The sequence below is a fragment of the Peromyscus leucopus genome, chromosome 4 (assembly GCF_004664715.2).
Source record: "Peromyscus leucopus breed LL Stock chromosome 4, UCI_PerLeu_2.1, whole genome shotgun sequence".
Taxonomy (NCBI): domain Eukaryota; kingdom Metazoa; phylum Chordata; class Mammalia; order Rodentia; family Cricetidae; genus Peromyscus; species Peromyscus leucopus.
In genome coordinates, this window is record NC_051066.1 from 125601890 (window position 1) to 125673978 (window position 72089).

At 40.6% G+C, this 72089-nt stretch overlaps 1 protein-coding gene across 1 annotated transcript; it reads left to right on the forward strand.

The window, feature by feature from the left end:
- The first annotated feature begins 30644 nt into the window (after window positions 1-30644).
- On the forward strand, window positions 30645-35568 carry LOC114709553 (cystatin-related protein 1-like). Its single transcript, XM_028893444.1, has 4 exons — window positions 30645-30869; window positions 33665-33775; window positions 34524-34643; window positions 35485-35568. Exons 1-4 carry the CDS (start codon window positions 30645-30647, stop codon window positions 35566-35568), a joined length of 540 nt encoding a protein of 179 aa, XP_028749277.1.
- The last annotated feature ends 36521 nt before the right edge of the window (window positions 35569-72089 follow it).

Below are 72089 nucleotides of genomic sequence, written 5' to 3' on the forward strand. Positions count from 1 at the left end.
TTGTTCTTTTCAATAGAAAATCATGAATCAGAGATATTTTAAAGGGGTAATATGCCTCCCTGCTAAGCATAGGTCTACTGGTGGATTCTCAGAAGAGAGACATTGTTTTTATTTTTATGGCCAATAGTAAGCTATACTTGGCACCAATAGATACTTTGAAATCTGTACTCAAAAATATAGTCCAAGTGAGTGGTCCACAGAATAAAATACAAATGTGACTTTTGAAAAGGACATGGTCTTTTCATGGAGGATAGGAAGGTGACAGGAATGGAAAGTTGATGGGAAGGTAGGTAGTGAGAACACACATAATGCACTGTATGTGGTAACTATTGCAAAAGTCTTGACCATCTACACAATACTTATATTTGTAGATAGAGGAGGTGAATGATATTGCCTGCCTTGGTCTCACGTTGCTGTCAAAGATGCTGCTATGACTCTACAGGACACAGGTCACACTGTCAACACCCATTGTAACAGCTCTCCCTCCTTGAACAGAAGGATATATATGGCTCTTGGTAGACACAGTAGTCATGTCACTCTCCTGGGTTCTAGTTTCTCTCCACATGAACTTCCCTCTCCTTTCTTGGGTTGTCACATAACAAAGTGGTTTTGTTTTACAATATCCTTTTGGAAATATACAGCAAACTCAAACATTTATTGCTTTAGGTGTTACAGGTTTTCTATTGCTGGGCTTCATTAATCAAATCAGTCACTGCAGAATATTGTATTGTGAAGAACATTCTGGGACAACTTGTCCTGCCTGTCCTCCAGATAACTGCAAAAGACAGTGCAGAATAGCAGATGAGAGTGTCTGCAACGTGTTTATTCAGGAAGGCCAGTTAAAGTTCTGAATATGGTGGCAAGTTGTTAGATCTATCATTGGATTTCTATATGTTAAAAGTCCACGGAGTCAAGAATGTGCTCCAGTATGTTGGAGAAATTAAAGTGTTACTATTTTGAAACGGTTGATGAATGAAATGTACTAAGGTAACATAATCCTCTTTTGACTCCATTTTGTGCTTGTTTAGACACTTAATACCTTTATTCCTTCCCCCAGCTGTCACTTCATCCTTGGAAACACATTTGAGATTTCCATGGTTTTGACCATGGTTCAGATTTACTAACCAAAATAATTGGTATTTTGAGAGGCACTCCTGATAAAAATTTGAGGGCCATGTTCCTGTCACTGATTCTGGAGAGGTCTGCAATAACAGACATTTTCTTAAACATAAAACCAGACAGAGGCCTTCTGATGTTCCTACAGTTAAGTCTATAAACTGACTTCATTTCTGGTTCTGGTTGAAGAGGATGTGCCCTGAGGAAACCCTTCTGGATGAGGATAGACCTCAAAGAGGAGTACTGAACTTTTGGATAAAATGGAGAATTACAAAGGGGAATCTGGTGCTTTGAGGAGATTTTTATCCCATTTATCAAAGGGAAATTTCTGAAGTGAAACTCTTCCCAAGTCCTCCCATTCTAAGGTGTAACAATAGTGGGTGACATGTCTCATGGTTCTGCCTCTCATGAAAGATAATGGCTTCTGTTTTGCTTGAATGAATGGCCAGCAAAATATGTGAATGATTGAATGCATGACAGACAATTTTGGCCTGGGGAGTTATTTTGTTTTCTAAATTTTGCTGATGTTTGGGTTTTGACACACCCACTAGAAAGGGGAGCAGATTCTGACTGGCTGAATGACTGAAATTCTACATGTTTTTCTGTATTCTGCAAGTAGAAGACATCCTCCTCTGTATGGCATTAGATCGTCTCTTCATTGGGGAAATATGTCTTCTTTCTCTTCCAATACATGAAATTTCCAGTCTGTGTTGATATATTATGTACCCTAGTAGACTTGCCTGTGAATAAGAGGACAGAGACAGGCACTAAATTATACATAGAGGTCAGGCAGTGGTGGCACCCACACTTAACCCTATCACTCAGTAGTCAGAATCTGTCTGGATCTCAGTGGGTTCAAGGCCACAGTGGAGACAGAGCCAGGCAGTGGTAGCACAAAGAGCTAATCCCAGTCATTAGAAGTACACACACCTTTACTCTCAGAAAGTGATGGCAGAGTGTAGAAAGTTATATAAGTCATTAGGTAACAGGAACTAAAGCAGTTCAGCTGAGATCCTTTTGAGACTCAGAGAATTTCAGTTAGAGGATTTGTGGGGTTGGTGAGGTAATAGGTGGTGGGTGTGGCTTGCTTTGCTTCCTGATCTTTCAGCTTTTACCCCAATATCTGTTACTGTTTTTTTTTTTTTTAAATTAAAAGACCACTTAAGATTTGAACAATATCTGGTGTCCATCTTTTGGGTCACAAATTCCTGAAAAAGCTGCTTGCTTGTGGCTCAAGCCAGAGCTACATGCACCCAGAGTCCAAACCATGTGGGTTGGAGTCCCTAACACACTGGCTAAGTTTCTGTTGCAGCCTCTCTGCAGCAATCTCCCAAGGTTCAAGTTCCAAACACCCCTGAATTTGCTGCTTTCTCATGTTCCAGTGAGCTGAATATGAAAGGTAAAAAGTAAGGAACACATTCTTTAAATCAAACAAGGTGCCAAGCAAAAGGTGTAGTAGAGAGAGAAACAAAAGGAGAATATAAAGCCACCAGAGATTACATAACTGTCTGGACAGGAAGGTGAAGACATAATAGGATTTATTATTCCTTGACCTCTTAAACCTCCTGGGGGTCTCTTCTTTACAGAAACAATTGATGAGCAACAGAAGGTGTTGGAGCATACACCAGTGCTTGCATTGAGAGAGCACACCCCATTCCAGAGTGTAGAATGACATGAAAGGAAGGACATATGGTCAACACTGTCCCTGATGACCCTCTTCTGTCCCCAAAGAAGAAGAAGTGCATCATTCTCTGACTGCATTGCACTTGTGGAATACCCTGTAGCTTTCTTGTCATAGCCTCCTCCAGGGCCAAAATTTAGCCTGAGCATTGAAACCTATCACAGATATATCAGCTCTGTACCCACCAAGCCTGAAAATACTTTTCCATTAATTCTTAACTGCACCTGAGAATGTGGTAGTACGTGCTCCCTCAGTCACTGTATCAGAAAGACTGCTTCAGGTGAACCAAAATCTTTTATTCCCCAAGACCAGTAAGCATGAGATTATTTCCTTTAACTAGTGAAATTTGTGAATATTTGGGTTTATTAGTGCACCCTGTGGACATTCCTAGAGGAGAGAATAAGCCATGAATTAATTTTTCCTCAATGATGCAAGGCAAAATATGAAATCCCTTCATAGTCAAGATAGATATAGCAAATAAAAAGTCCACCATGCCTTTAGGCCAGGGATCAAATAGTCCTATAGGGATAGCATGAAGACCCACTTTAGGTGTTATATGTGGTAGGAGGAGGCACCATGGTTCAAGCTGGGCAACTTAACAGTACCTTACTGGAGAACAATATGGTACAGGTAAAGCTGTGCTTTTCCCTTTCAGCAGTCAATGCTGCAGTTGTTTGAAAGGGCTGCAGCAAGACTGGCCTTGCATTTCCAATGAAGGATTATTCTTTTTTTAATAAATATTTTTATCTTATTTTTAACTTAATTTTACATATCACCACTGGATTCCCCTGGCCTCTCTTCTCCACCTTCAGCCTCCCCCCCAATAAACCCCCCATTTGGGATTTTTTTTTGGTTTTTTTCGAGACAGGGTTTCTCTGTGTAGCTTTGCACCTTTCCTGGATCTCGCTCTGTAGACCAGGCTGGTTTTGAACTCACAAACATCCTCCTGCCTCTGCCTCCTGGGTGCTGTGATTAAAGGCATGCACCACCACTGCCCTGCTCAAAAATTTATTTTAAAACAAAGATGCACAAGGTTATGCACACATTTATATATTGCATTTTTTCCTTTTTTCCCTTTTATTTTATTTTACAATACCATTAACTTCTACATAACAGCCACAGATTACCTTGTTCTCCCCCTTCCTGCCCCCATTCCCTTCCCCCCAAGCCCACCCACCATTCCCACCTCCTACAGGGCAAAGCCTCCCCCTAGGACTGAGATCGACCTGGTAGACTCAGTCCAGGCAGGTCCAGTCCCCTCCTCCCAGATTGAGCCAAGCATCCCTGCATAAGTCCCAGGTTTCAAACAGCCAACTCATGCAATGAGCACAGGACCCAGAACCACTGCCTAGATGCCCCCAAAACCGATCAAGCCAATCAACTCTCTCACCTATTCAGAGGGCCTGATCCAGTTGGGGGCCCCTCAGCCTTTGGTTCATATAGTTCATGTGTTTCCATTTGTTTGGCTATTTGTCCCTATGCTTTATCCAATTTTGGTTTCAACAATTCTCGCTAATTAGACTCCCGGAGTTCCACCCGGGGCCTAGCTGTGGATGTCTGCGTCCAGATTCCTCAGTCCTTGGATGGGGTTTCTGGCACAACTATTAGGGTGTTTGGCAATCCTATCACCAGAGTAGGTCCGTCCCGGCTGTCTCTCGACCATTGCCAGCAATCTTTTGTGGGGGTATCTTTGTGGATTTCTGTGAGCCTCTTTAGCACTTTGTTTCTTCCTTTTCTCATGTGGTCTTCATTTACCATAGTCTCCTATTCCTTGTTCTCCCTCTCTGTTCTTGATCTGTTGTTATATCCTCTCTATGCTTTTCTGTATATTAGCAATATGTTGAATATATGTTCATATTCACAGAAAATCGTTAATACATACTTCTTTATCTGTTTTATCCATCATTGTTTTAAAAATCTCTTACATAAATTTCACAGATATATCAGAAAGATCATTTTGTTCTCAGAGGTCAACTCTATGCATGGAAGTAAGCTTCTAATCTCTGCAGAGAGATGAAGGGTTCCTCTCCAGAGAATTTTGGCTAATGGCCTTAGGAGTTCTCTATCATTTTCTTAGACTCAGGAAACTCAGAAGAAGTTCTCTTTGAACCCCACCTTAAATTATTGTCTCTGCCATGGGAGTAGAGTTCTCAGAAAGCTGACATCAGAGGAATACAAGGAACAGCTTTGTCAAATGTTGTCTGAATATTGCATCTGGGATTTGACTAATACCTGGCCTGCTCAGTGACATTCAGAACTGACAGTTCATACAATGTGCCCAGTGCAACAGCCAGAGGCTGTTGAAGACAATGAAGGCTTTCTCTGAGGTGTTCTACATAGAGTGTTTGGGAGAATGAGAAGCTGATCTCTTTCTGTGCCTTTCATTATTTGTTGCTTGGGTTTTTTAAATCTGTTATTACATTTTTTTTTGTTCCTGATAGACTTTATTGTAGTCTTAGAAATATGTATTCACTGTTAGAAGCAGTCTAAGCTATTGGGATAAAATAGGAGTTGATAGTATTTTAGTATGTGACATGCTTAAAAGAATCCAAAATTAAATTTTACTCAGCCTATCTCCCCTATGTACCCTGGTACTTTGTCATTCCCTATCTAAATTTTCACTCTGATGATCTCCATTTATATTAGTTCCCATTCAGAACACTGGACAGAAGTGTTTCCCTTGTGAAAGGTAGGAGGTAAGGTGTTTTAGGATACACAGCCAAAGATGATAAGGAAGTTATTAAACAGAAGGAATAGACACATCTAACTACGTTGCATAAAATGTTATTTCTTTCTGAGATGAGGTAGCTATAAGTAAATAAGCAACAAGCTTCAATTGATGGCTCTGTTCTTCAGACCACTTGATACTTACTCTTCAATAGAATTGATTCAGTTTCTAAGTATGCAAGTCAGGCAGCTGACAACCTTCTGTAACTTGTTACATTGATCTAATAGTCAGGACATCAGGGTCACTGCATACATCTGTGTACACTTAGATGAAAACACACACACACACATACATACCACAAATGTGTATACACACATCTCTACATAATTCAATATAATAAAAAAAAATCCTTCTTAAAAAGAAAGAAAACAGCTAAAGACAGAGGTCTTTCGACATTGCATTAAAAGCTTTTAATTTCTTTCATAAGTTAATAAAGCTGAAGAATGAATCCATCGGCTTCCATCAATTACTGGATAAGGGCTCTATGATGACAGAGTATTCATCAATCTGATTACAGGGGTAAGCCAGCTCAGGAACCTTCTCCACTATTGCTAGTCATCTGAGCAGAGATCATCATTTTGGATTCCAGGAAACTTCCCTAGCACCATGTTTCTCCCTTTTACTGTGATGTGTGCCTCTATCAACCAGGTCAAGCTCCAGGAGTCCAGTGGAAGAGAGGGAAGAAGGATTCCATGAGCAAGTTGCATCAAGATCATGATAGAGAAACCAACAGAGAAAACCAAAACAAGAGGAAACTCATGGCTTCAGACTAACAGCTTTGGAGCCTCCATGGGACTGGATTAGGTCCTCTGTATAAGCAAGACATTTGTGTGGCTTGGTCTGCTTATGGGCCCCCCCTGTCAATAGGATCAGGATCCATCCCTGCTGCATGAGCTAGCTTTTTTGGAGCCTATTACCTTTGGTGCGACACCTTGCACATCCTTGATGCAGGGAGAGAGACTTGAACCAGCCTCAAATGAATATGTCAGGCTTTCCTGACTCCCCATGTGAGGCCTTACATATTAGGAGGAGCAAATGGGGTGTTGGTTAGGGGGGAAACTGGCGGTGAGTGAGAGAATGTATGAGAAGATCTTTGATTGATATATAAATGAATTTAAAAAGTCTTAATGAGTAAAAAAATGAATCCATGATTTCTGATTATCTGAAGTTATTCTATTCACATTGATATTGTAGACAGATAAAACATCAAAGTTGAAAATCCAAGTGAATATACAGTTCATGACCAATGCCTTGAAGGATGAATCAGCATTAAGATATGGTAGCTATAGACAAAGAATGGCAGAAGTCAGATTTTGAGACTTAGTTCATGAGGTAAATTCCTTGTCAGGCTGATAAAACAGAAACTTCTCAGGTCTTTGCTCCAAACCGGACTTTATGGGCTTGAAGTCCAGAGAACTGAGCTTCCACGGGCCATGTCCACTGTAAGTGATCCCCACACTATGACCTCCCCCAATTAAATGACGGGCATAGGCAAAGGAAAACTTGAAGGTGATAATATATGTCCATATTTCAGTCACTAACAGGGTAGAAAAAAAGAGGACTTTGGAGGGGTATTTACATAGTCAAGACTATCTGCATTTCTTTGACCTGAGATTATGAAGCATTACAGAGATAGCAGATCATCATGGCTTCAAAACACAAAAATCCATGAATATTTGCAAACCACAGGTCAAAAGCTAATCCCTATATTATGTTTTCCACAGAGTGGAGAAATACAAAGAGCAAATGAATAACGCTAAAAGATGAGCAAACATAGAAAAGGAAGTGTTCTTGCCATGCTGCATTCTTGCCAACAACAAACTCACCACAAATACAAAGATGGGCGATCATACACAAGATATCCAGTGTTAGAAGACAGACTAGAGTTTGGAAAGAAACCTGTAATGCCCCAAAATAGCATGTGAGCAGACTTTCTCGCCTACATGCTAATGTGCAAGCTAAAAGGGTAAGTTGAAATGAAAAGACTCAGGTGTTATTGAAAGAAAAGAGAAGGATGAGTGGAAATGTGCAATCAGTGAGGCGAAATAACCAAAGTCAAACAAAGATTAAAGGAACAAATACATTAAACCTGGGAACAAAGGACTATTGCATTGGTAGGGAACATGCAAGGAACTACAGAAGGTAACTCACTGATGGATAAGTGGCAGCTGGCAAAAATATACTTCAAATAGATCCCTTGAGGGGTCAATATGAGTTTAATGGAACACTTACCATCATCCTAAGAATAATTTCTTGGATCAGTTCGTTTAAAAAATTTTCCATACACAAGTATATAAATTGAAAGTTTTTTATTATTATTGTTGTATACTAGCACTTAAGAATAACATTTGGTTATCTTGGAAAAATATTTTCTATCCAATGTATAGGGAAATATCTCTCTCTGTGCAATGAGTATCAAAAGATAAAATGGATTTATCAACCCAGGAATCAATTTGAGACCTCACTGACATGATTTAACAATATTTATGTGTTAGATGAAATTTGTTTTTTTATGGGGGGGACAGAATTTCTCTGTGTACTTTTGGTACCTATCCTGGTTCTTGCTCTGTAGATCAGGCTGTCCTCAAACTCACAGACATCCACCTGGCTCTGCCTCCCAAGTGCCGGGAATAAAGGTGTGCACCACCACAGCCCAGGGTTAGATGAAATTTGATCCAAAGTGTTCTTTATATTCAAAGTTAACTGTGTATGAAACTGATGAGCCTTTTGATGACAACAAAGGGAACATGAGACAGTACCAGATTTATAACCATTAACTCTAGAACTTTTGAAGGAGGGAAGTTTCCCAATTATTTTCTCAAACATAAGCCCAAAAGTTAAAAAAGTTCTAGAATCAGCCCTACAGAGTTGATACCCAGTTGATTACAGTGGAAAAGACAAGGCCCAGTTAACTCTAAACCATCTGAAGTGTAGAGCTATATTGTGAAAAATATGAACAAATTCATGTTTTGTACTGGAAAGAGCATAATCAAGTAATTCCTGTGTGGATTTATCATTCAAGAAACTAAACTAGAAAGTAACTATGATAAGTCATTATAGAAAATTTTCTAAATGTGGTGTTTCTAACATTTCTTGCTCATATTCTTTCCTTTGGAATTTGGAGAAAAGTTGCAGTATTTTCAATGCATATGACTAACAAAACAAAATATTATAAATTACATCAACACACTGTGCATGTTGATAGGAGTTCACAGTCTTCAGCAAAGCAAACTTACAATGACTAACACAAAAACTGCAGTGACCCAGCACTTAAGTAGAAGCAGAAAGACTCAGTGTTTGGTGGAAATCAAAGCTACAGAGATTTCAGAGTGGGAACTGCAGTAGCAGAGCAACCTCCTTCACCACCCAGATAAAGGAAAAGCACAAAGACACTATGCCTGAGAGTACTCAAGCAGGCAAGAGGGCATGTGCATAAACTATACTTGCTTACAGACAAACTACACTCAAGATGCAATTCCACAACTGTTTTTTTTTTTCATTCAAATATGCTATGCCAACTTAGGTTCATGTATTTAAACATTTTGTTTCTAGAAGACTGTTAATGGTTACACCAAAGGGACCCTTTGGAGTTTTTTTTTTTTTTTTTTTTTTTGGTTTTTTCGAGACAGGGTTTCTCTGTGTAACTTTGCATCTTTCCTGGATCTCACTCTGTAGCCCAGGCTGGCCTCAAACCCACAAAGATCTGCCTACCTCTGCCTCCGGAGTGCTGGGATTAAAGGTGTGCGCCACCACCACCTGGCACCTTTGGAGTTCTTAATTGTATTAATTTAAAAAAAATGTAAGATACACACTGAAAAAAATAGAGGTTTTTATTTTCATAGAAATTGACAGATAAACCACAGTATAGGCAAGGGAGAATTCCCAAAAACCATTAGGTCTGAGGAGATATGAAGAAAAATGTTCTGCTTTTTATGCTAGTCATGGTGGTCAGAGATATAGAAAGGAAACCCAACATATCAGGGGGAAAATAATCAGTGCAAAGTTGGGCCTCTAGGTTAAGAGGTTATTCAGTCCCAGAATTTCACTTCAGAAGGAAAGATTGTATTAGGGACCCAGGAGACATATAAGTGCTCCACAAATGGAGGTTTCTTGGACAAAAAGCCCACAACTTACAAGGTGACTGGATATATAGCCCTTTGCATGAAGACCTGATATGGTTTTGTTTCCAATCTTGCTCTCAAACTGTGTTCTTATACATGTTAATCTTGTAACTTTCTCTACTATGAACTACTGTCTAAGAAAAGCTACCCTGGATAGTTGTGGAACCTTTAGGATGTGGAGTCTTCCTGGAGAATGCTTTATCATTTTGAGTGGAAATTCAAGTTTATTAAACAACTTCCCATCTAGTCTTGAGCAGCTTGTTCCTGAAAATCTGGCTGTGCTGATGAGAATTGGAGAATGAACAGACACAAAGAAACAAGTATCAAAAGCGGGCATCAGTGGGACATGCTCAGTATGATAGAGCAGAAACATGTACTCACAACCCTAAATCTCCTTGAGCTTTTTTACAGCACAAGAAGGAGGAAGTAAATACTCTTTGAAGGGGATATCTACAGAAGGAAGCTCATGTTTTACTTATATGGGAGCTGGATACTGAGGTTGCTAATTTTTGGGTAATCTGATCAATCATTTTCAAACACTCATACTTAGACCATACTTGTGCCTCCTCCAGAAAAAGGATTTGCTGGTTCACCTGAGTCTGAGGAACTGGAGTCCTGAAAAGCCTGTGTCCAAGTGAACAATAAACATTCACCCAGCACTTTACCAATTTTTTACATATTCCCTCAAGACTTTCTCCATTTCCCACATACTCCCTCCCTCTGCTACTTTACTGCAGATGCAATGTGGCCATCCAGACTCACCTTCCTGCATCTTGCTGAATCTGGCTTAGTAGAACATAATTGCTGAACCCTGTCATACAAAGCCATTATTTAGGTACATTCATTTTTCTTGATATTTTTATTATTGAAATTGGGATAGAAACTGAAGTAGAAAATGGATAATTAGAAATAGAGCCTTGGCTATGATATACATGATCATCTGATTCTTAGTCCCTTAAATGTTGTCTGTGGAGAAAAAAGAAAAAATGTCCAGCTGTGAGATAGAAAAGGCTACAGATGCTCTATGGAGTACATAATAGTCCATACTGCAAAGAGTTTGGGAAACCAGAATGCTTAGGGAATTACGAACAGTTGGATCCTGTCTATAGGATGTCAGAGAATGACAATGCCAATATTGGGTAATAGGCTAGAGACCATTGCAGTTATATTCTGGCAAAGAATCTGGAATATTTAGCATTTGTCCTGAGAACTTGAGTGAGTCTGAATCTGATATAATAAATGAATGTGTTTGGAAAATAAAATTTCAACATGGGCTAGCACTAACTACTGGACATTGTTACTGTTCTACACTCTTTTGTAGGTGTTCACTAAAAATAAACAAGGAGTGATGTACTAAAATTTAAGAAGTAATGTGCAAATTAGAGACTAATGCATGACCAAGTACAAAGTTGGATGTTCTGGAAAAGGAATTGTGTGATTGCCCCAAAGAAAACTCAGACTCTAATACTGGGAAACAAGTAAGCCTGATCTGAGGACAAGGCCCCACCCAGTACAGACTTAAAGAGGAATTTTTTTTGATATGGTGAAAACAGAGTCTGAAATGAGAATGGGAACAAAGAGCTTCCTGTCTTAAGCAACTACCTAGGAAAATATTTCCTCTGAATCACAATTAAGGTATAGGGAAAATATTGTAGCATAGGCCCAAGAGGTGAACATTCCATATAGAGATGGCAACAGATTTTATAAACAATGTCCATGTAGTAATGAAACCCAATTGACAGTATTATGGAATATATTCTACTGTTTTTGGGAATATCTAATGAAAAGAATGATAGGGTTCCCTGAAAAGAATCCTTGAGGTACCATTCTGAGAATCTGTGCAGATGAAGTATAATTAGCAATCAACTGGTACTGGTGGGGTGGCACAATTGAATAGCAGGGAATATATGGCTGTTCATGGCACTGAGACTAATTATATATGAGTGTTTTAATCCTCAACAGATTATTTATTCCACCCACAAAGGGTCAGAGAAAGTTAGAGATTAGGAAGTGGAAACATTTGGAAAGCATAAAGATTAACAAAACACCACCAAATTCTATATTCCAGTCTTTACTTGGGCTCTGCAAAAAAAATGACCACAAAGTAGTTCATGCTGCCTGTACTGGGCCTACACAAGAATGGTCCTACACAGGATTATTCTTACCAATAGTAACTCATGAATCAGGGATATGCTAAAGGGGCAACATGCCTCCCTGCTGAACATGGGGCTACTGGTGGATTCTCAGAAGACAAACATTGTTTTTAGTTTTGTGCCCGATAGTAAGCCACACCTGGCTCCAATGGATACTTTGAAATCTGTACTCAAACAGATAGTCCAAGAGAGTGGTCCACAGAATAAAATAAAATAAAAAATAAACATATCATTAATAACAATATAAAATGTTACTAATACAGTTCAGTATTTTGGCATGTTCAGCTTTTATTGGTAAATATTTAAGTATGTATTGTTTCAGGGAATATCTCTGCTCACTTCCGTGATACAGTATCACTACAACTGCAGTCACCTGTTTTCTTTCAAGGCCTTGGGGAATAGGCCCAGAGAGCCTTGGGTTTATTTGTTGAACAATAGGGTAGAATGGTACTCATGAGTGCTAGAAAAAGTATACTTTGTCTTTTTTAGAGTAGAGCACCACACAGCAGATTTGACAAATATGTTCCTCAAGATAGGACTGGGTAAGTCTACCATGAGCTAATAAGTAAGCAGATGCAGAGAAGCTTGCTTGTGTACAGAAGGCACCACCATGAGAACAGGACACACAGCCAGGATCTTCTACATTAGCATCTGATGTGCAGTTAAATTAAGTGAAAGCAAAGATGAGATGGCAGCACTGGCTTGTCATCTGCTATGAACTATAGGCTAACACTTAGAGAGCCCCATTAGATCTGTAGTAAAGAGCCCCTGCTGCAATCCAAAAACTTGGAACCCATGAGGAAATAAAAGTGGTGAAGATAGAGAAATTCAGATGTGAGACAGGATACCCAATAACCTAACCTTTAATACAGAGGAATGGAATGTTTTTGATTCAGCCTAAAGAAGGTAACCTGAAATATGAACTAGTGTGGAAAACAATGGTAGGGAGAATTCTGTCTATTATTTGCTTAAATATGAAAAATCTTGAAATTGAAAAAAATGGTGTAATGAAAAGACAAGAATATAAGGATGAGAGAAAAACAGAATTCAGTATGACTATATAACCAGGGTCAATGGAGAATATATACACAATTCAACAATGCAGTGAACATAGCCCCATGACTACAAGAGATATCCTGCATTGAATTACAGGCAGTATACTCCTTGATGGGTAAAGAGGCTGTAGCAAATTCATGGGAGAATTAAGAGAATATAACTAAACACTCTGAATGTTTACAAGAATGTTTATGTGAAAAATAGAGTTCAAGTAGGTCCCCTTTGAAGACAACAATTATGCTGGCTAGTTTCATTACAACTTCACAAAAAGCCACAGTCACTAAAGAGAAGGGAAAATTAATCCTCAATTCAGAAAATACCTTTATAAAATCAAGATATTTGGAAGCCTCCGGGGCATTTTATCAATTAGGTATTGATGAGAGGGGACCAGTCCCTTCTAGGTTTCAAAATACTTTGGCTGGTGGCCACGGGTTATATAAGAAGGCAGGCTGAGCAAACCACGAGGGGTAAGCCAGTAAGCAGCACCCCTCCATTGCCCATGACTCACCTCTTGTTTCCAGTTCCTGCCCAGTTTATGTTCATTTGCTGACTTCTTTCAATGGTAGACTAAGATAAGGAAGTATAAGCAAGATAATCTCTTTTCTCCCTGACTTGCCTTTGGTCCTCGCACTTCATCATAGCTGGTATAATCCTAACTAAGATAACATGAGTAACTAGAACATTAGCCATCATCAAAAGAATTATTTTTTAAACATTGATTTGAGAATGTTTTCCCCTCCTAAGACCTGAGTTCATAAATTGAAAGTGATTTTTACGTTTGTGTGTGCACATGTTTTTTTTTCATTTTTTAAATTTATTTATTAAATTTAATTTTACATATCAGCCACGGATTCCCTTGTTCTCCACCCTCCCACCCCCTCCCACCCCCACCCCTCACCTCCACCTTCCCCCAGCCCACTCCCCATTCCCATCTCCTCCAGGGCAGAGACTCCCCCGAGGATTGAGTTCAACCTGGTAGATTTCAGTCCAGGCAGGTCCAGTCCCCTCCTCCCAGACTGAGTCAAGTGTCCCTGTATAAACCCCAGATTCCAAACTGCCAGTTCATGCACTGAGGACAGAGACCTGGTCCCACTGTCTGGATGCCTCCCAAGCAGATCAAGCTAATCAACTGTCTTATTTATCGGAGGGCCTGATCGAGTTGGGGGCTCCTCAGCTATTGGTTCATAGTTCATGTGTTTCCTTTCGTATGTATATTTGTCCCTGTGCTTTTTCCAACCTTGGTATCAACAATTCCTTGTAAAAACATTTTGATTACAGAGTGTGTTGAAAGCCCTCTGTGCCATAAACATAAAAAAAGATTCTGGAATTAGTAACCCATGAATCAATTTTAGACTTCTATGGATTGATATCTTGTATTTTTTTAATCAGGAAAACTTGATGTGCTTTCATTCGTACTCCGAGCACAAATGGTCAGATACACAGTGAAATCCATCTGATTTTCCTCTCTTGATAACCAAAACATCGACGTGAATATAAGACTACAGCAATGAATTCTTACACTGGATTTTCTGGCTTATTTTAAAACAGCAGTGGGAAAGTAATTAAGGTAGAAAATAGGTACTGAAAAATAGGGCCATTGATCTGACAAACAGGTCCACATGATTCATAATTTTTTAAAAGTTGTCTGTGTGACAAATGAGAAAGTATTTTCAACTATAGGATAGGAAATCCTTTAGGTGTTGTAAGAATTTAGAGTCTCTTCTAGAGAGAGTTTGAAAAATAGACTGCTCAGAGAATTATGGACAGTAGGAATTCTGGCTCATGTGAAGAAAGGAACAATGCCATTATGGGGAAATGGGCTAGAGGCACCTGCAGTAATAATCTGGCAAAGAATTGAGAAGCATTTGATCTGTGTGCTGAGGACTTCAATGAGGCTGACTTTACATGTAATAAACAAATAGCTTGGGAAATGCAATTTTCCTTATTGGAAAGATCTAATTGATTAAAATTGTTATTGCAAGTTTCTTCTCTTTTTGAGATCCAGAATGAAAAAAAAACACAAGACACTTTATACTGAAATATGAAAGTAAATGTGCAATTTGTCAAGGAAAACAACATGAATAAGTGTAAAGTATAACAAAAGCATGTTCTGAAGAAGAGGGTGTGACTATTTGAAAGAAACGTCATGCTCTTTGCTGAGTGAAACACTAGGAAAGCTACTCACAGTACAAGGCTGCAAGCAGCTAGGACTCCAGGCTGAGAAATGTGTATTTCTCTGAAAGGAAGGAGCCTACACTGAGAATTCTGCTATATGGATTTCTTTCCAAACAAATACCCATGAAAATATTTCCAATGATTCAGAGCCAATAGACAAAGATAGTACTGCTGCTTTGGCCAAGGAGTCAAGTCTCCCCCCAGATGGCAACTGAATGGAGAATCATGATCTGATGTGGCACTTGCTCTCCAGGTACAAAAGATACTGAGTTGTAGATACTGTAGAGTGTGATTTTCCAGTTTCAGAGAGCCCTTGAGTGAGTGCAATACATGCAGGTTAGGATTCCCTGAAAGCAAACATTGTGGTTCCCTTACATGAACCCCTGTTCAGTGCTGGAGGTTTGCAGAAGTGAAGTGCAGTTAAATGCGTGGCTATTCAAGGAATTTAAAAGATATTACAGATAAGTGTTCTTCTATAAACAAAATGGTTATTAACCCCACAAAAGGCTCAGGGAACCCCAGAGAAGTGAGAGAAGAAATAGCAGAAAAGCATAAAGATGAAAAGAAAAACCAACTGCTGTATTTTATAATTCAGGTATCACTTGGGCTTTGAAAAAATGATCTCAAAGCAACTGATATGGCCTGTATTAGACTTACACTAGACATTTCTTGTCAATAGTCAGTCATGGATGAGGGATAGGCTTGAGGGCCATTACACATCACCATTGAACAGGGGGCTTCTGGTGGATTCTAAGAAAGGGATATGCACTGTATACCCAATAGTAAGCCCCACTAGGATCCAGTGGATAAATTTTAAAATGTGGTTAAAAAAACCCAGTCCAGATCAATTGAGTGGCCACAAAATAAAGCAAAACACCACGAATGTGGAAAAGAACATGTAGTTAGGACAGGAATGGGAAATTGAAGAGAAGATAAAGCATGAGAATACACTGTATATGGGAACTAGTGAACAAACCCTGACCATTTACCCTGTATATGCATTTCAAAAAACAATAGTGGAAGGAAATTACTTATCCTGGTTTCCTGATGCCATCAGAGTTGCTACTTTGACTCTACACATCACATGACACATGAACACCTGTTGTAACAGCTCTCACTCACAACTTGGATGGAAGTTTTGTTCTGGTTGTTGGTGGATAGGGTAGACACTACAGTCTTCTGGCTTCTGGCTCCTTTCCATTTTAATTTCCTCCTCTCTCTTGGGTTGTCTCACAGTCTAGAAGGTTGGTTCTAAAGTAACACTTTGAGTCTCCACAGGAAATTAATAAGATTTCAATACCTTCTGTGTCAGAGGGTTTTCCCTTGCTGTGCTTCACCAATCAAGGCAGTCACTGCCAATCCCTGGGTTTGTGGAGAGAGCACAGTCCCAATGTCACAAGGTGATGGATTGCAATTATTGTTGAACTCTTCTCATAGCCATGGTAGAGACATTGCTGTCTTGAAATCAGAACCATTGGCATCCACAGAGGTCTTCTAGAGATTTGAAGAACCAAGGCACCTTCATCTTACAAGCCTCTCCATTTTGCAACTGGCCTTAGGGTTTGAGTTCTCATTATTGCTGACATTAATTTCAGGAACCAGAAAGTACAAAGTGATGATGTCAGGGATAGTCATGTGGCCATCTGGTAGCAACTGACTAACCACAGAATGTGTCAACCCAGAGACAGCTCAGGAAAAGTGTTTAACAAATACCCGGAATTAAACTGCACATGAGATAACAGCAGAATTCTGGAAAGTTCCTATGGTTGAGTCAATAAGGATTGTACCCATACTGAATCCCCCCTAATGTGGCAAACTTGTGGTTTTTGCCTTTAGAAACCGTGAGTGCTCTGGGAGGGGCACCTCCTCCAACTTCCACTGTGTAGGTGTGCTTGACGAGGTCCCTGTCCTGCAACTTGTATTGCTCCAACAAACCTTGCTTTTGCATTTTGGTGAGTTCGTGTCTCTGGTGGTCTCTTCAGGGTTCCATGACTTGTGAAGAACACTTGGGGTCTCATCTGGGATCCCGAGAGACCCCCTGAGATGTGTGGACCCTGAAGGTTTACATTGGCTGATTGGTTGAGTATCTTTTGCTTGTTTGTTGTTTCTGTTTTCTAATTCTCCCTTTGATTTCTGATTGCTGCTGGCAGTTCTCTGTTTTTGAAATGTTATGCTTTGGCAGATGTGCCATAAAAGAAAACCTGGAGGAGTTGGGAGACGTCCGTCCCCTATCCTCATCTGGGCAGGGGTCTAGAGTGAGGCCACTTTGCTAGGGACCCACAAGGGTACCCTCTGTGTATCTGAGATCTCTGGGGATAAGGAGATTCTGTTGACATGTCCCTGAAACATCTGTATGGTCTTTAGAATACTCCCTCTCTAGGCACCCGTCTGGACCATCTGTCAGCTGTACATCTCTGTTAAAGGCACTTGTTCTTCTTTTCAGTCTCATTGTCTTGTTTTTCAGTGTGATTTGTTATATTTCTGCTCATCTTTCCTTTGCTAATGCACAGGAACAAGCCATGGGAAATACCCCTTCTTCCCCTCTAGACCTGAACCTGGCACATTGGAGGAATATAAAGGAGATTGCTTACCACAATAATGTCAATGTTAAGAAAAATAAATGGATTACTTATGGTTACTCAGAAAGGCCCACCTTCAAAGTTGGTTGACCACAGGAGAAGAGTTTTGACTCTAGTACCATACACAGGGTAGAGGAAATCACATTCAGATCCTGGATGGGACACCCAGACCATATCCCTTACATAGTGACTTGGAGAGGGCTTATTAATAGGACTCAGGGACCCCTCTGATGGGCCAAAACTTTTCTGCCTCCACCACATTTTAACCTCCCTGCTTGAACCATCAACTACCCCACAGGTACTATATGTAAAGGCCAGAAAGGACACAAAGTTGAGGATTCTCCAGGGGGAAATAGAAGAATACAAAATCTTTCTTCTCCCATACTCTCCCCTCTGCCAGTTAATCCCCTGCCAGATCCACAACCACAGCCTGATCCACCACAGGGCCCAGACCAGGCATCCGAAAATCACTGGGGTGCAACCCCACAGCCAGACACCACTGTGGTCTTACCCCTCAGACCTGCTGAAACTGTAGATGCAGATGGGAACTATCCCTTCCATTACTGGTCCTTCACAATCAGTGACCTATACAACTGGCATGCTCAGAATGCGCCATTCTCTAAGAAACTCAAAAACTAATTAACCTTTTAGAGACTGTTCTTTTCACTCGCCAGCCCACCTGGGATGATTGCAACCATCTCCTGGGTATCCTGTTCACCACAGAGGAGTGGAATAGGGTCATAGAGAAAACTGGTTCCTGGCCCCATGGGGGCTACTATATATAGCTGATGCAGAAATCATCAATTCCTGTTCTTCCTCCATCCACCCAGACTGGGACTACAACATGGCACAAGGTAAGAAGAGTCTCCATATCTACTCCCAGGTTCTGTTGGCAGGTGGCTGCATGAAAAGCCAAATAATATGGCTAAGGTTTACATAGACAGGGAGCAGAGGAGAGTACAGCTGCTTACTTTGAATGCTTGCTAGAGGCCTTTCAGCAAAATAAGCCATATGAACTCAAGGCAGAGGAATCAGCTCAGATGATAATGTAAGCCTACATAAAACAGGCAGCACCAGATATCAAGATAACAAGAAAAAGCTGCAGTCAATGGAGAGATTAGGTGAAAAGAATCTCAGGGAATTAAGGGCAGTGGCAGAAAAGTCTATAATAAGAAAGAGACAGAGGAGCAGAAAGAAGAGTGGTGGGAAATGTAAAGGGCACAGAAAGAAGAAAATGAGAAAAGAGACAGGAGAGGTGTTTAGCAAGGATCCTGGAATAACAACAAGGTAACTGAAAGGAGATACTCTTGGCAACAGGAACTGGACCAATCGGATCCCCCCTGAGTGGAGACAGGGAGTGATGCTCCAAGCCTAAGTTAGGCAAAAATCAGTGTACATTCTTCAAGGAGAAAGGCACTGGGTAAGAGACTGTCCTAAGAAAAGGGGACAAAAGACCCAGACTGCTAAGATACTTCTAGCTGCTCTAGAAGAAGATAGTGATTAGGGGATACAAGGCTCAGACCCACTCCCTGAACCTAGGATAACCCTGAGAGTGGAGGGGAAACCAATAAGATTCACAGTACATACAGTGGCAGAGAGCTCCATCCTCCTCACATCAAGCAGACCCATGTCCACCAGAAAACATGAGTGCAAAGAGCTACAGGTATTAAATCTACTCATGGACTACAAGAACAGTGGGCCTTGGAATGGGAAGGGTAACCCATTCAATCCTAGTAATTCCAGAATGCTCCTATCCACTGTTAGGCTGAGATCTTTTGTCAAAAATGAAAGCCCAAATCTACTTCTCCAACAAAGGACCCCAGTTACTATATCAAAATTGGAAACCAATCCAAATATTAATGACTGCCAACCTGACAGAGGAATAGAGACTACACCAAAAACCTGTGGCCCTTGAATCTGAGATAGAGAAATGACATAAAATGCTTCCCCAAGCATGGGCAGAAACTGGGGGTGTGGGGCTAGCAAAACATAGACCCCCCTATGTATGTGGAAATTTGGACAAGTGCAGACCCAGTTAAGTCCACCAATATCTCATGCCCCTGAAAGCAAAGAAAGGGATAATGCCCCATATAAGAAGATTTTTGACCCTGGGGGTCCAAAGGTGAATCCAGTCTACATGGAGCACCCAATTGCTACAGGCTGGAAAGCTCAACACCATTGACTATAGTCCATTTCAGATGTAAGAGAAGTAAATAAAAGGGTAATGGGCATACACCTCATATGCCCAATCCCTATACCCTACTAAGCACACTGCCCCCATATCTGCAATGGTACTCAGTCTTGGACCTGAAAGATGCCTTCTTCAGCCTGTCCCTGGCCGCTGAGAGTCAGCAGCACTTAACCTTCAAGTGGTATAAAACAGAGATCTGAATCAGTGGTCAGCTAACCTGGACTAGATTACCCCAAGGATTTAAGAATTCTCCAGCCATCTTTGACTAGGCTCTACATGAGAATCTGAGTGACTACAGATCTTGGAACTCTGATATAAGCTTGTTACGGTATGTAGATGACTTGATGATTGTGGTTGCCAACAGAGAGACCTGTCAAAAGGGAACTGAAGATCTGATACAAGCCTTAGGAGATCTGGGTTACTGGGCCTCTGCAAAAGTCACAAATCATCAGCCCAGGGTAATGTATCTGGGGGATGTCCTCAAAGTGGGTCAGAGATGGCTGTCAGATGCCCATAAAGAGACAGTGCTAAGAATACCCACTCCACAAACTATGAAACAAGTGGGGGAATTCCTAGGTACAGTAGGTTTCTGCCACCTGTGGTTCCCTGGATTTGCAGAGCTGGCCAAACCTCTATATGAAGCAACTAAGCTGGAATTTGTTTGGACAGAGGACAGGCAGAAGACATTCGATGCCTTGAAGCCAAAACCCCTAGAGGCTCCAGCTCTTGGCTGCCAGATATAACTAAGCTCCTTTATCTATTCATAGATTAAAATAAGGGGGTGGCAAAAGGAGTGCTAACCTAAACAATAGGACCATGGAAAAGGCCAGTGGCCTATCTTTCACACAAACTAGATCCGGTGACAGCAGGATGGCCACCATGCCTCTGCATCATAGCAGCAGTGGCACTACTGCTCAGAGATTCCAATAAATTAACCTTAGGGCAGAACTTAATAACCACCGACTCACATGCCCTGGAAGGGTTCTCAGACATCCACCTGACTGATAGCTGAGCAATGTCAGACTAACCCATTACCAAGCTTTGCTCCTCAGCCCCGCCAGAATAACATTTCAAGTTACAACTGCCCTTAATCCAGACACCTTGCTGCCCAACCCTGATCTTGAAGCACCACTATATGACTGTACTGGAATCCTGGCCAGCACACTGTATCAGTCCAGATCTATGAGATACCCCCCTACCAGATACTGAGGACACATGATTCACAGACAGGAACAGCTATGTGTGTGATGATCAGAGGTATGCTGGGGTGGTGGTGACCACATCTTCAGACATTGTATGGGCAGAATTGTTACAGGTTGGAACTTTCTTACAGAGAGCAGAATTAATTGCGATTATAAAAGCCTTGAGAGTGGGAAAAGGAAAAAAATAAACATTTATACTGACAGTAGATATGCCTTTGCCAAGGAACATGTTCATGGGACAATCTATGTTAAAGGGGCTTGCGCACAGCAGAGGGAAAGACAATAAAAAACAAACAAGAAATTCTGGAACTCTTGCAAGCCTTATGGGGGCCCACAAACCTGGCAATCAAACAGGACATCAAAGTGGAATGGGCTGATCCAAAGAGGAAATAACCTAGCCAACCAAACTGCTAGGAAAGTGGCATCAGCCCCCAAAATAGCACCATTCCTGGTAGACCCCCAAGCAAGAAGTCTGCTATGGGTCCCTAGTACGCCCACACAGATCTTGCTTAGATTCAGGGCTTGACCATGGTACACCGGTAGAGGACAGCATGTGGAAGGATTATTCTGCTACAAGTACTAGGACTGACAATGCACAGGAAAATCCATTGATCCTCCAACCTGGGAATCTGGAGGATAAAAGACCTACTGAGACAGGTCAATGTGAAAATACAGAATTGTAGTCAGGCAATTGAAGAAATAGTTTCCAAGTGCCAAGCCCCTAAAATGGGAGAAACTGCCAAACGCAGCCATGACAAACAGCATGTGAAGATGCCGGTAAGTCACAAGCCATATGGCAAGGTATAGATTTATGGAAATGGATTAATTTAAGATATAAGAACAGTTAGCAAGAAGCCTGACATAGCCATACAGTGTTTAAGCAATATAAGTCTCTGTGTGTTTACTTGGTTGGGTCTGAGCAGCTGTGGGACTGGCAGGTAAGAGAGATTTGTCCTGACTGTGGGACAGGCAGGAAAACTCTAGCTACAAATGGCGCCCAATGGGTTGGCAAAAGTTTCCACCTAAAACCTGAGAAAAAATATTCTAAAACAGTGCTAAAAACAGTTCTTAGTTTTTTTTTTCAAGTTAATGGCAGCCTGCATGTTTGAGCTACTATGGTGGGTTCCTGGCGTGTGTGCTCGACCTTCAGTATGGCAGGAATAAGGCCTCTGCAAGTGGTACATTAAGCTGCCTCGTGGATTTAGCCTTTGCTAGTATTTAAAAATAAAGATGTTTCTGGGCTACACACTGCTTGGATAAAAGCATAGACCTATGATGACTCCCAGAGCTGGTAGTAAATGTACCACTGCCTTGTTGGAAGCTGAAGTCGGCAGAGCCAGCACCACAGCACCATTTCAGTCTTAGAATGCTGCAGTTTAAATGAATAGGTTAAAGGTAATATAAAAAACAAGCCACACAAAGATGACTACCCCACAGAGAATCTGGATTATGTTCTCTTTGATATTTATAACTGAAGAAAAAACATTTATTGAAAAGCTGTTGAGTTATGCCAAAATGTATATTTTAAAGGTATCTTTACTTCGAATGTTGGATGTAAGGATATGTTGCTTTGAAAAGAAGGCTCTGCTTTTGTTTCCACAGAAAACCAGAGGCTATGGATTTGTTCCAGATTAAAATACATCAGGTTTGACCAGCCAAGACCCCCTGAAAGGTTCCCAATGACACCAAGGCCCAGATGATCCAACATCCAGAAACATTTTAAGGCAAATGGCTCAGAAGACACACCCTCATGGATTATTTAATAATCCTAAAATTTTCTTTGTGTCCCCATAAGATACAGCACCCCCTCCAGCAGGAAGTAGTAAGAGAAGTGATGCCCAAATTCCCAAATATACCAAGCTGGCTTTGGAGATGTGTAAAAGTTAAAACCCTCCTTTAAAAAAGAAAAAAGAAAAGGGGAAGTGCTGTGGGATGGTCTGTATGACAAATGTGTTGCTCTGATTGGTCAATAAATAAAACACTGATTGGCCAGTGGCCAGGCAAGAAGTAAGGCAGGACTAACAGAGGCAGGACTAACAGAGGAGAATTGAGAGAAGAGGAAATCTGAGGGAGACACTGCCAGCTTCTGCCATGGCAAGCAGCATGTGAAGATGCCAGTAAGCCACAAGCCACGTGGCAAGTTATAGATTTATAGAAATGGAATAATTTAAGATGTAAGAACTAGATAGCTAGAAGCCTGAGCCATTAGGCCAACATTTTAAATAATATAAGTGTCTGTGTGTTTATTTAATAAGTGGGCTGTCAGACTGCCGGGGCTTGGAGGGACCTGGAGAGAAAACTCTCCACCTACACTGCCTGACCACGCGGGTCTTCTTATGACAGAGAACACTTCCCATACCATCCCATGGCTACTCCCGGAGGGCAATACAATCCACTGGTTATTTGGTTTACTAAAGAGGGAAAGTGAACAGCACAGGACTGGACAAGGGGCAAAACCTGGGGTTTGAGATTATACAATACCGGTCGGACCCCCAGCTGACGTTCACCATCTGCCTGCAAGAGACACCCCCACTGTAGCCCTGAAACCCAAATGGATGACTCCCCCAACTAGGACAGCCCCAGCCTCAAAAAAGGCCACCCCTCTCACAGAGGCTCAGACTCCCCTGAATGATACAATGACATAGGCACCCAGGTAACCCCAAAGAACACCTGAATACTTTTTGCAGCAATTGCTTGATCAAATTTATCAGGTCTGAATGAGACAGACCCTGTAAAGGCTTTAGCCAGCTGGCTCTGCTACAAATCCACTCCCCCATTCTACAAGGGGACTGTAGTTTCAACTGAGGTCACTCTGACTGGCAACCCAACATAGTGCAGATGGCAGAGTCAAGGAGTAGGGTTGACCCTGGAACACATCTTGGGCCTGTGTATATGTGTGGGGAAGGTCCAAAGCAATTTCTTTGTAATTCCACTTATGACCCTCCATGGAACAGAAGGGACATTTCTCCTCTTAGCTACCTAGTCTCACATGGGGACACTTGGTGGGTTGTTCTACAGAACTAACTTCCTACATATACCTTCAAGTATTTAGTCATTTTCAGGGTTATAGCATATTGGTCAAACTTGTCCTGAGAATAATGTACCATGCTAATGAGGCTTTTTTAGATTTACTAGAGGCCAGCTCATCTCCACTTAATTTCAAAAGTGAACACATCTCCCTTACACTTACTGTCATTTTTTCCCTTTTATTTTATTTTACAATATCATTCAGTTCTATATATCAGCCATGGATTCCCTTGTTCTCCCCCCTCCTGCCCCCTCTCCCCTTCCACCCAGCCTACCCCCCATTCCCACCACCTCCAGGGCAAAGACTCCACCGAGGACTGAGATCAACCTGGTAGACTCAGTCCAGGCAGGTCCAGTCCCCTCCTCCCACGCTGAGCCAAGGGACCCTGCATAAGACCCAGGTTCCAAACAGCCGACTCATGCAATGAGCACAGAAGCCGGTCCCACTGCCTAGATGCCTCCCAAACAGATCAAGCCAATCAACTGTCTCACCTATTCAGAGGGCCTGATCCAGTTGTGGGCCCCTCAGCCTTTGGTTCATAGTTCATGTGTTCCCATTCGTTTGGCTATTTGTCCCTGTGCTTTATCCAACCTTGGTTTCAACAATTCTCACTCATATAAACCCTCCTCTTTCTTGCTAATTAGACTCCTGGAGCTACACCCGGGGCCTAGCCCTGGATGTCTGCATCCAGATTCCTCAGTCCTTGGATGGGGTTTCTGGCTTGACTATTATGGTGTTTGGCCATCCCATCACCAGGGTATGTCAGTTCCAGCTGTCTCTCTACCATTGCCAGCAGTCTATTGTGGGGGTATCTTTGTGGATTTCTATGGGACTCTCTAGCACTTTGTTTCTTCCTTTTCTCATGTGGTATTCATTACCATGGTCTACTATTCCTTGTTCTCCCTCTCTGTTCTTGATCCAGTTGGAATCTCCCACTCCCACGGGCTATCTTTCCCTCGAACCTCAGCCTTTATTACTCCCACTCAACATCCCTAATCATCAGGGAAATGTAAATCAAAAGAACTCTGAGATACCACCTTATACCTATCAGAATGGCTAAGATAAAAAAAACCTGAAGACACTTTATGCTGGAGAGGATATGGGACAAGGGGAACTCTCCTCCGCTGCTGGTGGGAATGCAAGCCTGTACAACCACTTTGGAAATCAATATGGTGCTTTCTTAGAAAATCGGGAATCAATCTCCCCCAAGATCCAGCTATACCACTCTTGGGCATATACCCAAGAAATGCTCAATTATACCACAAGAGCACTTGCTCAGCTATGTTCATATCAGCATTGTTTTGAATGGCCAAAACCTGGAAACAACCTAGATGCCCTTCAACTGAAGAATGAATAAATAAATTTTGGCACATATACACAATGGAATACTATTCAGCAGAGAAAAACAATGACATCATGAGGTTTGCAGGCAAATGGATGGATCTAGTAAAAATTGTCCTGACTGAGGTAACCCATACTCAGAAAGACAAATATGGTATGTATTCACTCATAGGAGGATACTAGAGGTGGAACAAGGATGACTAGACTGCTACTCACATCACTAGGGAGGCTACCTGGAAAACAGGACCCCAAGAAAGACACCAGGATAGCCCAATGACAGAGAAATGGCTGAGATCTACATGTACACTTAGTGTCTTAATTGGCGCAGGTATAGCTGTGGATGTGAGAACAGGCTAAGAGGCACTCATCTCCCAACACCAGCACTATTCAGCCCTTAGAGAAAATACATATCAGGATCTACAACAGATAAAAGAATCCATCACTCACATGCAGGATTCCCTCAGCTCTTGAACAGAAGTAGTGCTGCAGAGCAGGAGACTGGACCTCCTATTTTTGCACCAGGAGGGGCTTTGTGTGGCACTTAAGGAAGAATGTTGCTTCTTTAGAGATCATTCAGAGAAGGTGAAAGATAACATGGCTATTATTAGAGAGAGACTTGAGAAACAAAAACATGACTGAAAAACCAGCCAGGAAGCTTCAAGTCCTGGTTCAACAGCACTCCCTGCTTAACTACTTTAATTTCCACCTTAATAGGCCCACTGATAGTACTGCTGTTGGTCCTAACACTTGGGCCCTGTATCCTCAACTGGTTGCTCCAATACAAGAGACAGAGACAGGGTACAATTCAGATCATGGTGCAGAAAAAAAAAGGTTTTATGCCCATAGAGATGAGGGACACCCACAAGCTGGCCATTAGGAATCCATGATTGGGTTTCTACAAGGAACCTAAGAAGGGGAAAATGAAGAACTAAGGCCCCTCCATCTTGCAAGCCTCTCCATTTTGCAACTGGCCTTAGGGTTCAAGTTCTCAGTATTGCTGACATAATTTCCAGGAACAAGGAAGTACAAAGTGAGCATGTCAGGAATGGCCATCTGGCCATCTGGTAGCAACTGATTAATGACAGAATGCCCCAACCCAGACACAGCTCATGAAAAGTGTTTAACAAATAAATGGGGTTAGGCTGCACATGAGATAGCAGTGGAATTCTTCAAAGTACCTAAGCATGAGCCAATCAGGATTGTACCCCTATTGAAACCCCCTAAAGTGGTAACCTTGTGGCTTTTGCCTTGAGTATCAATGCATGCTCCGGAAGGGGTACCTTCTCTAGCATCCACTGTGTAGGTGTGCTTGAAGAGGTCCCTACAGCAACTTGAATTGCTCCAATAATCCTTGCCTTTGCATTTTGGTCAGTTTGTGTCTCTGGTGGTCTCTTAAGGGGTCTCTTGACTTGGGCACAACCGATTATGCCCAGAAACATTCCTTTATGTACAGGAAAGAGGGTCTCTAGAAAATATAGGGTAAAAAAAAAAAAAAAAAAAAAAAAACTGTTTGGAACAGTGTTTAATATCTTGAAGGATGTACATTAGATAATCCCTAACCATTTTTTGGACAGAAAACCCAGAAACAAAAAAAAAATAAATAAAAATTTCCATCATGCCATGATCATGCCAAATGTGTGAGTTGGTCTTCTGTTAGATGAGTAACATAACTTCACCAGTCAAATGGAAAATAGACAAATTCTCATCAATAAAGAATGAGTTAAAGATAACGCCAGACTTCGAATCCAGGAAAGCAGTACTGCAAAAGCAAAATGCAGAAACCTGGTGAAATTTGTCATCCTTCACTAGCTTAAACCACCAAATTTGAAACTATGGAAAGGAATATTTGCAAAAGGATTTGGTACTTTGTTTTTGTGATATATGAAGATTAAGGTATTAGCTGACTGCAGCTTAAGAAGCAATCATGGCTAGCAATGTTTTATAAGTTGATTGATTTTATATAATTCCTTGTATAATTGATACTTCTGTTTGTGTAATTCACATAATATTAGATCATGCATTGGGCAGCTTTTTCTAACTTTTTTTGTAATTTTTTATTCAATATTTTTATTTTTTCTCCCCCTCTCGCCCTCCTCCCCCTCTCGCCCCCCTCCCCCTCCCCCCAGCCCACCCCCCATTCCCACCTCCTCCAGATCAAGGTCTCCCCCGAGGACAAGGATCGACCTGATAGACTCAGTCGAGGCAGGTCCAGTCCCCCCCCCAGACAGAGCCAAGCATCCCTGCATAAGTCCCAGGATTCAAACAGCCAACTTATGCAACAAGCCCAGGACCCAGCACCAACGCACAGCTGCCTCTCAAACAGATCAAGCCAAAAGACTGTCTCACTCATTCAGAGGGCCTGATCCAGTTGGGGGGCCCTCAGCCTTTGGGTCATAGTTCATGTGCTTCCATTCATTTGGTTATTTGTCCCTCTGCTTTATCCAACCTTGGCTTCAACAATTCTCGCTCATATAAACCCTCCTCTTTCTCACTAATTAGACTCCCAGTGCTCCACCAGGGGCAAAGCCGTGGATGTCTGCATCCAGATTCCTCAGTCCTTGGATGGGGTTTATGGCACAACTATAAGGGTGTTTGGCCATCCCATCACCAGAGTAGGTCAGTTCCTGCCGTCTCTCGACCATTGCCAGCAGTCTTTTGTGGGGGTATCTTTGTGGATCTCCATGGGCCTCCCTAGCTCTCTGCTTCCTCCCCTTCTCATGTGGTCTTCATTTACCATGGTCTCCTATTCCTTGTTCTCCCTCTCTGTTCTTGATCCAGGTGGGATCTCCTGCTGTCTTTCTTTGGGTCCTGTTTTCCGACATGATAGTATACTTGAGTGACCTCAAAGATTCCACCAAGGAACTGATACAGCCTATAAACACTTTCAGCAACATAGCAGGATACAAGATCAACTCAAAAAAATCAGTAGCCCTCCTATATACAATGGACAAAGAAGCTGAGAAGGAAATTAGAGCTATATCACCCTTTACAATAGCCACAAATGACATCCTGCCCCTGACTTCCGGCTCCCATCCTGCCCCCAACTTCTCTTTTAGACCAGAGGTGAGTATCCGGACCCAACCCAGACCCCATCCCTGGGCACCACCACTCCAGGAAGACCTGCCCAACTTGCCCCCAGGTTCTGGCCACCGGGCAGGTCCCCTTCTAGCCCCACTGAGAGGGATCCCCTTTTCCAAGCCCCCCAGAAGCCCCTGTAATCTCCATGCCCGACCCCGACGTCCATCCTTAGAGACTGGCCACCAGCTCCCACCCTGCTCCCGACTTCCCTTCTGGACCAGAGACTTCCGGTCCAGATAAGAGCTTCCATCCTGACCCGGAGTTCCCATTTGGACAAGAGAACTCCCTTTTGGACAAGAGAGGGAGACTTCCTGAATCTGTCAGCTCTTTCTGAAACAAGTACACTGATAAGACCAAGAAGGAACCACAAGGAGATGGGCAGACGTCAAGGCAGAAGTACATACAACAAAATGAAGATCAATACAGCATCACCAGAACCTAGCCCGCCTCCAACATCTAGACCTGAACATCAAAAACTGGAAGAAGCAGAAGAAAGTAGCCTTATGAGTAACATCATGAAGAAGGTAGAGGCTTGTGTAGAGGAAAAGACAAGAAAATTGGAAGAACGCTGTAAACAACTAGAAGAAAGGGCAAACAAATTAGAAGAAAACAATAAAGCCCTGCAAGAAAACAATAAAGTCCTGGAAGAAAACAATAAAGTCCTGCAAGAAAACAATAAAGTACTGAAGAAAACAATAAAGTACTGAAAGAAAATCATGAAAAAGCAATGAAACAAACAAAGGAAACAGTCCAAGAACTGAAAAGGGAAATTGAAAAAATAAAGAAGACACAAACAGAGGGAATGCTGGAAATAGAAACCTGAGTAAAAGATTGGGAACTTCAGATGCAAGTATAACCAACAGAATGCAAGAGATGGAAGAGAGGATTTCTGGCATTGAAGATACAGTAGAAGAAATAGTTTCATCAGTCGAAGAAAACACTTAAAGCCAACAAAGCCATGAACCAAAATGTCCAAGAAATTTGGGACACCATGAAAAGACCAAACCTACGAATTATAGGATAGAAGAAGGTGAAGAATACCAACTCAAAGGCACAGAAAATATATTCAACAAAATTATAGAAGAAAACTTTCCCAGCTTTTTCTAACTTTCACAATAAAAATTATCTAAGAAAAAGTTAAGAGAGGTAACTTTTCAATTTTTCTCATGGTTTCAGGGCACAGAGCTTCTTGACCCAGGGGCTTTATGTATGAAACAGGTCTGAAGGACATGGGCTAATCACATTTTGAAGTATTATGGTTATAATACATTAAAATTTTCATTTTAAATAAATTATTAATTAATGGGAAATTACTTGGCATACCTGGATCTTAAGGAAAAGCATTCAACTGTATCCAAGTTTAACTCTAATATATTGTTGTTGTTGATATTAAATATTAATATTATATTATTATTAGCATTAATAAAAAAGGCAGTATAAAAATGTTCGGTATTTTGGAATGCTCAATGTATGCTGTTAAGCATTAATTATATAATGTCTCAGGTAATATTTCTGCAGTCCTTTCCAAGGTAGTTTAACTCCCAGGTTCAGTCACCTGAGATATATCTGTAGTCGGCTGTGGGATTTGGCTCAAGAATAACTACTGGAAGTATATTGACTGAATACTGCCCATGCATCCTGCAAAAACAAATAGTATATCCTTTTCCAAAGTAAAGGTTAACTCTGTAGTTTTGGCAAAGAAGTGTCTCAGGAAGGAAAAGGATAATATTTACTCCAAATACTGATGTAAGAGAATGGGAGGGATTCCAGATCTTGAAATAGGAGCTCAAAGACACCACTGAATTCTGAAGACATGGATAATCTAAGAGTTACTATAGAAATTTCTGAAGAAATAAAGAATGAAGATTCAAGTTTCTGATGTCCAGACACATATGTTACCATTACAGGAACCAGGGTGAACCTAAACTGGAAAGCTGAGAGGAAGGACTGGTTTGTTGGGATGGCCTGAGTTAACAGGCTAGGAGAAGTAGAAGGAATCCCAAAGGGGAGGATGTGAGAGAAGGAGGGAGAGGATTTGGCAAAGGCAGAGATAAGGAGGTAGGAAAAGAAGGGTGTATTTGGAGGGTGTGGCTAACCATGGAAGTCAAGATATAATATAGTGTGGCTCTACTTGCATCCCATGAATCTTGAGTTCTCTGCTTTGCTGAAGCTCCAGCTACATAATTGAGTAAACGATGGGCAAAACCCTATGGAGCTCACTGATTCTACAGGCCACCTTGATCCTGCTCCTGAACTCCAGTCATGCAAGGACAAATGACCTTGATGACATAACCCCAAAATCTTTGTTAGATAACTCAATAACAATTAGTAAGAAGGATGCACTGGATATCGCCAGTATTGTTTACAATCTGCATAGCAAGGAAGCAAACATCAGCAACATAATGAGCAACAACCTTAAGGTGAGTACTTGTCCTAACATAAGAGAAAGTATGGACTTGTCCATATGAAATATTGCCTTTTTCCCTACCCTCAGCAGCCTGTTCAGTCTTGCTGCAACCACACCGATTGTACATTGTACAATGTTGTTTCATTAACACCCATAGACAAAGGTAGGGCTCATCAGATTATATCTTGAAGAATGCATACTTCTAAGTCAAACTGTGTCCATGAGATTTTAGTATTTATACCTAAGTCTTCCTAATTCTTCAAGGATCTCCTCAAGGATTGGCCCCATTGGTACAGCTACTCTCCCTGGAATTCTATTTCAAGATATAGTTCAGGGTAAGAGTTAGGTATCTCCTGGTCTCTTTGGTTAGCTCCCTGGCATAAACACCCAGTGTATATCAATGAATTGACGATCATACAGAAAGACAAACAATGACAGTGGCTATTGTGGAAGGATCTTTTTGGTAATCTTTAACATCTTTTAAACATTTTTTTTTGGTTTTTCAAGACAGGGTTTCTCTGTGTAGTTTTGCACCTTTACGGGAATTGCTTTGGAGACCAGGCTGGCCTCGAACTCACAGACATCTGCTTGCCTTTGCCTCCTGAGTGCTGGGATTAAAGGCATGCACCACCACCACCTGGCTTTTTAAAACATTTTTTACATTTATGGTATTTCTCCCCCCAACACTCCTCTCTCTCTCTCTCTCTCTCTCTCTCTCTCTCTCTCTCTCTCTCTCTCTCTCTCTCTCTCTCTGTGTGTGTGTGTGTGTGTGTGTGTGTGTGTGTGTGTGCCTGGGTACCAGTTAGCCAGGTGAATAGGTAGAGGTCAGTAGAAACCTTAGAATCTTTAGATATTTCCTGCTATCATGTGAATTATAGGAACAAATTCAGAGATTCAGGCTTGCCAATCTTCAGTAAAGATGGCAAGCATTTTTCTCCACTAAGCCCACATGATGGACTCTCTAAATTTTTTTATTATTGTGTGAGGGTAGATTTCCAGGGACACTGATTTAGTATGTCACAGAAAACCTGTGGATAGTGCATCCATCTTTGAAGTGTTACATGTGATTATGTTTGCTGTATCATTCTTGCTGTTGCTTAGTGCATGGATATTTGGATATGTATGGTTATGTGTACTAATTTTCTGAATCTATATATGATAGTGTTCATTTGAGAAATATCAAGAATCAGTGTATAAGTTCTGATATATTTATATTTACATACTGTTTGCTGATGCACACTGATGAAAACATCAAAAATAGACTGTTGTTCCTGTCCCTGCTGCTTAATTTTATGTGTGGACCTTGAGATCCTTTCCTAATATAGGTATTAAGGAAGGGTCTATCCCAGTGTGGCCAACAACATTTCATCATGATTCTCTCCCACCATGATCCTAATATACAATGATTGTTCCCCATGGGGCAATAAAGCCATCATGCTTTAGCCTTCTTAGTTAGTAAATGCAAATTGTCATATCCTATACTGAAAGAGCATAAAGATACATTTCAAAGAGTATATGTGTGTCCTTTTAGTTTGCCATATAGGGTGGTCATCAGTGTGGATTGAATGGAGACATCTGAAAGACTAATGAAAAATATTAAGCAATTTCCTTTATTGGTTTTAACATCTAGGACTACAAACCATTCTGGGGATCCTTCTGCCCCTATACAGAGTATCTGGTTAATTTTATAGTAGCAGGAAATAAGAAACTAGATTCTCAACTCCGAGATAAATACAGTGTGCCCAAATTCTAAGGAAGTAGTTACATACTGTGGGGAGATGACCACAATGTAGTCAATCTCTGTCAGAAGGCTGGAGTTAGGTTCTTGACAGATCATTTTCAAGGAGGTGTGTTGGCAATGCTGTAATACCAATGTATGTCAAAACAAGAATGAACTTGGAATTAATACTAAAAGGAGGTATGTACTCAGTACACATGAACACAGTCACAACAGAAGTGTCTGCTGGTATGTGGATCTCCTTTGTGCCATCCCATGAAAATGCAGATGAGTGACTGCCAGCTCATTTCTCCTGCTACAGAGCACATCTGGCTTTTACTTGACAACATGTCCAACCTGTCTTGGTTGCCACAGTTTGTTCTAGACTGGATATTTGTCAACTATGGCAAAACAGGGAGAACAAAGGTGATTATTGGTCAGTGTGTATGTGAGTCTCAATTAGTAAGAAAAAGGAGCAACACAGGAATGATGAGATCACACCTGGTTCCTTGAGAGGAGGTCTAGTATCTCAGACTCTGTTTTCCCCAGTGTCTTGATAACTTGGGTCTAAGATTCCTTGTGCAATTGAAATGGAAAATTCTATCTGTTAGTTTCATAAGCAGATTAGTGACATTTGTTGAGGTATGAGGTATAGGTATGGGTATAGGTATAGGTATAGGTATAGGCATAGATAAAGGTATAGGTATACTCCTAGAAGGATGGGGCTTTTAAAGGCTATAATCCTTTTGCATAAAATATCCCCTTATACAAAGCATTCCAAATTCTTCTGTTAACTGAAGTGTGGAGACTCAGTGATAAGAAAAACATAGATTCCCAGTGTTAAATGTTGGGACTATAATTGATCTGAAGGTGAGTAACCAGCCTACAGTCAGCCTTCCCAGACTAAACAAAGATTGCTGCTTTTTGTGCCACAGTCACCAGGGAATACTGTAGGGAATGGTTTTTCACCCCTACTGTGGGTGCACTTTTGTAAGCTCATAAATAAGGTCATGGCCCCATAGCAAACAGCCTCAATGCATGCATGTAAACCTGGGCACTATACTAAACATAAATATTATTTTTTCCTATAGGTTGTATATAATATGGTTTACGGTGAAGTAGAACTAAGACCAACAACATGTACCCGGGCTGAATCTGTCTTAGATGAATGTCTTTTTAAAACCAACCTCGATCGGATGCACGTATGTATTTGATAATCACCAAGGGTCACTCAAGCATTCAGAGGGTAAATGGACTTCTGTTTGTATAGGATATGTTGAAAGAATCTTTGAGTGCCAGTCAGGAAATGTGTAGTAAAGTGATTCATAAATGGAAACTGTTTCACATGGAGATATATAAAATCAAACTAATGCACTTGGGTGACTTTGTTTATTAGAAGAGGGATATGTGCACAAATGACTGACTTAACTTTCTAAGTGTGTTTACTATTGAAGTCTTCATACTGAAAGGACAACACCATTGCAGGGGCACTTTCTGAGTTGAAAGCATTAGTTTAATCAGAGCAAGAAAAGCTGTCAGGATCTCCCTCACAGAATAGAGCCCAGTAAATGGCCAATGCTCTTCAGTGTTGCCCCCATCCCCTTCCTTCTTCATGCCTCCCTCTTCTTTTCCCAGTGTCCATACATAACCTATACTGCTAGTTGAGCCTTCAATTTCTGATTGTGAATGAACTGTTTCCCTCATCTTCTCTGGCTTCTTCTTCCTCATCAGCACAACATACGTTGACTAAGTTGCACAGAAATAAGGCACAAGTGAGGTGTGCAGCCATCTCTATGGAAGATGGGTCTTGTATGCTGTGTGTATAATGGTACTAGCAGCTAAGGAATTCTGGCATGAACCCTGAACAAATAAATATCATCCATAACATAAAGCTACTACACACATGGAAACTAGTCCCAGTACAGGAATTAATCCTGTTCTTCTTTAAAGGACAGTGAAAATGAAATTGAATACTTGAAATTGAAATGGAACCAAAATGAAAAAACATGCAGCAAGTTCCAGTCTGAACTATCCAACTGCCCCTTCAGTGAACATCTGGATAAGCAGAAGGTATGCCCATGGTTCACAAAAGAACCTTCAATGTAATCAGAACATTGTGAAAGCAAGTACCTTTTTATGATATCTGAAAATGTTTTTGTTCATGGTCCATGAGCAGGAGGTGAATATATATTCTTGTGGGGGTAGAGTGTGGAGACAGTCAATAGATAATCACAATGGGTCATATATTTTCCCTCATAAATAGCACTGTGTCAATATAAGAAGGAAGGGTACACACCATGATTAGCTTTATCAGTTTATCTAGTAGTTTAGGTCTTGAGAGCATTTAGGGGTTGTGGCCCATTTGACAGGTGGATAAACATTGGAGATGATTGCTTGTGAGAAGGGATTCTGTTTCCTATTTGGTAAATCCATATTACAGACCACGCTGCAAATATTTGAGGCGGGTCATGGATGGAATCCCTATTGCTGACTCCATTCTCTCACTTCCAGCTGTTCCCTCAGACCATGGGCTCCTGGAATGACACACACTTGGGGTAGTATTTCTCATTATGTTAACCCTTCCCACGCTCTCTTATTTTTATTGTTACCACCTGCTTTATTTCTTCCATGGGATACACTTAGTGGGTTGACCATGTGATGGAGGTTGATAGGCCTTAATGCTCAGCCCTCCTGTGCCATACAGGAGGTTGCAGAACTTCATGAGATCTGGAGGGGTCACATGATATCTGGTTGACTGTACAAATAGATATTGATTGATGATTGAAATGTTAAGCTGAATGTCCTAAACACAGTAGTTCCTGAAAGGACCACTGGCTCACTTGCATGATTCTCAGCATGTTCTCTTTCAATTGTGACTTTACTGATGTTTTATCTTTCTTCCTGTTTTCAGGGACATCGGTGCTGGTTCAGGATCTTCAATGAACCCTTAGGTATGAATGTGATTTCCATATTCTTCATGTGCCGAAATATCTGAGATTGTGAGAAAGGCTGGGCTGTGTTACACATCATTTACACATGTTTCTTGAAGAACTCCAAAACTCAGATGGATCCAACAGCCCCTAGGGATCTCACTACATTGTGTAGATGTCTGGGATTCCATTTCTGCAATCAATTTGTGCATGCCTGAGGAACTTTCCACTTTTTACTTTCTTTTCTATTCGTTCATCTTCACCATTGCAAGCTCCACAAGGCCTGCCTGTGCTTTGCTCAATAAAAATAGAATCATTGTTCCACATCTAGTATCTTCCTATGAGTGAGTACATACCATGTTTGTCTTTCTGAGTCTAGGTTACCTCACTCAGGATGATTTTTTCTAGATCCATCTAAATCCAACAATTCCAAGGAAGACCTAATCTAATTTATAGAACTTCTATGAAAGGAAGCTCACCTTTCTTTTTTTTTATCTTTTTTTTTATTTTACAATACTATTCAGTTCTACATAATAGCCACAGATTCCTTTGTTCTCTCCCTTCCTGCCCCCCTCCCCTTCCCCACAGCCCACTCCCCCATTCCCACCTCCTCCAGATAAAGGTCTACCCCAAGGACTGGGATCAACCTGATAGACTCAGTCCAGGCAGGTCCAGTCCCCTCCTCCCAGACTGAACCAAGCATCCCTGCATAAGTCCCAGGTTTCAAACAGCTAACTCATGCAACAAGCTCAGGACCTGGTACCACTGCCTAGATGCCTCCCAAACAGATCAAGCCAATCGACTGTCTCACCTATTCAGAGGGCCTGACCCAGTTGGGGGCCCCTCAGCCTTTGGTTCATAGTTCATGTGTTTCCATTCATTTGGTTATTTGTCCCTGTGCTTTATCCAACCTTGCTTTCAACAATTCTCGCTCATATAAACCCTCCTCTTTCTCATTAATTAGACTCCCAGCGCTCCACCCCGGTCCGAGCCGTGAATCTCTGCATCCAGATCCCTCAGTCGTTGGATGGGGTTCTGGCACAACTCTTATGGTGTTTGGCCATCCCATCACCAGAGTAGGTCAGTCCCGGCTGTCTCTCAACCATTGCCAGCAGTCTTTTGTGGGGGTATCTTTGTGGATTTCTGTGGGCCTCTTTAGCTCTTTGTTTCTTCCTTTTCTCATGTGGTCTTCATTTACCATGGTCTCCTATTCCCTGTTCTCCCTCTCTTTTCTTGATCCAGCTAGGATCTCCTTCTCTCTTTCCCTTGACCCTCACCCTTCATTGCTCCCACTCATGTCCAGGCTGTTCATGTAGATCTCATTCATTTCTCCATGTCTTTCTTTGGGTCCTGTTTTCCAGGTAGCCTCACTGGTGATGTGAGTAACAGTCCAGTCATCCTTGTTCCACATTTAGCATCCTCCTATGAGTGAGTACATACCATATTTGTCTTTCTGAGTCTGGGTTACCTCACTCAGGATGATTTTTTCTAGATCCATCCATTTGCCTGCAAAGCTCATGCTGTCATTGTTTTTCTCTGCTGAGTAGTATTCCATTGTGTATATGAGGAACAAGGATGACTAGACTGCTACTCACATCATCAGGGAGGCTACCTGGAAAACAGGACACCAAAAAAGACACGGGAATCACCCAATAAGAGAGAAATGGCTGAGATCTACATGAACAACCTGGACATGAGTGGGAGTAATGAAGGGCAAGTGTTCAGGGAAAGAGAGCCTGTGGGAGGGGGAGATCCCAACTGGATCAAGAACAGAGAGGGAGAACAAGGGATAGTAGACCATGGTAAATGAACACCACATGAGAAAAGGAAGAAACAAAGTGCTAGTGAGGCCCACAGAAATCCACAAAGATACCCCCACAATAGACTGCTGGCAATGGTCGAGAGATAGCCCGAAATGACCTACTCTGGTGATGGGATGGCCAAACACCCTAATAGTTGTGCCAGAACCCCATCCAACGACTGAGGGATCTGGATGCAGAGATCCATGGCTCGGACCCAGGTGGAGCTCTGGGAGTTTAATTCATGAGAAAGAGGAGGGTTTATATGAGCGAGAATTGTTGAAAGCAAGGTTGGATAAAACACAGGGACAAATAGCCAAATGAATGGAAACACATGAACTATAAAGGCTGAGGGGCCCCCAACTGAATTAGGCCCTCTGAATAGGTGAGACAGTTGATTGGCTTGATCTGTTTGGGAGGCATCTAGGCAGTGAGACCAGGTCCTGTGCTCATTGCATGAGTTGGCTGTTTGAAACTTGGGGCTTATGCAGGGATGCTTGGCTCAGCGTGGGAAGAAGGGACCTGCCTGGACTGAGTCTACCAGGTTGATCTCAGTCCTCGGGGGAGGCTTTGTCCTGGAGGAAGTGGGAATGGAGGGTGGGCTGGGGGCAAGGGGAGGGGGCCAGGAGGAGGGAGAACAAGCGTTTCTGTGGCTGATATGTAGAACTGAATGGTATTGTGAAATATAAATAAATAAGTAAATAAATAAATAAATAAATAAATAAATAAATAAATAAGTAAATAAATGAGTAAATAAATAAATAAATAAATAAAAATCGAATCATTGGATTTTGACTTGATGTTTTCTCATAGTGTGTGGTGAAATGAGATCAAACAGACATGGCCTGAGGCAACTCACCCACATTTGTGTGTCAGGCATGCAGCATTGCCTGTGGAAGTCAACAGGTTTCAAAACACAAAAAGGAACAAGTGCATAATCCATGTGCACTTCCTTCTGCAGAATGAACAAAAGAAAGAACTTTGTTCATCACCCTGGAACCTTTATGATCACTTTGAAAAGGATTCAGAAAGTGAAGCATCTTGTCAGTATCACAGATAATGCAAGTATCAATTGTGTGTGGAGAGCTAACATGGTGGAGATCATGCTTTGTTTCTCAAAATGCCATAGGCTTCAGTTAATATCCTCATATGTTTGTGAAGTGGTTTAGATAACTGTGTGCAGAGTAAAGTGTGTGTTTATGTGTGTGTGCGTGTTTGTGTTTGAGTGTGTGTGTGTGTGTGTGTGTGTGCATATGCAGGCATACTTGTGTATAATTGATAAGGAAAATACTAAACAGCATTTAAGACTGGGTGATAGGACATAGTACCCTGAGCATTCATCCAATACACCCTGGGGCACTGGGGGAGATATTTTTTTCCTTCTTATCTACTGTCCAGATTGACAGTGGGTTCTGACTTTCTACATAAAGACTGAAATATGGTAGACTATCTTCCATCTCAAAATGGGACATATTTGCCAGTTACAAGATCTCAGTGCCAGAAGTTGCCACATCAAAGATTTCTTATTTTGTTCTAGTATAATAAAATTTGGGAGTCAGAAATTGAGATAAACACCTGAAAAATCCAAGGAAATCAGAGCTGACCCTCTCCCCATGTTTTTCCTGAATCCCCCACAGTAGAAAATCCATGGAATTCCTACTCCTTTCTTCCTGTACTCTATTGCCCCCTCCAAAATCCTCTAAGAACTTTATGGGTAATCCTGTCATTCAATCATTGACTCTGTCCTTTGATTCAAATTGCTTTATTGGCATGGTGGATTGGCTGTATGGACAATTCTCCTGAAACTGTGCCACTTCCATTGTAGGAAACATTTTAGTGTCCCAGATGGAAGACTTGACCTAACATCCTCATTTTCAAAGTCCTCCCTCACTATCTTTCCTTCATAGCAGGGCAGATGGAAGAAGCACTCACACTTCACTTGCAGAGATCATTTATTTAATCTGTTATAGCTCCCAGTTACTTTAGGAAGTTTTCCTTGGGACAGTATAGAACACCCTGATTCAAAGTGAAAGCAGGAGGTTCTACTCTGAGAGTTACTGGACAGGAATTCAAAAGATTCAGAGTCTGAACAACAAGGGTTATCATGAATGGACAACATTCTCTTCCATGATCCACTGCTTTGGAAGTCTGTAAGCCATCCTTTTATACTTTAAGTAATTCATCAAGTAAAGTCCTTGAGAGGAGGGAAAAGAGGCCCCAGTTGAGGCCATTAGATCCTCAGACTTGAGTCTGTAATTATAAATTAGGTTGTGAATATTGACATACAGGTACCATTTCACAGCCAATTTCAAGTGACAATAAAACTGAGATGCTAGCATTCCCATCTGGCCAGTCCAATGACCATAGACTTTGCCTCACTCCAGTTAGTTTGTGCTTTAAAGAAAAGGATGAAGCAGAAGAATCTCCCTTCTCTTGACAGGGAATTATAAGGAGATTTCACACATGAAAATGAATGTCATGGACCATCTTTGTGTACAGATATATGTATGCACAAAAACATAATATACTATATATTATTACACACTTAATACTTATCAAACATGTTAGACACATATGTAAATGCTGATAATATATTTATATATTAATAGTTCATCTCTCATTAGATCACTTAGGCAGGATATTTAATGTGTTCCAAGGATCCTCCTGTCTGCTGACCTGTGTATTGTACTGTTTTGTTTATTTTATATGGGTATTGAGGATGTGAACTAAGGTTCTCACACTTGTATGTCAAGTAGTGAACATACCAAGTGATTTCTGCAATACCCAAATCACTTTTGACACTGGAAATGTGAAGATTCTCTTCACCAGGGAGCAGTTGTCCATTCATGGGAAAACACTATTTTAGTGTCCTCTAGCTCTTTTCTACCCTGTCATTTTCTCCTGCAAAATGAGGTCATATCCTACAGATTGAGGCTCAGTCTATAAGGCTAAATCTTCAATCACATGGTAATCACTATGACCATAAATTAGGGTACCCTGACCACCTTCTAGGTTTTTGCTTATATGCTTAATCATCTCACAGATTCAGCACATCATTTTTGTTTAGTCAATTTCCATAGGCATATTCCTGGGACACAATAAAAATATCATGAGAACTGGACTAGGTCATAGCAATAATTATACAACCACACAAAGCCAATGTTTTAGACTTTAGTTTACCATTCCACACAAGAATTGTGTTTGAATAATGCTGTTATATGTAGTATAAAATTAAAGCCAATGCAAAGGTTACATGTCTTTATAAAATATTTTACAACTCACATTTTTATAATTTTGATATTTTGAATACTTTGCAGATGAAAAATTTGCCAGCAAAAGAAGAATTATGGAGGTTGCTCAAATTTGAAGTATCTATGTTATTTTTACTAAACAAGCAAAAATTCAGTTTACCCCTACTGGCTAATTTTTGCTTTCACAGAGTATGTCCTGTTGTATGAGAAGTGATTTCATTATATTTCACACTTGGAAGACGTTTCAAAACTGAAACCCATTCTCTTAAAACTCCCAATGAGTATTCTGAAATATTTAAATACCTTGGTGGTCCCTTTAGAAATTCTTATGACATCTGTATGGTCCTGTCTGCTTTGGGACTTTTAGGGCAATATTATCTATCTCATCTGTTATTGTCAACTGCATATCTGACATACTCATTAGTGAAAGATAGAATCTGAAGTAGATTTGTACAATGACTGGAAATGTTCTATGAGTTTTCTCTCTCTGATCTGTTCATTAGACTAGACTCAGAGTACCTTCATTAAAGTCCTTAAATAAAGAATAAAGATATTCCCATGATGCTGAAGTAAATCTGTACCACATATCAAGTTCCACAGGTAATTTCACAATTCTTGTTGTTTGCATGACTCCATAGTGATATCTTATCAAAGCTCGCATCTCCCCAAGGTATCCACAAGGGTTACTGAAACTGTTATCCAAATGTCTTTCAACCATACTCCTTTGATCTCCTTCCATGAATTTCAGATATCTTAGATGGCTTCAGGAGTGGTGACTCCTTTATTCAGTATAGCTGCGTATGTCATTGAATGTGTGATTAGATAAGGCTAGGAAGATGCAGAAATTCAAATGGCATGAGATAGGAAGAGAAGCCACAACTTCCCTGCATGTCCTTTAAGTCTTACTCAGGCTAAGCACAGAAATTTGTGAGGGCTAGACCTATGTATTGTAAAACCTGACAAACCTGGATGTGCTCATCACTGTTCTATTGTTTAAGATTGCTGCTTTCATTGTTTTTCTCTGCTGAGTAGTACTCCATTGTGTATATTACCACATTTTTTTCTATCCATTCTTCCGTTGACAGGCATCTAGTTTGTTTCCAGGTTCTGGCTATTACAAATAGTGCTACTTTGAACATAGCTGAGCATGTATCTTTATGGTATGAATCAGCATTCCTTGGGTATATGCCCATGAGTGGGATGGCTGGGTCTTGAGGTAGTTCGATTCCTAATTTTCTGAGAAACCACCATACTGATTTCCACAGTGGTTGTACAAGTTTACATTCCCACCAACAGTGGAGGAGTGTTCCCTTTGTTCCGCATCCTCTCCAACATTGAGTGTCATTGGTGTTTTTCATCGTAGCCATTCTTACAGGTGTAAGGTGGTATCTCAGAGTCGTTTTGATTTGCATTTCTCTGATGGTTAAGTATGTTGAGCATTTCTTTAAATGTCTTTCAGCCATTTGTATTTCTTGGTTTGTGAATTCTCTGTTTAGCTCTTTAGCCCATTTTTTAATTGGACTGTTCAGTATTTTGATGCCTAGTTTCTTGAGTTCTTTTTTTTTTTTTTTTTTTGGTTTTTCGAGACAGGGTTTCTCTGTGTAGTTTTGCGCCTTTCCTGGAACTCACTTGGTAGCCCAGGCTGGCCTCGAACTCACAGAGATCCGCCTGCCTCTGCCTCCCAAGTGCTGGGATTAAAGGCGTGCGCCACCACCGCCCAGCCTCTTGAGTTCTTTATATACTGTGGAGAACAATCCTCTGTCAGATGTGGGGTTGGTGAAGGTCTTTTCCCATTCTGTTGGCTCTCTTTTTGTCTTATTGACTGTGTCTTTTGCCCTGCAAAAGCTTCTCGGTTTTGAGAGGTCCCATTTATTAATTGTTGTGCTCAGGGTCTGTGCTGTTGGTGTTTTATTTTGGAAATGTTCTCCGGTGCCAATGCGCTCAAGAGTGCTTCCTACTTTCTTTTCTATTAAGTTTAGTGTAATTGGATTTATGTCAAGGTCTTTGATCCACTTAGACTTGAGTTTTGTGCATGGTGACAGATATGGATCTATTTGTAACTTTTTACATATTGACATCCAGTTATGCCAGCACCATTTGTTGAAGATACTTTCTTTGTTCCATTGTATAGTTTTGGCTCCTTTGTCAAAAACCAGGTGTTCATATGTGCATGGATTAATGTCAGAGTCTTCAATTCAATTCCATTGGTCCGTATGTCGGTTTTTATACCAGTACCAAGCTGTTTTTATTACTAAAGCTCTATAGCAGAGTTTGAGGTGAGAGATGGTGATGCCTCCAAAGGTTGCTTTATCGTATAGGATTCTTTTAGCTATCCTGGGTTTTTGTTTTTCCATATAAAGTTGAGTATTTTTCTTTCCAAGTCTGTGAAGAATTGTGTTGGTATTTTGATGGGGATTGCATTGAATCTGTAGATTACTTTTGGTAAGATTGCCATTTTTACTATGTTAATCCTACCTATCCATGAGCATGGGAGATCCTTCCATTTTCAATATCTTGTTCAATTTCTTTCTTTAGAGATTTAAAGTTCTTGTCAAAAAGGTCCTTCACTTGTTTAGTTAGTGTTATCCCAAGGTATTTTTATATTATTTGTGGCTATTGTAAAGGGTGATGTTTCTCTGACTTCTTTCTCAGCCCTTTTATCATTTGTGTATACGAGGGCTACTGATTTTTTTGAGTTGATCTTGTATCCTGCCACTTTACTGAAGGAGTTTATCAGCTGTAGGAGTTCCCTGGTAGAGTTTTGGGGGTCACTTATGTATACTATCATATCATCTGCAAATAATGAAAGTTTGATTTCTTCCTTGCCAATTTGTATCCCTTTGATCTCCTTTTGTTGTCTTCTTGCTCTAGCTAGAACTTCTAGTACTATATTGAATAAATATGGGGAGAGTGGACAGCCAAAAAGTTGCTCGGGTGTCAGAGCTATTAGAGCCATAGCAAGAGCATGGCAGTGGTGGCACATGCCTTTAATCCCAGCACTTTATAGACAGAGCTAGATAGATCTCTGTGTGTTCAGGGATACAGCCAGCATTGGAGACATATGTCTTTAAGACCTGGAGGGTGGTACTTACAGGCAGTGACGAGGCAGTCATGTGTTTGGGTTTACAACCAATGAGAAGGCAGAACAGAAAGACTATGTAAAGGCATACACACAGGAAGTAGGTCGCTTTCGGATAGCTAGGAGCACTGCAGGAGGAAGGGTAAGATTTTAGCTCTGACCTCTGACCTCTTGGCTTTCTCTTTTACATTGGTTCTGTGTTTCTTATGTAATAAGACAGTTGGTTACATCTACACGAATGACCTAAGTCAGTCTCCAGAACCTGCATAGTAGGAGAAAATCAACTTCACAAAGCTGTCCTCTGACCTCCACACACATACTTCCTCTGTAACTACAATATGAAGCCTGCCAACAAAAGAACTGACAGAGAAAAATACCCTGCTTTCTCACACTCTGTTAATCTATAACAAGTTACTTAGATGTAAATGTATGTGAGTTCTTGGCATGGCATTGTTTTAATCATGTAAGGGAAATGAAAAACTTGTTTTACCTGTATTCATTATAACCATTCACTTGAAAAACAAAATGTAGCCATTGTAATTTTTATATTGTCTGAAAGATTTTTTTGGAATATATGAGCTGTAGAGGAAAAATAAAGAAAAAAAGTAAAAGAGAAAAAAAAGATTTCTGTGTAGATGATAGAGTAGATATTTGAATGCAATCAAAACTATCTCCCACTAAGGAGAATATGAATTATGGTCATAGGGAAAATGTGTTTGCTGTTTTTACCTTAGATATGCATTACATGTTGAAAAATAGTTACTTTATAAGACAAAAATCATTTTTATACCTATGCCCAGAAGCACCATGATCTTAATACTCACATTGAAGATGAGGTGTGTATGGCCTGATTGTTAATACAAACCAACATCATTTCATACTGAATGATGCAGAAATGTTTTCTTGTAGTGAAGGTAAGAACCCTGATATACCTGAGCACCAAGATTTTTAATCTGTCTCCTTGTGTAAAGACTGTTGCTATATTTGTGTTTGTATGTGCATGTGTGTGTGTTTGAGTACCTGTCTGTATGCAAGTGTGTATTAGAGAAATAAATTCAGAAATAGTGAAAGACATGGGGAGAGAGAGAGATAGAGACAGAGAGAGACACACAGAGAGAAATAAAGAGAAGTATAGTCGGACTTTCCTTTGACCCACCAGCTATCAAATAATGAAACAGAGAATTCTTTTAATAATTTTTTATTTAAGAAAAATTTTCACTAATTTGAAATATCAATCACAGATCACCCTTCCATCCTACCTCTTGCTCTCCTCCCTGGTTCCTTCCCAACCCATCCTCCATCTGCTCCTCCAAAAGGGTAAGGGCTTCCATGGAGAGTCAGCAAAGCCTAGTATATTCAGCTGAGGCATGAACAGCCCTTCCCCCTGAATCAAGGCTGAGCAAGGCATCCTACCATCAGTAATGTGTTCCAGAAAGACAGAACAATACAAAGAATTAATCAAACAAGATAATTGAGATAATTAACAAGACAGACAAACTCTTATCCAAATTAACCAAAAGGCATAGAGAAAGCATCTAAATTAACAAAATCAGAAATGAAAAGGAAGAAATAACAACAGACAATGAGGAAATCCAGAGAATCATCAGATCATACTTCAAAAACCTGTACTCCTCAAAATTGGGAAAGCTGAAGAAATGGATAATTTTCTGAATAGGTACCACATACCAAATTTAAATCAAGACCAGATAAACTATTTAAATAGAACAATCACCCCTAAGAAAATAGAAAGGGTCATTAGAAATTTCTCAACCAAAAAAGCCCAGGACCAGATGGATTCAGCATAGAATTATACCAGATTTTCAAAGAAGAACTAATTCCAATACGCTTCAAATTGTTCCACCCAATAGAAACAGAAGAAAATTACCAAATTCTTTTTATGATTCTAGACTTACTCTAATATCCAAACCACACAAATATGCAACAAAGAAAGAAAATTACAGAACTATCTCCTTCATGCACATTCATGCAAAATTACTCAATAAAATACTGGCAAAACTAATCCAATAACATATCAAGGACACTATCATGACCAAGTAGGCTTAATCTCATGGATGCAAGGATGGTTCAACACACAAAAAATCTGTCATTGTAATACACCACATAAACAAACTGAAAGAAAAAAAAAACACGATCATTTCATTAGATGCTGAAAAGACTTTGAAAAAAATCTAACACCATTCATGATAAAGGTCCTAAAGAGACCAGGAATAAAAAGAACATACCTAAATATAATAAATGCAATTTACAGCAAGCTGACAGCCAACATTAAATTCAATGGAGAGTAACTAAAAGTGATTCTACTAAAATCAGGAAAAAAGATAAAGTTGTCCATTCATCCCATATTTATACAATATAGTACTTGAAGTTCTAACTAAAGCAATAACACAATAAAATGAGATCAAGGGGATAGAAATTGGAAAGGAATAAGTCAAATTTTCACTATTTGAAAACAATATGATGGTATACATAAGTGACATCTAAATTCTATGAAGGAGCTCCTATAGCTAACAATCTCCTTCAGTAATGTGGCAGGATACAAGATTAACTAAAAAAAATCAGTAGCCCTCCTATATACAAATGATAAATGGGCTGAGAAACAAATCACAGAAATATAACCCTTTACACTAGCCACAAATAATATAAAATCCTTGGAGTAACTCTAACTAAGCAAGTGAAAGACCTGTATGATAAGAACTTTAAGTCTCTGAAGGAAGAAATTAAAGAAGATAACAGAAAATGGTAAGATCTCCCATACTCATGAATAGGTAGGATTGACAAAGTAAAAATGGCAAGCTTACCAAAGACAATCTACAGATTTACTTCAATCCCCATCAAAATCCCAACACAATTCTTCAGATTTGGAAAGACTAATACTCAACATCATACAGAACAACAAAAAAACCAGGATAGTTGAAAGAATTCTGTAAAATAATTCAATCTCTGAAGGCATCACTATCCCTGACCCCAAGTTCTACTACAGAGCTATAAAAATAAAAGCAGCTTGGTACTGGCATAAAAAACAACATATGGACCAATGAAATTCAACTCAAGACCCTGACATTAATCTGCACACCTATGAACACCTGATTTTTGACAAAGTAGCCAAACATGCACAATGGAAAAAATAAAGCATTTTCAACCAATGGTGCTGATCTAACTGGATGTCAACTTATAAAAGATTCCAAATATCCCCTTCCCCCCAGCCCACCCCTCAAGAAGGGGAGGGGGGAGGAAGGGAGAGAACAAGGGAATCTGTGGCTGTTATGTAGAACTGAATAGAATTGTAAAATAAAATAAAATTTTTAAAAAAGGAAAAAAAAAGATTCCAAATATATCCATATCTGTCACCATGCACAAAACTTAAGTCCAAGTGGATCTAAGACCTCAGCATAAATGCAGTTACACTGAACTTGATAGAAGAGAATGTAGAAAAAAGTTTTGAATGCATTGAAAGAGGAGACCACTTCCTAAATATAACACCAGTAGAACAGACACTGAGATCATCAGTTAATAAATGGGACCTTCTGAAACTGAGGTGCTTTTGTAGGGCAAAGCACAGGGTTCAAGAAGACAAAAACGACAGCCTACAGAATAGGAAAAGATCATTACGAACTCCACATCTAACAGAGGATTGATCTCCAAAATATATAAAGAATTCAAGAAACTAGATATCAAAATACCAGACAATTCAATTAAAAAATGGGTTACAGAGCTAAAGAGAGAATGCTCAACAAAAGAATTTCAAATGGCTGAAAGACATTTAAAGAATTGCTCAATATCCTTAGTCATCAGGGAAATGCAAATCAAAATGACTCCGAGATATCATCTTATACCTGTCAGAATGGCTAAGATCAAAAACACTGAAGGTAGCTTATGTTGGGGAGGCTGTGGAGAAAGGGGATCGCTCTTCCACTGTTGGTGGGAAGTCCAAACTTATGCAGCCACTTTGGAAATCAGTATGGTGGTTTCTCAGAAAATTGGGAATTCATCTACCTTAAGACTCATCTATACCACTCTTGGGCATATACCCAAGGAATACTCAATCAAACCACAAGAACATGTACTCAACTATGTTCATAACAGCATTATTCTTAATAGCCAGAATCTGGAAATAATATAGAAGCCCCTTAATCAAAGAATGGATAAAAAATGTGGTACATATACAGAAGGCAGTACTACTCAGCAATAAAAAACAATATCATGATATTTACATGCGAATGGATAGAACTAGAGAATATCATCCTGAGTGAGATAACCCAGACTCAGAAGGACAAATTTGTTATGTTCTCACTCATAGGTGGATGCTAGATATAAGTAAAAGATAACCAGACTACAACCCAAAGTTCCACGAGAGCTGGCTAATAGGAAGGATCCTGAGAGGGGTGCATAGATCACCCAGCAAAGAAGAAATAGATGAGATCTACATGAGGGAATTGGGGGTGAAGAGAAGTATGGAGAATAAAGGCTGGGGGATAAGAAGATAAGGAAATCAGAGATTCGAGCTGGAACATGGGCAGAGTGGGAGAGCAAGGAAATAGATACCATGATAAATAAAGACATCATGAGAACAGGGAGAAACAGGGTGTTAGAGAAGTTCCCAGGAATCCACAAGGATAACCCCAACTTAGACTACTAGCAATCGTAGAGAGGGTGCCTGAACTGTCCTACTCCAGTAATCAGATTAGTGAATACCCTGCCATCATGGTGAACTCATCCACTAACTGATGCAAGTTGATGCAGAGATCCACAGCTGGGTGCCAAGACTACCTCCAGGAGTCCAATCCATTAGAGAGAGGAGGGATTCTATTAGCAAGGGACATTGAGGTCATGATGGGAAAATGTACAGAGATGGCCAGCCAAACTAGTGGAAACTCATGAACTGTGGACTAATAACTGTGAAGCCCCCATGAGAATGCACTAGGCTCTGAGAATTGGCAAGATAGTTGTTAGTTGTTTACCTAGAACTGGTTATAGGGAACCCAGACAATGGGATCAGGATCCATTCCTGGTGCATGAGTGGACTTTTTGGATTCCAGTGCCTATGATGCAACACCTTGGAAATTTGTTGCACAAACCCAGTAGTTTCCATCAGTATCAACAGGTCAGAAAAACAACAAATTCAGAATATTTAAATAATCAAGTTAATGAGTAGAAGTAACAGACTATCTCCTTAACTGAATAAATTCACTCAGTATTAAGGCATGTAATCTCTTCCAAGGATGGACATTGATATTTCCATATAAACCAGGATCATCTCTTGTCATGTGTTATCCACACATTCAAATTTTTAATTTGCATCTTTAAAATTCAAGGGAGTCTCCACAGCTGGTTGTGGTGGTATTGTGTTCCCCAAAATGTTGACCACCCTAATAAACTTATCTGTGGTCAGAGAACAGAACAGCCACTAGGTACAGAGGCTAGAAAATGTTGGTACTCATGCCTTTAATCCTAGCATTCCAGAGGCAAAAATCCGTCTGGATTTCTGGGAGTTCAAGGCCACATTGGAAACAAACAGGCATGGTGAGAAACACCTTTAATCCCACAAAGTGAGCCTTTAATCCCAGAAAGTGAGGGCAGAAAGCAGAAGGTATATAAGGTCTGAAACCAGAAACTAGAAGCTTTTGGCTGGTTAAGCTTTTAGGCTGTTGAGCAGCAGTTCAGCTGAGATTCATTTGGATGAGGACTCAGAGGCTTCCATTCTGAGGAAACAGGATCAGTTGAGGAACTGGCAAGGTAAAGTAGCTGTGGCTTGTTCTGCTTCTCTGATCTTCCAGCATTCACACCAATAACTGGCCTCAGGTTTGATTTTATTAATAAGATCTTTTAAGATTCCTGCTACAGCTGGTACCTCCTCTGTGGTCTGGGAATGCCAGACAAGGCACTTAAGAACTAATATGTCCAGTAAACTTTCTGCGGAAAAGATATAGATATAACTTCACTGACATATTAACATTGGGTCAAGGCCATACCTTTTCCCTGTAACAGGAACTTTGCACATAGCCTCTCTTTCTGAAGCCTGCTTACCTCTTAGTGATTCTGCAGCAGTCGATTGTTATTAATCCATTCTCAAATAATGTAAAGAAAATAAAGTATGACTAAAATGATTGGAAGGAGTAATAGGTTTGTATATTCTTGCTTCTTTTATTCTATCCAAGAAAATGTTAATAAACCCATGAGCCCATGCAATTCTTTTTTATCCTCAAGGACTGTGATAGATACCAGTTTTATTTGCAAATATATATTCATTCAGGAAGTTATCAAGAAGAAAGTTGCCCATCTTTGGCTACCAGCCTATGGCAAGAGGGGGCACAGAGCTTAACTCAGCTCTGGCCCAATTCTTTACAAGAGCTTGCTACTATTGGCTGTATCTGAAGTTTCCTGCAGTTCCACCTGTGTCTGCAGCCACTCAGAACCAAATAAACACACCGAATCTTATATTAATTAAAACTGTATGGCTTAATGGCTCAGGCTTCTTGCTAGCTAGATCTTACATCTTAAATTAACCCATTTCTATAAATATGTACCTTGCCACGTGGCTCATGGCTTACAAGTATCTTTACATCTTGCTTCCTCTGTGTCAGGCTGACGATTCCTGACTCTGCTTTCCTATTCCCAGAATTCTCCTCTCTGCTTATCCTACCTATAATATACTTCCTGCCTGGCTACTGGCCAATCAGTGTTTTATTTATCAACCAAATCAGGGCAACACATTCACAGCATACAGAGCGATAGCCACAGCAATTGACATTGATCTCCATAGCTGTCACACCTCTCACTAAAGGAGTAGAGGATAGTAAAGATGGAATACCCTTATTGGAATGGGTCTAAAATGATTATAGCAGTCTTAGCTGCACCAAGCTCTTTTCCTGGATCAAAATTTTCTCCTAACAGATGTTCAATAAATTTTTCAAGAGACTATTGTGATTCCCAGGAGAAAACAGCTAATTAAAAACACTTTAATGTGTCCACCCAAGTAAAAGACCATGGTAATTATAAAGACACTGTAGCTAGAGTTTTCCTGCCTTGCCCACAGTCAGGACAAAGCTCTGTTACCTGCCAGTCCCACAACCACTAAGACCCAACCAAGTAAACATAGAGACTTATATTGCTAACAAACTGTATGGCCATGGCAGGCTTCTTGCTAACTGTTCTTATAGCTTAAATTAATCCAGTTCCATAAATCTATACCTTGCCACATGGCTCATGGCTTACTGGTGTCTTCACATGCTGCTTGTCATGGTGGCGGCTGGCAGTGATTGACTTCTGCCTTCCTGTTCTTTCTGTTATCCTCTCTGTTAGTCATGCCTATACTTCCTGCATAGCCACTGGCCAATCAGTATTTTATTTATTGACCAATCAGAGCAACACATTTGCCATACAGAACATCCCACAGCAAGACACATTTGCAAACTAACTTGATTGTTGGAGACCTGCCCCATTGTAGGGGAACTACCCCTTTATAAACAGAAACAAAAAGAGTGGAAACTTCTAGAAAGAAGACAAATCTCCCCTAATTATGCCATCTTCACTTAAGTCTTCACTTAAGTTTTCTAGGGGCCACTGAGATCATAAAATTATATTTTAACCTATCATAAAAAACTATTCAAATATATCTGAAGATAAAAGAGTAATAAAACTTCAAAATGCTTCTAATGTGTTTGGTTTTGTTTATCCTTTAAAAATGAATGTTATCTAATTTATCTGGACTAGACAGGTAATAATGGAGAAATAAAAACAATTCTAGCATTTCTTTTTTCAGGGACTTAAAGTTCTTGTCATATAGGTCCTTCGCTTGCTTGGTTAGTGTTACCCCAAGGTATTTTATGTCATTTTTGGCTATTGTAAAGGGTGATGTATCTCTGATTTCCTTCTCAGCTTCTTTGTCCATTGTATATAGGAGGGCTACTGATTTTTTTGAGTTGATCTTGTATCCTGCTATGTTGCTGAAGGTGTTTATAAGCTTTATCAGTTCCTGGGTGGAATCTTTGGGGTCACACAAGTATACTATCATGTCATCTGCAAATAGGGAAAGCTTGACTTCTTCATTTCCAATTTGTTTCCCCTTAATCTCCTTATGTTGTCTTATTGCTCTGGCTAGAACTTCAAGTACCATATTGAATAAGTATGGGGAGAGTGAACAGCCTTGCCTCATTCCTGATTTTAGTGGAATTGCTTTGAGTTTCTGTGCATTGAATTTGATGTTGGCTGTTGGCTTGCTGTAAATTGCCTTTATTATGTTTAGGTATGTTCCCTGTATTCCTGATCGCTCCAAGACTTTTATCATGAAGGGGTGTTGGATTTTGTCAAATGCCTTTTCTGCATCTAGTGAGATGATCATGTGAATTTTTCTTTGAGTTTGTTAATATGGCATGAACTTACTTACATTTAACATTTACACTTTTTTTGAGACAGGTTTTTTTCCATTTAGTTTTGATGCCTGTCCTGGATCTTGCTCTGTAGACCAAGCTGGCCTCAAGCTCACAGAGATCTGCCTGTGATCTGCCTTTTCCCAACATTTACACTTTTTAAAGATGTATATTCAAAAGGAAACTCTATATGACTATTTTACAAACTTTAGTACATATTTAGAAGAGATTTCTTAGAAGAACTATTACCAGACTTATACTCAAGAGTAAATTCTATTAGCAAACATCTAGAAAGAATCTCTTAACAGAACAATCTTATTTTCTTTCAACAAGAATGAGTATACAAATCATGAGTTACCATAGGAAAAATTATAAATGAACTCAACATTGCTTTATTTCTAAAAGTTCAGAGTTAGTGGTCAGCTTTAAATATCATTCTAAAAGTTACTACCGTTCTTCAGGAGGAACCTCATTGGAGCTGACATTTCTTTGTTCCACACATCATACCAAACTCGGGCATCCAGCAAGCTTCTAAGGGTACAATTCCCTACTTCTTATTTTTTAATGCTGTTGCATAAAATTTCAATGAGATCTTTCCACTATGTTTTGTTCTTGAGGATTATAAGGAATGCCTATTTTATGTTCAGTTTACCATCTTGCTTTTTCATAGCAAGTAATTCCCACCTGACAGGCAAGCTGTTCACTTGTTTCTCATTTCCTGGAAACAAGCTAACAAAGAACATGGAAAAAATAGCATTTTGAGCTGAAAAAAAAAAATAAACCAAAACACGGAAACAACAGAGTATTTGGGCAATGTAGTACAAGTATCTCTTTTACAGACTTCATTTCCCAAACTGCCTTTCTCTATAGCGTCACACTCTTACATTACAGACTATGTTTCCCAAGCTGCCTTTTAGGTCTGGGAGAAAACTTGCATTCATATGGTCTGTATTCATGCTTTTGCTTTTACTACAGGAGATTTTTTTCTTCCCTAGGCTTGCATTAGGACACAGGCATTACCATTTGACAGGTGTATTTCTTCAATCAGAATTTTCACCTGACACTGTTCCTAAAGTGGGTCACACCTGTCCATGTGAACTCAGAAAGGTGTTTGCTGCCAGAAGCAAATACTTTTTGGTGCTTCACACTTTTTGGTGCTCACCCACTGCCTTACCAAATCAGTGAAAGAAGATGAAAGTACTTAAAACTTTTTCAGTAAGATTTTTTGCCTGGATAGATACTATGTTTGTCCATGCTTGTCCCCTCCCACAAGATGTAGAGTCCCTGATGCCTTAGTTGAGACTCAGTTTCTCTGATAACTCCTTCCACACCAGCAGCCCCTCTGCATGGCTCATACTGCCTCTGCTGCCGTTCTGCTTGGCTTTCTACCTTCACTTTCTTGGCCATAGGGTCTGGCCACAGGAGATTCTGGCTGCTGTTTTTCTACTATTGGATTGAAGGAGAGAGAATGAGCAGAGAGGATTTGTCATATTCCAAGAGGTTTTTTGTTTTTTTCTAGGGCAATTACAAGTTTTCTCATACTGAAAGAAGTTATTCCCAGGTGAGTGAAATTTTTAACCTTACAGAAAGAGAAAATAATCTGAGAAGGAAAGGTCTGAAAATAATCTGAGAAGGAAAGGTCTGAAAATCTGTCCTAGGGAGGACCCTAGAAAGGATGCATGGATTGCCCAGCAAAGGATAAATAGATGAAATCTACATGAGCAAACTGGGGGTGAGAGGGTGTAATGGAGGGCAAGGGATGGGAGATGAGAACATAGGGAAATGGGAGGTTCTAGGTGGAACAGGGACAGAGTGAGAGAGCAAGGAAAGAGATACCATGATAAATGAAGACATCATGGGAATAGGAAGAAACAGAATACTAGGGAAGTTCCCAGGAATCCACAAGGATGACCCCACCATAGACTACTGGCAAAAGTGAAAAGGGTGCCTGAACAGGCCTACTCTGGTGATCAGATGGCTGAACCCTGACTGTCATACCAGAGTCCTCATCCAGTGACTGATGGAAGCAGATGCACAGATCCACAGTCAGATGCCAGGCTAAAGTCCAGGAGTCCAATTGATAAGCAAGGGACATCAAGATCATGATGAGAGAATATACAGAGATGATAGGCCAAACTAGTGAAAATGCATAAACTGTGGACCAATAGCTGAGGAGGCCCCATGGTACTAGACTAGGTTCTCTGAATAGGTGAGACAGTTGGTTAGCTTGAACTGTTTAGGGGGCCTTCAGGCAGTGGGACTGCAACCATCCCAGGTACATGAACCAACTTTTTGGAGCCTAGTTCCTATTATGGGTCACTTTGCACAACCTTGGTGCAAGGAGGAGGAGCCTGGACCTGCCTCAACTGAATGTACCAGGATCTGCTGACTCCCCATGGGAGACCTTGCCTTGGAAGAGGTGGCAATTGGGCATGGGATGGGCAGGAAGTCTGAGGGGTGGGAGAAAGGAAGAGAGGGGAATCTGTGGTTGGTATACAAAATGAATAGAAATTTTCTTTAAAAAGTTAACAAGAAAAGTACTATTTAGAATGCAAGTTAGTATTTTCCTGGATCAACTGAAGTACTACCCTTCCATAGGGAATTCTTCACCTTTATACTGGATTATTCTGCCATCTCAGGATGTCAAGGGGAAATATTTGGTGATAGAGTTTATATTTGATGTTATAATCACTTGAAGGCCAGAGAACAGTGACAAATTGTATATACAGGTAGAACATCCTAGAAGAAGTCAGAATCAGAATGATATGCTTCTTTGGGGAAATTTGGGAGGCGGGGATAGTCTAAAGTTATAAAAGTGAGAGGGAGGGGAGACATGGAAGAGATTCAAAGAACAGGGAGATGTTATTCCTGGTATAGACCAAAAATGGACAAAAGAGGAGTTAGGTCTGGGGACCTATAGGGATAGTGTGAAAAGAGAGGAACTCTAGAGCAGAGGAACAGGAGATTGTAGGTCAAAAGCAAAAGAGCATAGGCCCTGTCAAGGAGTGCAGGATAAAATGAGGACCGAGTCTGTCCTCATTTCCTCATCCAGGCTCATGGCAGCTCCACGTCCAACCAGAATCCCAATACAAGTTAAAGAAGTCCATGGCTTCTTGCTCCATGCTCCACTGCATCTGTTGAGTACCCTAATGGTAGTTATGAACTTGAGACAGAACCCTGTGCTGGGTCACATACTGCTAGGCCACACATAGAGTTCCAGTCTGGCCAATCATTCTAAACTTGACAGAGAGGAACTCTACCTGGACATAATGGCATGGAGTTAGCATATAAAAGATAAAGGAGGCTGTTGAAGTTTAAGGAGACAAGAGCTATACTATTAGGCCACAAGGTCAAACTTCAAGTGATTTGAAATTTAGAGTAGCAGTCCATCATCTTATTATAAAATCTACCAACTCTAGATCCTGCCCCAGAATTCACTTCTGGACCAGAGGTGAGTATCCAGGTCCAACCCGGACAGCATCCCTGGCCACCAGCCACTCCAAGAAGACCCGACCAACTCGGCCCCAGGTTCTGGCCACCGGGCAGGTCCCCTTCTAGCCCCACCAGGAGGGATCCACTTTTCCAAGCCCCCCAGCAGCCCCTGCAATCTCTGCGCCCTGCCCCCTTGCCCATCTGCCCGAGACCCCAGCCGCTTCCTGAGACTTAGAGACCTGCCCCCAGCTCCCATCCTGCCCCCAACTTCCCTTCTGGACCATAGGTGAGTATCCAGGTCCAACAGACCCAGACGCCCACTCCCTGGGCAGGGGAGTTCTAGCCAGGACCATCCTGGCACCAGCCACTCCAGGAAGACCTGCCCAACTTGGCCCCAGGCTATGGCCACCGGGCAGGTCCCCTTCTAGCCCCACCGGGAGGGATCCCCTTTTCCAAGCCCCCCGGCAGCCCCTGCAATCTCCGCGCCCTGCCCCCATACCCATCTGCCGGAGACCCTAGCCACTTCCTGAGACTTAGAGACCGGCCCCCAGCTCCCATCCTGCCCCCGACTTCCCCTCTGGACCAGAGTTGGACAAGAGAACTCCCTTTTGGACAAGAGAGAGAGTCTTCCTGAATCTGTCAGCTCTTTCTGAAACAAGTACACTGATAAGACCAAGAAGGAACCACAAGGAGATGGGCAGATGTCAAGGCAGAAGTACATACAACAAAATGAAGAGCAATACAGCATCACCAGAACCTAGCCCGCCTCCAACATCTAGACCTGAACACCAAAAATTGGAAGAAGCAGAAGAAAGTAGCCTTATGAGTAACTTCATGAAGAAGGTAGAGGCTTGTGTAGAGGAAAAGACAAGAAAATTGGAAGAACGCTGTAAACAACTAGAAGAAAGGGCAAACAAATTAGAAGAAAACAATAAAGCCCTCCAAGAAAACAATAAAGTCCTGGAAGAAAACAATAAAGCACTGAGAGAAAATCATGAAAAAGCAATGAAACAAACAAAGGAAACAGTCCAAGAACTGAAAAGGGAAATTGAAAAAAATGAAGAAGACACAAACAGAGGGAATGCTGGAAATAGAAAACCTGAGTAAAAGATTGGGAACTTCAGATGCAAGTATAACCAACAGAATGCAAGAGATGGAAGAGAGAATCTCTGGCATTGAAGATACAGTAGAAGAAATAGTTGCATCATTCAAAGGAAACACTAAAGACAACATAGTCATGAACCAAAATGTCCAAGAAATTTGGGACACCATGAAAAGACCAAACCTACAAATTATAGGGATAGAAGAAGGTGAAGAATACCAATTCAAAGGCACAGAAAATATATTCAACAAAATTATAGAAGAAAACTTTCCCAACTTAAAGAAGGAAATGCCTATGAAGATACAAGAAGCCTATAGAACACCAAATAGGCTAGAACCCCTCAAAAGTCCCCTCGCCACATAATAATTAAATAACTAAATGTACAGAATAAAGAAAGAATATTAACAGGAGCCAAGGAAAAAGGCCAAGTAACCCATAACGGTAAACCCATCAGAATAACACCTGATTTCTCAATGGAAAACTTTGAAAGCCAGAAGGACCTGGACAGATGTAATGCAGACACTAAGAGACCATGGATGTTAACCCAGACTAATATACCCAGCAAAACTTTCAATCATCATATATGGAAGGAACAAGACATTCGAGGACAAAGCCAGATTTAAACAATACCTATCCACAAACCCAGCCCTACAGAAAGCACTAGAAGGAAAATTCCAACCGAAGGAAGTCAGATACACACTCGAAAACACAGGCAATAGATAAAGCCACAACAGTAAACCCCAAAGAAGGGAAGTACACACACACTACCACGAAAAATAACAGGGATGAAGAATCACTGGTCATTAATATCCTTTAATATCAACGGACTTAATTCACCTATAAAAAGACATAGACTTACAGAATGGATACGAAAGCAGGACCCATCTTTCTGCTGCATACAAGAAACACATCTCAAATTCAAAGACAGACACTACCTAAGAATAAAAGGCTGGGAAAAGACTTTCCAATCAAATGGTCTTAAGAAAAAAGCAGGGGTAGCCATCCTGATATCCAACAAAATAGACTTCAAACTAAAATCAATCAAAAGAGATCAAGAAGGACATTACATACTCATCACAGGAAAGATCCACCAAGATGAAGTTTCAATTCTGAACATTTATGCACCAAACACAAGGACACCTACATATGTAAAAGAAACATTACTAAAGCTTAAACCACATATAAAACCCCACACATTAATAGTGGGAGACCTCAACACCCCACTTTCACCACTGGACAGATCTCCCAAATCAAAACTTAACAGAGAAATAAAGGACTTAACTGATGTCATGACCCAATTGGACCTAATAGATATCTACAGAACATTCCATCCTAACAAGAAAGAATACACCTTCTCAGCACCCAATGGAACTTTCTCTAAAATCGACCACATACTCGGCCACAAAGCAAATCTCAACAGATACAAAACAATTAGAATAACCTCCTGTGTTCTATCAGACCACCATGGTTTAAAGTTAGATTTCAACAGCAACAAAAACTACAGAAAACCTACAATCTCATGGAAACTGAATAATGCTCAACAAAATCACCAATGGGTTAAGGAAGAAATAAAGAAAGAAATTAAAGACTTCCTAGAGATCAATGAAAATGAAGACACCACATACCCAAACATATGGGACACTATGAAAGCAGTGCTAAGAGGGAAATTCATAGCACAAAATGCCCACATAAAGAAGTTGGAGAAATCCCACACTAGTGACTTAACAGCACACCTGAAAGCTCTAGAACAAGAAGAAGCAAAGTCTCCCAGGAAGAATAGTCGCCAGGAAATTATCAAAGTGAGAGGTGAAATTAATAATTTAGAAACTAACAGAATAATACAAAAAAATTAATGAAACAAAGAGTTGGTTCTTTGAGAAAATCAACAAGATAGACAAGCCCTTATCCAAACTAACCAAAGACACAGAGAGAGAATCCAAATCAACAAAATCAGAAATGAAAAGGGTGACATAACAACAGACATCGAGGAAATCCAGAAAATTATCAGGTCATATTTCAAAAACCTCTACTCCACAAAACTGGAAAACCTAAAAGAAATGGACATTTTTCTGGATAGGTACCACATACCTAAGTTAAATCAAGACCAGATAAACTATTTAAATAGCCCAATAACCCCTAAGGAAATAGAAACAGTCATTAAAAGTCTCCCAACCAAAAAAAGCCCAGGACCAGATGGTTTCAGCACAGAATTCTAACAGATCTTCAAAGAAGAGTTAATACCAATACTCTCTAAATTGTTCCACATAATAGAAACAGAAGGAACCTTACCAAACTCCTTCTATGAGGCTACAATTACCCTGATTCCAAAACAAAAAAGGATGCAACAAAGAAAGAGGACTACAGACCGATCTCCCTCATGAACATTGATGCAAAAATACTCAATAAAATACTGGCAAACTGACTCCAAGAACACATTAGAACAATTACCCACCATGATCAAGTAGGCTTCATTCCAGGGATGCAAGGGTGGTTCAACATACGAAAGTCCATCAATGTAATACACCATATAAACAAACTCAAAGAAAAAACCACATGATCATCTCACTAGATGCAGAAAAGGCATTTGACAAAATCCAACACCCCTTCATGATAAAAGTCTTGGAGCGATCAGGAATACAGGGAACATACCTAAACATAATAAAGGCAATATATAGCAAACCAACAGCCAACATCAAATTAAATGGAGAGAAACTCAAAGCAATTCCAATAAAATCAGGAATGAGGCAAGGCTGTCCACTCTCCCCATACTTATTCAATATGGTACTTGAAGTTCTAGCCAGAGCAATAAGACAACATATGGAGATTAAGGGGATACAAATTGGAAAGGAAGAAGTCAAGCTTTCCCTATTTGCAGATGACATGATAGTATACTTGAGTGACCCCAAAGATTCCACCCAGGAATTGATAAAGCTTATAAACACCTTCAGCAACATAGCAGGATACAAGATCAACTCAAAAAAATCAGTAGCCCTCCTATATACAATGGACAAAGAAGCTGAGAAGGAAATCAGAGATACATCACCCTTTACAATAGCCAAAAATGACATAAAATACCTTGGGGTAACACTAACCAAGCAAGTGAAGGACCTATATGACAAGAACTTTAAGTCCCTGAAAAAAGAAATTGAAGAAGATGTCAGAAAATGGAAAGATCTCCCATGCTCATGGATAGGCAGGGTTAACATAGTACAAATGGCAATCTTACCAAAAGCAATTAACAGATTCAATGCAATCCCCATCAAAATACCAACACAATTCTTCACAGACCTGGAAAGAATAATACTCAACTTCATATGGAAAAACAAAAAACCCAGGATAGCTAAAAGAAACCTGTACAATAAAACAACTTCTGGAGGCATCACAATCCCTGACTTCAAGCTCTACTATAGAGCTACAGTAATAAAAACAGCTTGATATTGGCATAAAAACCGACATGTGGACCAATGGAATCGAATTGAAGACCCTGACATTAACCCACACACCTATGGACATATAATTTTTGACAAAGAAGCCAAAATGTACAATGGAAAAAAGAAAGCATCTTCAACAAATGGTGCTGGCAAAACTGGATATCAACGTATAGAAGGTTGCAAATAGATCCATATCTGTCACCGTGCACAAAACTTAAGTCCAAGTGGATCAAAGACCTCAACATAAATCCAGCTACTCTGAACTTGCTAGAAGAGAAAGTAGGAAGTAGTCTTGAACGCATTGGCATAGGAAATCACTTCCTAAATATAACACCAGTAGTGCAGACACTGAGACAAACAATCAATCAATGGGACCTCTTGAAACTGAGAAGCTTTGGAGAGCAAAGGATAAGGTCAACAAGGCAAAGCAACAGCCTACAGAATGGGAAAAGATCTTCACCAACCCCACATCTGACAGAGGACTGATATCCAGAATATATAAGGAACTCAAGAAATTAGACATCAAAATGACCAACAGTCCAATTGAGAAATGGGCTTTAGAACTAAACAGAGAATTCTCAACAGAGGAAACCCAAATGGCTGAAAGACATTTAAGGAATTGCTCAACATCCCTAATCATCAGGGAAATGCAAATCAAAACAACTCTGAGATACCACCTTACGCCTGTCAGAATGGCTAAGATCAAAAACACTGAAGACACTTTATGCTGGAGAGGATGTGGAACTAGGGGAACTCTCTTCCGCTGCTGGTGGGAATGCAAGCTTGTACAACCACTTTGGAAATCAATATGGCGCTTTCTTAGAAAATTGGGAATCAATCTCCCCCAAGATCCAGCTACACCACTCCTGGGCATATACCCAAGAAATGCTCAATCATACCCCAAGAGCACTTGCTCAGCTATGTTCATATCAGCATTGTTTGTAATAGCAAAAACCTGGAAACCACCTAGATGCCCTTCAACTGAAGAATGGATAAATAAATTGTGGCACATATACACAATGGAATACTACTCAGCAGAGAAAAACAATGACATCGTACGGTTTGCAGGCAAATGGATGGATCTAGAAAAAATCATCCTGAATGAGGTAACCCAGACTCAGAAAGACAAATATGGTATGTACTCACTCATAGGAAGATGCTAGATGTGGAACAAGGATGACTGGACTGCTACTCACATCACCAGTGAGGCTACCTGGAAAACGGGACCCCAAAAAAGACACAGAGAAATGGATGAGATCTACATGAACAGCCTGGTCATGAGTGGGAACAATGAAGAGCGACGGTCGAGGGAAAGAGAGTGAGAGATCCTAGCTGGATCAAGAAAAGTGAGGGAGAACAAGGAATAGGAGACCATGGTAAATGAAGACCACATGAGAAGGGGAGGAAGCAGAGAGCTAGGGAGGCCCACGGAGATCCACAAAGATACCCCTGCAAAAGACTGCTGGCAATGGTCGAGAGACGGCAGGAACTGACCTACTCTGGTGATGGGATGGCCAGACACCCTGATAGTTGTGCCATAAACCCCATCCAAGGACTGAGGAATCCGGATGCAGACATCCACGGCTGGGCCCCTGGTGGAGCACTGGGAGTCTAATTAGTGAGAAAGAAGAGGGTTTATATGAGCGAGAATTGTTGAAGCCAAGGTTGGATAAAGCACAGGGACAAATAACCAAATGAATGGAAGCACAGGATCTATGAACCAAAGGCTGAGGGGCCCCCAACTGGATCAAGCCCCCTGAATGGGTGAGACAGTCATTTGGCTTGATCTGTTTGGGAGGCAGCTGTGCGGTGGTGCCGGGTCCTGGGCTCGTTGCATGAGTTGGCTGTTTGAATCCTGGGACTTATGCAGAAATGCTTGGCTCGGTCTGGGATGGGGGGACTGGAACTGCCTGGACTTAGTCTACCAGGTCGACCCCAGTCCTCGGGGGGAGACCTTGATCTGGAGGAGGTGGGAATGGGAGGTGGGCTGGGGTGAATGGGAGGGGGGCGAGATGGGGAGAACAGGGGAATCTGTGGCTATTATGTTGTACTGAATGGTGTAGTAAAATAAATTTTAAAAAAATCTACCAACTCTAGTCATCTCTGTAGAAGGCTTTTCCTAATCCAACATATGGGTGTTACTAAGTATACCAGAAATGCTTCCTGATGAGCCACTGTACAGAGATCTTTCCTGCTTTTCCTTAATCTCAAAAACGTCAAGATTCACCTAGGTCCTCCTACTGCAAGATTTTCCCTTGGACACACTCTAAACCTCTCAGGTTCCATGGACCTTGCCTGCCTATGGACCTTACATGTATTGTACTTGAGTTAAAGGAAAGGTAAGCTCTGATGGATCATCTTTGTTTTCAACATCCTTTGACTGAGAAATAGATAAATGATTATGAAGAAAACCTTTCTGTAGGTTTGTGTGGTGATTTTTCCAGAGCTTATTTGATCATGAAGATTATGAGAGTGCTCTCACCTATTCAATCCATTATTCTTAAACATGATGTCAGTACTGAGTGGTAATGAGGGGTAGGTGGAGTGCCTACATAAAGAAAGAAGTAAAACTTTGGTCCTTTATTTCTGCCTATTTATTTTTTGGGCCCCCTCTTCTATATCCTGTACTTTGCTTACTGTCAAAATGTTGTTAGCTTTATGATTCTTCAGACCTTCCCTTCCACAATGTACTAGAACCTCTGAAACCCTGAACAATACATTATTACAATTTCTCCCTACATAAGTGTCTTCTTCATTCACATATTTTTGAGTGATGAGAAAAACTCTAGAGACTCTTAGAGAATTGTACACCTTTGGGTGGGTGAATCTATTTCACAGACATGACCTGATACTAGAGTTAGCATGTGCTTCACTCCTGGATTCACAGGGATCTCAAAACCTCATCTGCTATCACTTTTTGCTTTTCCAAAGTTCTGACAAGTTCAGTCTAGGATCCTTTTGTGAAAAGAAGGTTAATGTGTTTAATTGAAATTGTAATATATGCAGATTAGTTTCACACTTGAAAGATATTCCCATTAGCAGTCACATTATAGAAGGAGTTAACATGTGGGTGTCTTCTTTTGCCTGAACAATTCTTCCTATAAAGAATCCCATGTCTTTCTGTCCACTTGGGGATCAATCTTAATAAAAGTAAAGGATTCTTGGTTGCATCTGGGATTCACCTACACTTTAGCCATGAGCTCCCACAATTAACACAGAGGAACAGAGATGCTTTTTCATTACTTCTGGGCTGCAGGCTCAAGTTAATTCTGTCCTATAGCCCCAGGATATCACTTGTGCTCAAAGCAGTGCTGCATTGCTGAACAGAAAACTGTTGCTTGCCTCCATCCTGGTTGACTGTTCAGAGCTACCTACTCTTCATATATCTTTGGAAATTCCTGCATGTGCTGTATTGATTTATTTCTTGACAATATAAGACATCATGGAAGAATTATTCAGATGCAAGAAAATATATGAAGGAGCAGAAAGTTCCCCACTGTGAGAGTGGCTTGTGTGATGCATGAGTAATATCAGTACCAGCTTATAAATACAGGCATGTGTGGTGATATTGTGTCTCCCAATATATTGTGTACCCCAATAAACTTATCTGGGGTCAGAGAACAGGACAGCCACTAGATAGACATAAAGGCCAGAAAATGGTGGCATACACACCTTTAATCCTATCACTTGGGAGGCAGAGATCCATTTAGATCTCTGTGAGTTCAAGGCCACACTGGAAACAGCCAGGCATGGTGACACACACCTTTAATCCTAGGAAGTGATGGCAGGAAACAGAAAGGTATATAAGGTATGACAACCAGAAACTAGAAGTTTTTAAGCTTTTAGGCTTTTAGCAGCAGTTCAGCTAAGATTCATTCAAATGAGGACTCAGAGGCTTCAAGTTTGAAGAAACAGGATTAGCTGAGAAGTTGATGAGGTGATGTTGGCTCTGCCTTGTTCTGTTTCTGTGATCTTTCAGAATTCATCCCAATACCTGGCTCCTGAGTTATTTATTAATAAGACCATTTAATATTCATGCTACAGGCATTCATTAATCCTCACCAAGCCCCCTGACTCTGTCATAATTAATATAAGCTTCTGAGTGACTATTTTATAAGCAGCTGCAGGACTGTGGGTGAGAAAGATTTGTCCTGACTGTTAGCTAGCTGGGATACAGCAAAACTTCCAGCTAAAAATGGCACCAAGGACTTTCAGGCCCAGTGGCGGCCCACAGAGGTAGACAGGCCCGGCGGTAGAGACAAGCAGACGCAGGTAGGCCTCCGGCGGCGGCCCGCGGACGTAGACAGGCCCAGCGGCGGCAGCCGACAGGGACATTCAGGCCCGGCGGCAGCCGGCAGAGACATTCAGGCCAGCGGCGGCCCACAGAGGTAGACAGGCCCGGCGGTAGAGACAAGCAGACGCAGGTAGGCCTGCGGCGGGGGCCCGTGGAGGTAGACAGGCCCAGCGGCGGCAGCCGACAGGGATATTCAGACCCGGCGGCAGCCGGAAGAGACATTCAGGCCCAGCGGCAGCCCACAGAGGTAGACGTGCCCAGCGGCGGCCCGCTGAGGTAAACGGCCCGGCAGCAGTGGCCGACAGGGACATTCAGGCCCGGCGGCAGCCGGCAGAGACATTCAGGCCAGCAGCGACCCACAGAGGTAGACAGGCCCGGCGGCAGAGACAAGCAGACGCAGGTAAGCCTGTGGCGGCGACCTGTGGAGGTAGACGGCCCAGCCGCAGCCTGCTGAGGTAGACGTGCCCGGCGGCAGCGGCCGACAGGGACATTCAGGCCCGGTGTCTGCCCCCAGAGGCAGATAGACCCAGCGGCAGCTGACAGGGACATACAGGCCCAGCAGCGGACCGCAGAGGTAAACAGGCCCAGGGACGGAGACAAGCAGAGGCCGCTTGGAACAGGGACGCCCCTAACCCCAACATCTGGGGAAGAAGCTATCTCTGTGGGTCAGAACCAGAACGAATCTGAACACTCCGTCTGAGGACAACCCAGGGCCCAGTTGCTGATCCTGTGAAACCCAACAACTTGGAGGTGTTGGTGAGACTACCCTGCTCAGCTGAAACCCATCTGGGAGAGGATTCAGATGCTTACAGTTTAAAGTCTGAAGAAACAAGATCAGCTGAGGAGTTGACAAATGAACAAAAAGTGACCTGAGAACACAGAAGAAGGCGCTACCCAGACACCAAACCAGATCACCAGAATCATAAGTATATAATTCACCGATCGAAATCAGCTGCCCCTGAAGAAATAGCCCAATAGCACCAATTTAACCAAGAACCACTACTAAACCAAGACTAAAAATTAGAACAAGAGAGGCACTCTCAGACACAGACACCACCTGCACCTCACAGAGGAAGAGATGAGTAGACGCCAGTGCAAAAATACAGGCAACAACATAAAGACCTATATGGCAACATCAGAACCTAGTGATTCTACACCTGCAAGACCTAAACATACCATGACAGAAGAAACAGAAGAAATCAACCCTAAAAATGACATTAAGAAGATGATAGAGGCCCTTAAAGAAGAAATAAAACATTCCCTCAATGAGGAAATAAAAACTTTCCTTAAAGAGGAATTGAAAAACTACCTTAAAGAGGAAATAAAAACTTTCCTTAAAGAGGAAATAAAAAAACTCCCTTAAAGAGGAAATAAAAAACTCCCTTAAAGAAATGGAAGAAAAAACGAACAAAAAATGGGAAGAAATCAAAGAAAGCCAAGAAAAAGCAATTAAACAGATGAAAGAAACATTCCAAGATCTGAAAAATGAATTTGAGACAATAAAGAAAACACATGCTGAGGGAATGCTGGAAATAGAAATCCTGACAAAACGAACAGGAACTACAGAAACAAGCATAACCAACCGATTGCAAGAGATGGAACAGAGAATCTCTGACACTGAAGACACGATAGAGAAAATAGATTCATCAGTCAAAGAAAACAATAAAGACAAAAAAGTCCTAACACAAAACGTCCAGGAAATTTGGGACACCATGAAAAGACCAAACCTAAGAATAATAGGGATAGAAGAAGGAGAAGAATACCAACTCAAAGGCACAGAAAATATATTCAACAAAATCATAGAAGAAAACTTTCCTAACCTAAAGAAAGAAATACCTATGAAGATACAAGAAGCTTACAGAACACCGAATAGGCTGGATCCAAAAAAAAAGTCCCCTCGCCACATAATAATCAAAACACTAAACACACAGAATAAAGAAAAAATATTAAGAGCTGCAAAGGAAAAGGACCAAGTAACATATAAAGGCAAACCCATCAGAATAACACCAGACTACTCAATAGAGACTATGAAAGATAGAAGATCATGGACAAACCTCATGCAGACACTAAGAGACCATTGATGCCAACCCAGACTATTATACCCAGCAAAACTCTCAATCACCATAGGCGGAGTAAACAAAATATTCCAGGATAAAACCAGATTTAATCAATACCTGTCCACAAACCCAGCCCTACAGAAAGCACTAGAAGGGAAAATTCAACCCAAAGAAGCTAATCACATCCATGAAAAATCAAGCAATAGATAATCCTACACCAACATACACCACAGAAGGACAACACAACACAACCAAAAAAAATAACAGGAATTAACAATCACTGGTCATTAATATCCATCAATATCAATGGTCTCAACTCACCTATAAAAAGACACAGGCTAACAGAATGGATTAGAAAACAGGACCCATCCATATGCTGCATACAAGAAAACACACCTTAACTCCAAAGACAGACACTACCTCCGAGTAAAGGGCTGGGAAAAGGTTTTCCAAGCAAATGGACCTAAGAAACAAGCTGGTGTAGCTATCCTAATATCTAATAAAATAGACTTCAAACTAAAATCAATCAAAAGAGACCAGGATGGACATTACATATTCATCACAGGAAAAATCCACCAAGATGAAGTCTCGATTCTAAACATTTATGCTCCAAATACAAAAGCACCCACATTCATAAAAGAAACACTACTAAAGTTTAAAACGCACATCAAACCCCACACATTAGTAGTGGGAGATTTTAACACACCACTCTCACCAAAAGATAGATCTACCAGACTGAAACTTAACAAAGAAATAAAGGACCTAACAGATGTTATGACTCAAATGGACCTAACAGATATCTACAGAATATTCCATCCTAACACAAAAGAATATACCTTCTTCTCAGCACCCCATGGAACCTTCTCAAAAATTGACCACATGCTTGGACACAAAACAAATCTCAACAGATACAAAAAAAATTGGAATAACCTCCTGTATTTTATCAGACCACCATGCCTTAAAGTTAGAACTCAATAACAACAAAAATTATAGAAAACCCACAAACTCATGGAAACTGAATAATACCCACCTGAAACATCAATGGGTCAAGGAAGAAATAAAGACAGAAATTAAAGAGTTCCTAGAATTCAATGAAAATGAAAGTACAACATACCCAAACTTATGGGACACTATGAAAGCAGTGCTAAGAGGAAAATTCATAGCTCTAAATGCACACATAAAGAAGATGGAGCAATCCCATACCAATGAATTAACAGCACAACTGAAAGCTCTAGAACAAAAAGAAACAAACTCACCCAGGAGAAATAGACGCCAGGAAATAATCAAATTGAGGGCTGAAATCAACGAAATAGAAAACAAGAGAACAATACAAAAAATCAATGAAACAAAGAGTTGGTTCTTTGAAAAAATCAACAAGATAGACAAACCACTAGCCAAATTAACCAAAAGGCAAAGAGAGAACACCCAAATTCACAAAATCAGAAATGAAAAGGGAGACATAACAACAGACAATGAGGAAATCCAGAGAATCATCAGATCATACTTCAAAAACCTGTACTCAACAAAAATGGAAAACCAGGAAGAAATGGACAATTTTCTGGATAAATACCAAATACCAAAATTAAATCAAGACCAGATAAACCATTTAAATAGACCAATAACCCCTAAAGAAATAGAAACAGTCATCAAAAGTCTCCCAACCAAAAAAAGCCCAGGACCAGATGGTTTCAGTGCAGAATTCTACCAGACTTTCAAAGAAGAACTAATACCAATCCTCTTCAAAGTGTTCCACACAATAGAAACAGAAGGAACACTACCAAACTCTTTTTATGAGGCTACAATTACCCTGATACCCAAACCACACAAAGATGCAACAAAGAAAGAGAACTACAGACCAATCTCCCTCATGAACATTGATGCAAAAATACTCAACAAAATATTGGCAAACCGAATCCAAGAATACATCAAAACAATCATCCACCACGACCAAGTAGGATTCATCCCAGGGATGCAAGGATGGTTCAACATACGGAAATCAGTCAATGTAATACACCATATAAACAAACTGAAAGAAAAAAACCACATGATCATCTCCCTAGATGCTGAAAAAGCCTTTGACAAAATCCAACACCCCTTCATGATAAAGGTCTTAGAAAGAATAGAAATACAAGGAACATTTCTAAACATAATAAAAGCAATTTATAGCAAGCCAACAGTAAACATCAAATTAAATGGAGAGAAACTCAAAGCAATACCACTAAATTCAGGAACAAGACAAGGCTGTCCACTCTCCCCATATTTATTCAATATAGTACTAGAAGTTCTAGCTAGAGCAATAAGACAACAAAAGGAGATCAAAGGGATACAAATTGGCAAGGAAGAAATCAAACTTTCACTATTTGCAGATGATATGATAGTATACATAAGTGACCCCAAAAACTCTACCAGGGAACTTCTACAGCTGATAAACTCCTTCAGTAAAGTGGCAGGATACAAGATCAACTCAAAAAAATCAGTAGCCCTCCTATACACAAATGATAAAAGGGCTGAGAAAGAAGTCAGAGAAACATCACCCTTTACAATAGCCACAAATAATATAAAATACCTTGGGATAACACTAACTAAACAAGTGAAAGACCTTTTTGATAAGAACTTTAAATCTCTAAAGAAAGAAATTGAAGAAGATATCAGAAAATGGAAGGATCTCCCATGCTCATGGATAGGTAGGATTAACATAGTAAAAATGGCAATCTTACCAAAAGCAATCTACAGATTCAATGCAATCCCCATCAAAATACCAACACAATTCTTCACAGACTTGGAAAGAAAAATACTCAACTTTATATGGAAAAACAAAAGACCCAGGATAGCTAAAAGAATCCTATACGATAAAGCAACCCTTGGAGGCATCACCATCCCGGACCTCAAACTCTACTATAGAGCTATAGTAATAAAAACAGCTTGGTACTGGTATAAAAACCGACATACGGACCAATGGAATCGAATTGAAGACCCTGACATTAATCCATGCACATATGAACACCTGGTTTTTGACAAAGGAGCCAAAACTATACAATGGAACAAAGAAAGTATCTTCAACAAATGGTGCTGTCATAACTGGATGTCAATATGTAAAAGATTACAAATAGATCCATATCTGTCACCATGCACAAAACTCAAGTCCAAGTGGATCAAAGACCTAAACATAAATCCAGTTACACTAAACTTAATAGAAAAGAAAATAGGAAGCACTCTTGAATGCATTGGCACTGGAGACCATTTCCTAAATAAAACACCGACAGCACAGACCCTGAGCACAACCATTAATAAATGGGACCTCTCAAAACTGAGAAGCTTTTGCAGGGCAAAAGACACAGTCAATAAGACAAAAAGACAGCCAACAGATTGGGAAAAGATCTTCACCAACCCCACATCTGACAGAGGATTGATCTCCACAATATATAAAGAACTCAAGAAACTAGACATCAAAGCACTGAACAGTCCAATTAAAAAATGGGCTAAAGAGCTAAACAGAGAATTCACAAAACAAGAACTGCAAATGGCTGAAAGACATTTAAAGAAATGCTCAACATCCTTAATCATCACAGAAATGCAAATCAAAACGACTCTGAGATACCACCTTACACCTGTTAGAATGGCTACGATCAAAAACACCAATGACAACCAATGTTGGAGAGGATGTGGAGCAAAGGGAACACTGTTGGTGGGAATGTAAACTTGTACAACCACTGTGGAAATCAGTATGGCGGTTTCTCAGAAAATTAGGAATCGAACTACCTCAAGACCCAGCCATCCCACTCTTGGGCATATACCCAAAGAATGCTGATACATACCATAAAGATACATGCTCAGCTATGTTCATAGCAGCACTATTTGTAATAGCCAGAACCTGGAAACAACCTAGATGCCCATCAACGGAAGAATGGATGAAAAAAATGTGGTACATATACACAATGGAGTACTACTCAGCAGAGAAAAACAATGAAAGCATGAAATTTGCAGGCAAATGGATGGAACTAGAAAAAATCATCCTGAGTGAGGTAACCCAAACCCAGAAAGACAGTTATGGTATGTACTCACTCATTGGTGGATTCTAGATATAAAATGAACAATCAGACCACAACCCATAGAACCATAGAGGCTATATATATAGCATGGAGGTCCCTAGGACGACTGTGGCATATAATAAATTTCAGTTTTACTCAATTATTGAAAAAAAATAGCCAAATGAATGGAAACACATGAACTATGAACCAAAGGCTGAGGGGCTCCCAGCTGGATCAGGCCCTCTGAATAGGTGAGACAGTTGATTGGCTTGATCAGTTTGGGAGGCATCTAGGCAGTGGGACCAAGTCCTGTGCTCATTGCATGAGTTGGCTGTTTGAAACCAGGAACTTATGCAGGGTCACTTGGCTTAGTCTGGGAGGAAGGGACTGGACCTCCCTGGACTGAGTCTACCAAGTTGATCACAGTCCTCGGGGGAGGACTTGTCCTGGAGGAGGTGGGAATGGAGGGTGGGCTGGGGGTAAGGGGAGGGCGTGGGAGGGGGGAGAATATGGGAACCCATGGCTGATATGTAGAACTGAATGGTATTGTAAAATAAAAAATATATATCAAAAAAAAATGGCACCAAAACGTAGGGCAAGAGCGTCCACCTAAAACCTGAGAAAGCTTTTAAAAAACAATTCTAAAATGGAGCTAAAAACAGCTTCCTAGTTGTCTCTTTCAGGCTAGCTACAGCCTATGGACTTGAGCTCAATGCATGTAGGAAGATTTGCACTACACACGACTAGATGGAAGCCTAGACCCACTGCTTCCCAGAGTCAGCAGTGAGCATGTTTCCCAGAGTTGGCAGTAAATGTAGTTCTGCCTTATTGGGAAGCTGAGACAGGAAGAGCCAGCAGTCAAAGCTGCCATTTCAGTCCTAGTCATGAGACAGTTTAAAGCCATAGAATCACAATAAAGAAGATTCAGTTGGAATAAGACTTTAAATGGTTTACAATGTGTGTAAAAATGTACATAGGCTTGAAAGAAAAAGGAAAATGAGTATAGACAGTTAAATAAAGAAATAAATAGTTTTAAAAATTAAAGTCTTTAAAGAGAAAGTAAAAGTAATATAAGAAATAAGCCGAGGGGCTGGAGAGATGGCTCAGAGGTTAAGAGCACTGGCTGTTTTTCCAGAGGTCCTGAGTTCAATTCCCAGAAACCACATAGTGGCTCACAACCATCTGTAATGAGATCTGGCACCTTCTGGCCTGAAGGGATATACACAAGCAGAACACTGTATACATAATAAATAAATAAATAAATAAATAAATAAATAAATAAATAAATAAATAAACTTAAAAAAATAAATAAGCCATGTAAAAATGGATATTATACAGAGAATCTGGATTATGTTGTCTGGGATTTCTAACTGCAGAAAGACATTTGATTGTAAAAGTTGCTGAATTAAGCCAATGTATATATTTTAAAGGTATCTGGACTTCAAAGTTTATGTCTAAGGATATGTTGCTTTGGAAAAGAGGTTTTGCTTTTGTTTCTATAGAAGATAAGAATCTGTGGATTGCTTCTAGGCCAATACAGTTTGATCAGCCAAGATCCCCTGAAAGGATCCCAATAACACCATGGCCCAGATCATCCAACATCCAAAATCAACTTCAAACCTACTGGCTCAGAGAATACAGCCTCACAGACTTCTCCAGTCAGGACTTGACCATAATCCTAAAATTTTCTTTGTATCCCCATAAGAATACAGTGCCCTTTATTAGC

Excerpts from the sequence above, each read along its gene's own strand:
- LOC114709553 (XM_028893444.1), top strand. The coding sequence starts at position 30,645 with ATGGGCAAAACCCTATGGAGCTCACTGATTCTACAGGCCACCTTGATC. Across the intron at positions 30,870-33,664 it reads TAATGAGCAACAACCTTAAG|GTTGTATATAATATGGTTTA; the intron begins GTGAGTACTTGT and ends TTTTTCCTATAG. Across the intron at positions 33,776-34,523 it reads CCAACCTCGATCGGATGCAC|GACAGTGAAAATGAAATTGA; the intron begins GTATGTATTTGA and ends TCTTCTTTAAAG.